This window comes from Sphaerodactylus townsendi, linkage group LG06 (assembly GCF_021028975.2).
Source record: "Sphaerodactylus townsendi isolate TG3544 linkage group LG06, MPM_Stown_v2.3, whole genome shotgun sequence".
NCBI classification, from domain to species: domain Eukaryota; kingdom Metazoa; phylum Chordata; class Lepidosauria; order Squamata; family Sphaerodactylidae; genus Sphaerodactylus; species Sphaerodactylus townsendi.
In genome coordinates, this window is record NC_059430.1 from 4,038,948 (window position 1) to 4,109,840 (window position 70,893).

The 70,893-nt window shown below is 46.9% G+C and overlaps 6 protein-coding genes across 6 annotated transcripts in view; all 6 read right to left on the reverse strand.

Moving 5' to 3' along the window:
• Positions 1-12,631: 12,631 nt before the first annotated feature.
• On the reverse strand, positions 12,632-19,079 carry LOC125434620 (olfactory receptor 5V1-like). Its single transcript, XM_048500151.1, has 2 exons — positions 18,969-19,079; positions 12,632-13,577 (listed from the first exon to the last, which is right to left on the reverse strand). The coding sequence occupies exon 2, from the start codon at positions 13,556-13,558 to the stop codon at positions 12,632-12,634; it is 927 nt and encodes a 308-aa protein (XP_048356108.1). The 5' UTR covers positions 13,559-13,577; positions 18,969-19,079.
• Positions 19,080-20,177: 1,098 nt separating this feature from the next.
• On the reverse strand, positions 20,178-21,134 carry LOC125434622 (olfactory receptor 5V1-like). Its single transcript, XM_048500152.1, has one exon. It carries the CDS (start codon positions 21,132-21,134, stop codon positions 20,178-20,180), a length of 957 nt encoding a protein of 318 aa, XP_048356109.1.
• Positions 21,135-28,448: 7,314 nt separating this feature from the next.
• Positions 28,449-29,405, reverse strand: LOC125434623 (olfactory receptor 5V1-like). Its single transcript, XM_048500153.1, has one exon. It carries the CDS (start codon positions 29,403-29,405, stop codon positions 28,449-28,451), a length of 957 nt encoding a protein of 318 aa, XP_048356110.1.
• Positions 29,406-38,724: 9,319 nt separating this feature from the next.
• LOC125434624 (olfactory receptor 5V1-like) lies at positions 38,725-39,681 on the reverse strand. The gene has a single exon (XM_048500154.1). It carries the CDS (start codon positions 39,679-39,681, stop codon positions 38,725-38,727), a length of 957 nt encoding a protein of 318 aa, XP_048356111.1.
• Positions 39,682-47,200: 7,519 nt separating this feature from the next.
• Positions 47,201-48,157, reverse strand: LOC125434625 (olfactory receptor 5V1-like). Its single transcript, XM_048500156.1, has one exon. The coding sequence runs from the start codon at positions 48,155-48,157 to the stop codon at positions 47,201-47,203; it is 957 nt and encodes a 318-aa protein (XP_048356113.1).
• Positions 48,158-70,501: 22,344 nt separating this feature from the next.
• The window catches only part of LOC125434626 (olfactory receptor 5V1-like), a 648-nt gene continuing 256 nt past the window's right edge, over positions 70,502-70,893 (reverse strand). Inside the window, exon 1 of the mRNA XM_048500157.1 lies at positions 70,502-70,893. This exon is cut by the window's right edge and continues 256 nt beyond it. Within this exon, the coding sequence (XP_048356114.1) occupies positions 70,502-70,893 (392 nt within the window).

Genomic DNA, 70,893 nt, shown 5'->3' on the forward strand with positions numbered 1-70,893 from the left:
TTGTTTCTGTTGGAAGTGGACGATAGGACTTGCTATAATTAGTTTAAATTATGGACAGAAAGATACCAGCTGGAAATTAGGAACTTTTTTTTACAGTAAGAGTTTTTTACAGTAACAGAGAAATTATTGATGCCCCGACCCCAGAATGCCTGGCCATGCCCCCGGAATGCCCCGCCCAGCCCCATTGGCGCTACGCCACTGTTTGAATCCCACCACCATGGGAACCTGTTACTAAAATTTTTGGATTCCACCACTGGATGGGGTTCAGCATTGGGGTGATTACACTGTACATGATGGAGACCACAGTGCCCGGCGCCAAGGAGTAGCCAGCACTTGGCCTCTGATAGTTCAGAAATGCATTTACATAGTAAATGAAGACAACAGTGAGGTGAGAATTACAAGCGGCGCTTTGGCGCTTGGGCTAATAGTGGACTGAATCTTCAAGATGGAGGACAGGATGAAGACGTATGATAAAAGGGTGAACAGGAGGGGCCCCCCACCCATGAAAACTCCTAATACATGGAGCGCCAGTTCATTGATATGCACATCATTGCAGGCCATTTTCATCAGTGGAGGGAGATCGCAGAAGATGTGATGAATCTGGTTGACTCCACAGAAGTCCAACCTGGTGCTGAGTGCCGTGTGCAGAGCAGAGTCTAGGAAGCCCCAGATCCACGTGGCAAAGGCCAGTACGGTGCACACCTTGGTGTTCATGAGATGGGAGTAATGCAGAGGTTTACAGATGGCGGCGTAGCGGTCGTAGGCCATGACAGCCAGCAGGGCAGCCTCTGCCGCTATGAACGACATCAGGAAGAACATCTGGGCCATGCACTGGTTGTAGGAGATCGTGTGTTGCTGCTGCAAGAAGTTCACCACCATCTTCGGAACTGTGACCGAGGAGAGGAACATATCTAAGCAGGAGAGATGGCTGAGGAAATAATACATGGGGGTACGAAGGCTGGATTTCAGTCGAATCATAGTAAATATCATGAGGTTCCCCAGCACAGTGACCAAGTAGATGGCTAAGAATGCCAAGGTAAGATATGTGTGACCATACAGAATGCCAGAGAAACCCAGGAGGACAAATTCCACCACCTGCGTCTGATTCCCGATTCCCAGGGAGAGCTCAAAACTCGTCTGTAAAAAGAAAACAATCCAATGAGAGTAGAGAATTCAAGAATGATATTCACAAGCTGGACTGGTCCATAGGAGGGCAGCCCAAATGCTAGACCATCAGGAAACCATGTCCTATGGGGAGAGACTTTGGGAGCTGGGCAAATTTGAACTGGGAAAGAGAAAGTTAAGGGGCGACATGATAGCCATGTTTAAATATTTGAAGGGACGCCATGTTGAAGAGGGTGCCATGTGTATAAGCACAATATCTCTTTATGAATAATCTTTATGAATGGTTTATGAATTATCTATTGAATTTATACTCAGACTAATTGCATATATCAATTAGCTCATTGCCTTGTATCACTATATATAAAAAGCCTAAAAAAATTTTAGTCTGTATATTTATGCAGCTATTTCTACTAGATTTACCTGAACGCACTGAAGACATTTCTGTTGAAAACGTGGACTAGCTGCCGCCTAATGCCAGTCCCGCTTAATGTACTTGCTGTCACCGTGGTGTCTTCATCCATTTGCTGGAGCGGCTGCTGTCTACTACCACAATTCGTTTTAATATTCTTTCCTCATTGAATATTGGTGATACTGACTCTTTCAATTGATTGGAAGGCAATAGGAGTGTTGCAGGTTTCGTGCCTTATGGACAATGTTTATGACATCCTATACAATGCCTTTGAGAATTTATTACTAACTACAGTCCCATTACGTTTCTTAAGTTGCCTATGTGCCCTCATTATATGTTTTGTTATTACCTTTATATCCAATTGAATATTACTTATCATATAAGCACAATATATCTTTATGAATAATCTTTATGAACGGCTGGGCGAATTCATTCATTGAATCTATACTCAGACTAATTCGTATATACCAATTAGCTCATGCCGTCTTTATCATCACCAAGGCATATACAGTCCATGCTTTCATCAGTCATTTGCTGGCCTAAAAAATTTTTAGTATTGGTTTGACTGTATATATTTGCTGATCTGTTTAATGTTGAAGAGGGAGCAAGCTTGTTTTCCACTACTCCAGGGACTAGGACAAGGTTCATATTTCCGCATGGTGAAAATATCCTGGGGTGAGTGGTGCGACCGCACTTGGAGTACTGTGTCCAGTTCTGGTCACTGCATCTCAAAAAGGATGTTGAGGAGATAGAAAAAAAGTGCAGAGAAGGGCACCAAGGATTACTGAGGGACTGGAGCATCTTCCTCGCGAGGAGAGGCTGCCGCTGGGACTCCTTAGTCAAGGAGAGGAGGCGCTGAGGGGGGATATGGCATTGAAGCTCTAAGCAAAATTGGCGCATGTATAGAAAATGCTGCCATATGAGAGACATTTTTCTCTCTTTCTCACAATACTAGAACCAGGGGACATTCATTGAAAATGCTGGGGGGAAGAATTAGGATCCACTAATGCGCGTTACACTTCTTCACGCAACGTCTGGACTGGTGCTTGGACATGCTGCCACAGGAGGTGGTGAAGGACACCAACCTGGAATAGCTTTAAAAGGGGCTTGGACCGACGATGGAGGAGAAGTTGATTTATGGGTACCAATCTTGATCCTCTTTGATCTGAGATTGCAAATGCCTTAACAGTCCAGGTGATCGGGAGCACAGCCGCAGAAGGCCATTGCGTTCACATCCTACATGTGAGCTCCCAAAGGCACCTGGTGGGCCACTGCGAGTAGCAGAGAGCTGGACTAGATGGACTTTGGTCTGATCCAGCTGGCTTGTTCTTATGTTCTTATGAGTGAGAAAAATATCCCAGTTCAGCCATGAATTCCGCGCGGCACCTGGCACTAATGCAGGTCTGCCCCGGTGCTGCCCCGCGATATTTCCCTTACCCAGCAATATTCAAAAATTGCCATTTTGGCAGTTCCTCTGAAAGATCCCGGGGTGACCCCACTGCCAAACAAAACCCACAAGAGCAGACCGAGCATATTTTTCCTGCCTTGCCACTGTCCGACTGGGCATGGAGCCGTTCCCCCTGTTTTTAGAGCCAGTGGGGCGTGGATTGTGTAGGAAGGGGAAAGCTGGGGGGGGGGAGAGCCGTTCCCTCTGTCTTTTGTCAACGGGGTTAATACAAAAGACCCGGGCCAAGCGGGACACACTGGAGGATTTCCTCCTGGTCCTGCTGCGGCTCCTGGGAAGAAGCAGGGAGCCGTGCGAAGACAGAAACCGGGATAAAATAGCTCTGGTATGTACAATCCTGGGTCTACCCCGGTGTAATTGTACTGTGCAAAATGGCCAAGGCGTGATGGATTCAAGGTACATGGAAGGAGATTCAACCTAAACATTAGGAAGAGCTTCCTGATGGTCAGGGCTGTTTGACTGTGAAATGTGCTGCCTCTGAGGATGGTGGTGTCTCCTTCCTTGGAAAATTTTATATGGAGGCTAGATGGGCATCTTTCAGGGGTGCTTTGATGGTGTGAACCTGCATGGCAGGGAGTTGGACTGGAAGGCCTTTGTGGTCTCTTTGTGGTCCCTTGTTCACCCTTTATACATATGATTGTACTCCTGTCTATCATAGTAACACCATTATCAAATTTGCCGATGACACAACGGTGGTGGGGCTCATCTCTGGAGGGGATAAGTCTGCCTATCGGAGTGAGGTGGACCGTCTGCTCTCATGGTGCAGGGAAAATACCTGGTTCTTAATACTAACAAGACAAAGGAGCTTATAGTGGACTATAGAAGGAATAGCTCAGAAATTCAGCCCTTGACTATAAATGGAGATCGGCGTAGAGCGGGTGGCGAAGTTTTAAATTTCTGGGCTGCTATGATTAAAGAGGACTTGACCTGGGGCATACAGACTGCCGCAGTGGTTAAGAAGGCCCAGCAAAGACTGTACTATCTGAGACTTTTAAGGAAACAACAACTGAATGGAAAACTCCTGGTGTCCTTTTACCACTGTGCTATAGAGAGTGTCATAACCTGCTGCATCTGTGTATGGTTCTCCAGTTGCACAGTGGCAGATAGGAAGGCGCTCCAAAGGGTGATCACTACTGCCCAGAGGATTATCGGCTGCCCTCTCCCCTCCTTGGAAGAACTCTATAATTCCCGAAGCCTAAAGAAAGCCCAAAACATTCTGAGGGACCCGTCTCATCCAGCACACTCTCTTTTTGAACTGTTACCATCTGGCGTATCATACAGGTCTATCAAAACGAGAATAAAGAGGCTTAGAGACAGCTTCTACTCTAGAGCTGTGGCTTATGCTGAACTCTTCACAAGGCTTCAGTGGTTGATGCGTGTTTGGGGCTGTGTAGGGATGGGTGGAGGAAGGGGACAGCGAGGATGGGGTATGAGTCTGAAATTGTGTGCATCAAGGAATGCTGCTGTAAATTCCGTTGTGCGTGCACAATGACAATTAAAATGCTTATGCTTAAAAAGACCACAAGGGCCACCAAGTCCAACCCACTGCCATGCAGGAACACACCATCCAAGTATTCCTGAAAGATGCCCATCCAGGGCGGCTGGGGGGGTGTCGACCACCGCCTCTACTGCACCTGAGAGTATTGTCAGTGTCAAGAACAGACTTGGAAAACTGCTCCCTGAACCCCAAATGAGTCATCTCTCCGTCTCTCCCATCAAAACATCTGTTGATGTTCATTTCTGTCCTCTCTTCTTACCTCTCCTTTTTCTCACCTTCCTCTCTGCTGGTGTTTTGGTTGAAATGACCTTCGAACAAGATTCAGCGGTAGAGAGTTCTAGAAAGTACAAGGGCAGCATCAGCAATTATAAGCAAAACTCTGTGTATTACTGGGATTTTATTCAGACCATCTTGATTGCATCAATTCAAGCTGCCCAAGTAGCAAGGACGCTAACAGTTGTTTTTCATTCTTGTATATCCTAGGAAAAATATGCGCAAAACTGTTGGCAGGCAAATCCCCACCTCTCACTACCATTCTGAAACAAAATTGCTACAGGGAACACCAGGACACATTTTTCTTGATTCTTTACAAATCATCACAAATAGAAGAAGAAGAAGAAGAAGAAGAAGAAGAAGAAGAAGAAGAAGAAGAAGAAGAAGAAGAAGAAGAAGAAGAAGAAGAAGAAGAAGAAGAAGAAGAAGAAGAAGAAGAAGAAGAAGAAGAAGGAAGAAGAAAGAAGGAGGAGGAGGAGAAGGAGAAGGAGGAGAGGAGGAGGAGGAGTTTGATTGATATTATCCCCCCTTCTCTCTCCTGCAGGAGACTCAAGGCTTGACAATCTCTCCTTGCTCCTTTCCCCACCACAACAAACACCCTGTGAGGTAGGTGGGGCTGAGAGAGCTCCGAGAAGCTGTGACTAGCTCAAGGTCACCCAGCTGGCGTGTGGGGGAGTGTACAGGCTAATCTGAATTCCCCAGATAAGCCTCCACAGCTCAGGTGGCAGAGCTGGGAATCAAACCTGTTTCCTCCAGATTAGATACATGAGCTCTTAACCCCCTTCGCCACTGCTGCTCCATATTCAATGAAGAAAAAATGCCAGCTACTGTATGATTTGGAGATTACTGTTTCCTGGTGGCTAAGGATTCCCTGGGCAACTGACACGCATCTAACATTTTCCTGTCTAACTTGAGGGACAGGTCAAAAGATTATTCGGAAAGGTCAGAAGAAAACTCAGGAGACTGACCCTTAAATACCAGGTTGGTTAGAAAAAAATCTTTGTAAATTAAATCAGCGATTTAAACTACTTAAAAAAGTAACTGGTTTAAGTACAAGTTACTTACTTTTACTGCTCACCTTTAAACATGGATGACAAGTGAAGGCTGGGTCCCTCCTCCTCCTCCTCCTCCTCCTCCCTCCTCAAGTCTGTCCTTGGACTGTCTATCCTATCTTCTAAGATGGGAGCAACATAGCTGCAGTTTCTTTTAGGGAGGTTCTGCATGGTAGGCCATAGACATGGAATCTACTCTAGGTCTTGGAAGCCTCTTCCTCCCTCCAGAAGTCTCTGGGAAGCCCTTGGAGCAGCTTGTAGAGGTATACAAAATCTAATGATACCCAGAGGGTCTAATCTCTGTTCGAGGGCTGGGGGCCTTGGGGATGCTCCTGGATTGGAAGCCCTCAGGGAGTGAGGAGCCCAGGGCTGGAAGCTCAGAGAGTTGGGACGGAGTGCGTCTGCTCTCATCACCATGTTTTCTCAAAGAGTTCTCCTAAAACCAAACCCTGGATGTGCATCATACGAAGGAATGGACTCTAGAATGTGCCAGCCCTTATAAATGGTTTTTTGAAAATGCCCATAGTCAAAGGTGTGTAATTGGCAACACAAAAAATTATATTATGACTCTGCGGGAAGTCTAGAATGTGGAGCCATTGGAACTCTATGTTCTGGGTTTTTTGATGACTGGATCTGGGTAGTTATTTATGCAAGCTATTGACAGTTTGAATATAATCTATAGCAGCAGTGGCGTAGGAGGTTAAGAGCTTGTGTATCTAATCTGGAGGAACTGGGTTTGATTCTCCGCTCTGCCGCCTGAGCTGTGGAGGCTTATCTGGGGAATTCAGATTAGCCTGGGCACTCCCACACATGCCAGCTGGGTGAACTTGGGCTAGTCACAGCTTCTCGGAGCTCTCTCAGCCCTGCCTACCTTACAGGGTGTTTGTTGTGAGGGGAGAAGGGCAAGGAGACTGTCAGCCCCTTTGAGTCTCCTGCAGGAGAGAAAGGGGGGATATAAATCCAAACTCCTCCTCCTCTTCTTCTTCTTCTTCTTCTTCTTCTTCTTCTTCTTCTTCTTCTTCTTCTTCTTCTTCTTCTTCTTCTTCTTCTTCTACAGTGGCTGAAGATTTTTTTAAGATGCAAAAAGGAAGATTCACTGATTGCTCACTTCAACTGGAATCTTTTAAGAAGGAGTAAAAATAGTGTTGCTTACCACAACTGTTGTGCATCTAGTGCTGCTCTGTGCAGTTCCACCTGGGACTGCATTGAGCAGGCCACTCATAGAGTGTTTTTTGGTAGCAATGTAAAGCTTTAGGTCCCTTATTGGATGCTCCCCTCCCCCAGCCACATCCCGGATCTCAGCCTTAGTGGCCCCACCCAGGTCATGTGACTAGAGAGAAAAGGGCACCTCCCGCCAGATCTTTCTTAAGCTGGTGCGAGGTGTGCAGGTGCTTCTTTTCCTCCGAAGCCGAGTGAAGGTTGAGGCCTACTTTGATAGTCTTAGGAACTGCGTTGTGGATCTCCGGTTTCGTTGTTTTTCTTTCTGTTCAGTAGTAAACAGTGAAGTTTGTTTTTCATTTTCCTTGCATTTGGGAGCGCAGAGAGTGATTTGGTCTCACAACCACCTTGTAGGACCGCACAGAGGCCACAACGAAGAGTCAGTGTTTGCTGTTTTCAAGACCTGTCACTCAGGGCAGGGGGGGGCGGTCTCCCAGGCTCCTCGGGTGACAGCGCCAGACGCCACAGAGGCTGGGATCGGTCGGGCGCCGTGCTCCGTGGCCATCTTCCTGTTCTTCTTCTGGGACCGCTTCGTGCAAACAGTCCCAGGGGTTGGTGTCATAATCGCTGCACTCCAACCCCCATCAGGTAAGCTCCATGCGAAACGCCTTAGGAGAGGAGTGGATGTTAAGCCTTCCTCCAGGTTTCCACAGCCTTCTTCAGGGCCCTCTTTACCTCCTTGTTGCGGAGACTGTAAATGATGGGGTTCAGCATTGGGGTGATTGCACAGTACATGATGGAGACCAAAGTGCCAGTCGCCAAGGAGTTACCTGCCTGATAGTTCAAGATCCCATTTCCATAGTAAATGAAGACAACAGTGAGGTGAGACGCACAAGTGGAAAAGGCTTTGCGCTTGCCAGTAGTGGACTGAATCCTCAAGATGGAGGACAGGATGAAGATGTATGAGGAAATAATGAACAGTAAGGGCCCCCCACCCATTAAAACTCCTGCCATTTGGAGAGCCAGTTTATTGATATGTATATCATTGCAAGCCATTTTCATCAGTGGAGGGAGATCGCAGAAGATGTGATGAATCTGGTTGACTCCACAGAACTCCAACTTGGTGCTGAGTGCCGTGTGTAGAGCAGAGTTTAAGAAACCCCAGATCCAAGTGGCAAAGGCCAGTACGGTGCACACCTTGGTGTTCACGAGGCGGGAGTAATGCAGAGGTTTGCAGATGGCGGCATAGCGGTCGTAGGCCATGACAGCTAGCAGTACAGCCTCCACCCCCATGAACGACATCAGGAAGAACATCTGGGCCATGCACTGGTTGTAGGAGATGGCCTGTTGCTGGAGCAAGAAGTTGACCACCATCTTAGGGACAGTGACTGAGGAGAGGCACATATCTAAGCAGGAGAGGTGGCTGAGGAAATAATACATGGGAGTATGGAGGCTGGGTTTCAGTTGAATCATAGTGAAGTCTCCGATGCCCTGGAGCAGCCAGAGGTATTCAAAGCTGGTGCTGCCCTGAGGGCCTAATCGTGTTCGTGGGCTGAGGGCCTTGGGGATGCTCCTGGATTGGAAGCCCTCAGGGAGGGAGGAGCCCAGAGCTGGAAGCTCAGAGAATTGGGACGGATTGCCTCTGCTCTCATCAGCATGTTTGTCAAAGAGTTCTTCTAAAACCAAAGCCTGGATGTGCATCATATAAAGGAATGGACTCTAGAATGTGCCAGCCCTTATAAATGATTTTTTTGAAAATGTCCATAGCCAAAGGTGTGTGATTGGAAACACAAAAAATTCTATTATTACTCTGCGGGAAGTCTAGAATGTGGAGCCATTGGAGCTCTATGTGTTGCCTTTTTTTAGAGAGTGTTCAATCTTTGTTTCTTTTCAAGTTGCCATTGGGTCTTCCAAACTCCAGTCAATGATCAAGTTCTTTTGTTTAGGAAAACCGAGCTAAGACAATTTTTTCCTGGTTTGGCTCTTTGTTTAAATACTGGCTCTCAGGCTTCATTATAGACTCCCGGCAGTCTCACATATTTTCTGTTGCACCACTTCCACTCCACCTGGCACACCAAAATTATCAAGCAAATAAACAACATAGGTGTATCTTTGGACTAACTCCCCACTGGATGGACGAAAGACAGGCTGGAGTTTTGAAACAACGTACTCTTGACATTGAAGGGCAGCTTCTCACAGCTGGAGCCTGCAGAACTTGTTCTCCCACATTTTATGGCATTTAAGAACATAAGAACAAGCCAGCTGGATCAGACCAGAGTCCATCTAGTCCAGCTCTCTGCTACTCGCAGTGGCCCACCAGGTGCCTTTGGGAGTTCACATGTAGGATGTGAAAGCAATGGCCTTCTGTGGCTGTTGCTCCCGAGCACCTGGACTGTTAAGGCATTTGCAATCTCAGATCAAAGAGGATCAAGATTGGTAGCCATAAATCGACTTCTCCTCCATAAATCTGTCCAAGCCCCTTTTAAAGCTATCCAGGTTAGTGGCCATCACCACCTCCTGTGGCAGCATATTCCAAACACCAATCACACGTTGCGTGAAGAAGTGTTTCCTTTTATTAGTTCTAATTCTTCCCCCCAGCATTTTCAATGAATGCCCCCTGGTTCTAGTATTGTGAGAAAGAGAGAAAAATTTCTCTCTGGCAACATTTTCTACCCCATGCATAATTTTATAGACTTCAATCATATCCCCCCTCAGACGCCTACTCTCCAAACTAAAGAGTCCCAGACGCTGCAGCCTTTCCTCATAAGGAAGGTGCAAAGCAGTCCCTCAATCATCCTCGTCGCCCTTCTCTGCACTTTTCTAACTCTTCAATATCCTTTGAGATGTGGCTTACCAGAACTGAACACAGTACTTCCAGTCGCTTCCACAGCTTTATATATAAGGGCATGACAATCTTTGCAGTTTTATTCTCAATTCCTTTCCTAATTATCCCCAGCATAGAGTTTGCCTTTTCACAGCTGCCATACATTGAGTTGACATTCCCATGGAACTATCAACTAAGACGCCCAAATCCCTTTCCTGGTCTGTGACTGATAGCACTGACCCCTGTAGCATGTATGTGAAGTTTGGATTTTTTGCCCCTATGTGCATCACTTTGCATTTGCTACATTGAACTGCATTTGCCATTTCTTAGCCCACTCACCTAATTTATCAAGGTCCGCTTGGAGCTCCTCGCAATCCTTTGTGGTTCTCACCACCCTACATAATTTGGTATCATCTGCAAACTTGGCCACCACGCTACCCACCCTGTTCAGGTTGCATTTCACCACCATTGCCGGGTTTTATGGCTAAATATATGAGTAATTTAATCAATCCACATCTCCGCAGATATTTTATGCTTGCTCGGCTAAATGTGTTACCGACTGCCCAAACAAGAGGCAGATATCATGGCATCCCACAGGAGAACAGGACTTGTTCCTGTGCAGCGGGCCTACCCGAAACAACTGAACACGTGCTCCTTCATTGCAAAGATTTGGCAGTCTATCGGTTGCTTTTTTCTCGAGGCCATCTTGAAGAAATTTTCAGTGAGATCAGACAAGGAAATAGTTTCACACCTGCTTAGTGACCATCATCCCCACACTACTGAATCAGTTGCCAGGTTTTTAACAAAGGCACTTGGATCAAGAGTGAAACCTTTGTGTAAATTTTAGTCAATTGGTTTTAACATAATCTGTATTTTACCACTCTTTATATGCCATTAAAGGTTTTGTATTTGTATTTGAATTTGTGTTGCCTTTTTGATGACTGGATCCGGAGTTTGAATATAATCTATAGTGGCTGAAGATATATATTTTTTTAGATGCAAAAAGGAAGATTCACTGATTGTGTAACCTCCATCTGTGGGTTCTGTGGGGCAGAACTTGGAATGAGTTTGCAACGACAAATTTTAAAAACAAAATGGTTTACTTTCTTAACATATAACATATAACATCAACATTTAACATCACACTTCAAGGTCCTGTTCAGGTTGCATTTTCAAGTCCTTCTATTTACAGTCTACTGATACTGCCAAGTCCAATTCTTCTTTGCAAGTGGGTTGGCTCCTGGAGACTCCAAGGGCTTGATGAACAGGATTCAACATGATGAAGGTTTCCAGGAGAACTCTCACCCATTACAACCACAAAAAAAGACCCTGAAACAATAAATTCCAACATTTACAACCCAGCAAAAATAAACAACTACCTTCCCAGTAGTTCCCAACAACATTGCAGTTACCTTAACAAGGTGTTCAGGGCTTATACAAACCAAGGTCCGAGTCTGGTAGCCTCGTCTCCTCCAAACTACATGAGCTCTGCAGCCTCTTGCTGCTTTGAGTCTCCACCCTTTACTGGGTCAACCCATTCTGAGCATGGGGGTTACAATTGCTCACGTCAACTGGAATCCTTTAAGAAGGAGTAAAAATAACGTTGCTTACCACAACTGTTGTGCATCTAGTGCTGCTCTGTGCAGTTCCACCTGGGACTGCATTGAGCAGGCCAGCCATACAGTGTTTTTGGGTAGCAATGTAAAGCTTTAGGTCCCTTATTGGATGGTCCCCTCCCCCAGCCACATCCGGGACTAGCCCAGGCCCCACCCAGGTCATGTGACTAGGGGAGAAAAGGGCACCCCTCCCGCCAGGACTTTCTTCGCTGGTGCGAGGTATGCAGGTGCTTCTTTTCCTCAGAAGCCGAGTGAAGGTTGAGTGACTACTTTGATAGTCTTAGGAACTGCATTGTGGGTCTCCGGTTTTGTTGGTTTTCTTTCTGTTCAGTAGTAAATAGTGAAGGTTGTTTTTCATTTTCCTTGCATTTGGGAGTGCAGAGAGCGATCTGGTCTCACGCCCACCTTGTGGGGCCGCACAGAGGCCACAACGAAGAATAAGGGTTTGCTGTGTTCAAGACCTGATTGTTGGGTCTTGGTTTGAGTCTCCAGGTGGGAGCCGGAAGACCTGCCTGTATTCACCCTGCTTAGTTTCACTTCTTTATCTGGGCAGCTTTGACTGCCCTGGGCTTGTTCTGGAACAACCTTTGCACGAGAACTTCACGTGTGTGTGTGTGTGTGTGTGTGTGTGTGTGTGTGTGTGTGTGTGCGCGCGTGCCAGACTTGAGAATTGTTGCTGGTTAATGGGTCTGGGAAGAGGGGCCAGTGTATTTCCTCCTGGGGGATTTCACTCATTATTATTACTTTATTATTATTTGTTTCATTTATTATACCCCCCACCCCTGAAGGGCTCTGGGCAGTGTGCAGAAAACACTTAAAAGCCATGAAAACAATTAAAACAGAATAATGTAAAAATAGAGGCAGCACAACGAACAAAATCTAATGTTGGATGGCAAACCATTAAAAAAAACCCAGGAGAGGACCAGTTGTGATAAATTGCAGCCCGCAAAGATGGCATACGGGGTGGGTGGCAATCAGCGGTTGCCCCCCCCCCCCCAAGGCCTGGTGGAACAACTCCGTTTTACAGTCCCTGCGGAACTGTCCAATGTCCCGCAGGGCCCTGACAGCTGGAGGAAGAGTGTTCCACCAGGCAGGGGCCAGGGCTATCTTCCTTCCTCGCACTTGTCCATCTACAGCAAAATAAAAATCCAGGTAATACCTGAGTTCACACAGTTCTGGAGAAACTTGGCCTAACTTAGAGAGTGAGGATGTTAAGACTTCCTCCAGGTTTCCACAGCCTTCTTCAGGGCCCTCTTCACCTCCTTGTTGCGGAAACTGTAAATGATGGGGTTCAGCATTGGGGTGATTGCACAGTACATGATGGAGACCAACGTGCCAGTCGCCAAGGAGTTACCTGCCTGATAGTTCAAGATCCCATTTCCATAGTAAATGAAGACAACAGTGAGGTGAGACGCACAAGTGGAAAAGGCTTTGCGCTTGCCAGTAGTGGACTGAATCTTCAAGATGGAGGACAGGATGAAGACGTATGAGAAAATTATGAACAGGAGGGGTCCCCCACCCACAAAAACTCCTGCCATGTGGTCTGCCACTTCATTGATGTGTACATCATTGCAAGCCATTTTCATCAGCGGAGGGAGATCGCAGAAGATGTGATGAATTTGGTTGACTCCACAGAACTCCAACTTGGTGCTGAGTGCCGTGTGTAGAGCAGAGTTTAAGAAACCCCAGACCCAAGTGGCAAAGGCCAGTACGGTGCACACCTTGGTGTTCATGAGGCGGGAGTAATGCAAAGGTTTGCAGATGGCGGCATAGCGGTCGTAGGCCATGAGAGCCAGCAGTACAGCCTCCGCCCCCATGAACGACATCAGGAAGAACATCTGGGCCATGCACTGGTTGTAGGAGATGGTGTGTTGCTGCTGCAAGAAGTTGACCACCATCTTAGGGACAGTGACTGAGGAGAGGCAGATATCTAAGCAGGAGAGATGGCTGAGGAAGTAATACATGGGGCTATGAAGGTTGGAATCCAGTTGAATCATAGTGAATATCATGAGGTTCCCCAGTACCGTGACCAAGTAGATGGCCAAGAATGTCAGGGAGATGTATATATGACCATACAGAATACCAGAGAACCCCAGGAAGATAAATTCCACCATCTGCGTCTGATTCCTGATTCCCATGGAGAACTCAAAACTTCTTCTGTAAAAAGAAAATAATCGAATGAGAGAAGAGAATTCAAGAACAATATTCCTAAACTGGAGCATGTGCAGAGGAGGGCAGCCCAAATGGTAAAAGGTCAGGAATCCATGTCCTACAAGGAGAGACTTAGGGAGCTGGATACGTTTCGCTTGGAGAACAGGTGGTTAAATGGTGACTTGATAGCCATTTGTAAATATTAGAAGGGATGTCATGTTGAAGAGGGAGCAAGCTTGTTTTCTGCTGGTTTAGAGACAATGACAAGGAGTCATGGATTCAAAGAACAGGAAAGGAGATTCCACCTAAATGGAGTCCGTGGATGTTTTTAAACAAAGGCTGCACGGCTATCTTTCAGGAGTGCTTGGATTGTGTGTTCCTGCATGGCAGGGGGTTGGACTGGATGGCCTTTGTGGTCTCCTCCAACTCAAACAAACAAACAACAACAACCTTTATTTGGCATTTAAAAATAGGTTCTAGAGCGTTGCCAGACATTTTTGAAATACAAATCAAGAGTACATTCAAAGCGCAGACAGGAAGACTGTATATAGCAGTATACAATAGTAAGTTCTGCCAATTGTAAAAGAAATTTTGCTAGTTTTTCCAAGAGCCTGACAACTGTGTTGTTTAACAGAAGCTCCACAACAGAACGGTCAGAGTCACGTTCAGATTTGTCTAGGACCAGTCTGGGAGAGAAATTCCTAGTGCCCACATATCTCAGACAGTCAAGAATAATGTGAGCAAGAGTCTCCACTTGATTTTTACAATGTGGACAAACTCTATAATTCTATGATTCTAAGACATCTTGCATGATGTCTTAGAACCTTGCCTTAGACATCTTGCTCCACATAGATCTTGGCTGTATTACCAATACATGGCCTCTCTTCTGGTTTTTCTCCCCCTTGCTCAACTGAAACTGGTCTCTCCAGCATCCCTGATGATCATCTCAGTCCCAAAGAAGCAAGGTCTATTCTCTGACCTCCACACCCAGGATCTGTCTGGTGATTTCGACACATCTGATCTCTTCCTGGCTTGAAGAGTAGGGTATTCTTGAGTCTCTGCTGAATTGGTTCTCCTCCTATGGGTAATTGGTCAGGCACTGTTTTAACGGGGTGGGGGTGGGGGTTATGTTGTTGCTTTATTTTGTTTGTGGGGTTCTTCCAGCCTTCCGTCCCCATCCTTTTCAATGTTTTCATGGTATGCTACGTCTAGATGAATTATTCAAAACTTGGTCCTTTCCGCACCATTATCCTAAAAGATTTGTAAAATGTTTTCAATCCTCCCTTTTCTTCCTACTCACTCCCTTTGACCGATTTCATGTTGCCATTATGTGTAAAGGGGGTTGAGCTCTGTGTTGAATCAATGCTTCATAGTTCATAGCCTCATGCTGCATTCTCTACTCCTTGTCTACTGGATGCTTCAAAGATGGGCCTCCCAAAAAATAAAAGAACGGAAAACTGCTGCAAATAAATAGGCGAGGGGGAACTGAGCGAGCTCAGAAAATAATGCCAATGTTTGTAACTCAGGGGAAGTGGACTCCGTATTACATATTCTATTGCATTGCGAACTCCATAAAGGGGAAAGGGAGGCTTTAATTCACCCACTGTTCATTCAGTACAGAAATTTAACTATAGTTAATTCCGATTCAGTCCTTGTGAGAATTTTACTGGAAGATCTCAGCAGGTAGCTAAATTTTGTATGCTGGCACATAATAAGCGAAGAATCATGTTAGGACCAAGAGCCAGACCACATGATGGTGACTGTAATAATGCTACAAGCTGATGATATTTTTTGTGTATAGACTTATACCATGGATATCTGTACAAATTCGATTTTTTTCTTTTGTTTATTGTTCTTTCTTTTTCTTGTTCTTCACTTCTCTTTTTTGCTGGCCTAATGGCCGTAATAAAACTGACTAAAACTGACTAAATGCCAAGGAGGAAGTAGAAAAGTGTGGGAAAACTCAGCGAGTAGATCACACAGCAACTGAAGATGTTTCCAAAACATTTCAGAAGGAGAATCCTTTTAAATGGGGATTGATTTGAAATGTTTTGAGGCTAAAAATAAAACATATGGTATTGTCGAAGGCTTTCACGGCGGGATTCTACTGGTTCTGGTGGGTTTTCCGGGCTGTGTGGCCGTGGTCTGGTGGATCTCGTTCCTAACGTTTTGCCTGCATCTGTGACTGGCATCTTCAGAGATGTATCACAGAGTCTGTTTACCACTAAGTCTAGTGAGAAGGGGAAGTTTAGTGGGATATATTGTCCATGTCCCAGGGTGGGGAACCAGTCACTAAGGCCGTTTCCGCATGGGCGGAATATGGCGGCCTGGGGACGGCAAAAACGCCGTCCGCAGGCCGCCATTTGCACAGGGGGCGCAGCTGCAACGCAGCCGCGACACCCTCCCGGCCCCACGCCAGCATTTTCCCAGAGCGCTGGGAAGCGCTCTTGTTGGGGAAATGCCGGCTGGAAGCCGCTGCTGTGCGAACGGCAGCGGCTTCCTGACGCTTTCCCCCCACCCCCTCGTTTCCCTTACCTGCTCTCCGGCCCTCCGGTGCGTCGCTGGGGCCTGGGGACATGCCCCCCTGCTCTGCGACCCGGAAGCAGGCGCGCAGGGCAGGGGAGGTGTGTCCCCAGGCTCCGGCGACGCGCCGGAGAACAGGTAAGGCAACCGGGCGACAGCACCCAGCGGCGCCGTCTCCCTGGTTCTTTCTGGGACCGTCCGTGCGGACGGTCCCAGCGTCGTCGGGTCGGCGTCGAGTACGCCGACCCGGCCTCTTCCGCATTCATGCGGAAACAGCCTAAGTGTTTGGGTGGAACTTGCTATGCAAAGGTGTGGTTGAGTGCATTGTATTGTGGGTGGGGTTATCAGTCCATTTTTTAGAGAGACCCCCTCACTTCTGCAGAAGTCTATCGCATACCCTGCAGCTGTGGAAAGGTCCACATGGGAACCACAAAACGCAGCATTCAGACTCGTGTTAAGGAGCACGAAAGGTCGGCTTAACCATCCCGAAAAATCTGCAGCTGCAGAACATGTGTCAAACAAAACTGGACATAACATTTTATTTGAGAACGCTGAAATTTTGGACAATTCAGAAAGTTACTATGTCAGACTGCATAGGGAGGCCTCTGAAATTCACAAACACCAAGACAACTTCAATAAGAAAGAAGAGATTTTGAAAATTAACAAAGCTTGGCTCCCAGTACTTAAAAAATGGACTGACACCCACACCCACAGTAGAATGCACTCAACCACACCACCCAAACACTTCATGGAGGAACAATGTCTGGCTGTGAGAAGAAGGCTGACTTTAATTCACTCACTAGACCTCATGTCTATGTACATGGATGCAAAAATCCCAGATCTTACACAGCACTGTCTTCCTCTAAGGGCTCTCAGCACCACCTACACCTGAAGACACCTGAAGATACCCACCAGGACCTCTGAACTTCTTCCCTGCCTCCAGTCCTGCCACTTCACTGCCTGTCAGAGATCTCCACTCAGATGCCTCATTGTCACCTTAGACATAATACATAAAATGCAGGCTGCCCTTCTCTTCTGTCCTCCCAGGCTCTCTGGGTCTACTCTGTGCTCATGGGCAGTGGCACCATAAGAGGGACGTCAATCACTGGTCTTATCAGATGAGTCTTTGGGGATTAGTTGCGCACACGTTTCCCACCCTCCCAAACTCACAGGACCACAGATCGGAAAAGCCTGTCAGCTTTTGAAACCTGGCAACATGCAACTCTCCCCCCTGCTCCTTCACAGAGAAAGCGAAGGGAATTAGCGAAAGGACTGCCACAGTTCATGTGGCTCATTGTAGATTAGAAACAAGCTAACTTCTGTCCGTGGGCATAACCTGTTGAGTCCCATGTGCAGAAACAGCTGAGAATGGGAAGAATGGCCAACTTCAGAGAACTGAACAGGTAGTTCAAAGAAGGGGTGTGTTCGTTGGGGACCAACAGATGTTCATATGTATGATAAAAATGCAATCACTATTTTTTAAATTGATTTGGTTAGTAGAAAACATAGCAGGAATGAACCAAGAGATGTTATATATTTTAGAATATTGAAGCATAGATGAGTTTGCATTGCATTTGAACTTACAAGACAACTGGTTAGTCAAGAATGTGTTTCATCAAATTCAACAGGGAGGTTGAAAAACCTCTAGATTTCAGTTAATTGGGACCTTCTTAGAAGAAGATTTTGGATTGATCCCTTCCCTTGTCTCTCCTGGAAGGAGACTCAAAAGGGCTTGCAGGTTCCTTTCCCATCCTCTCTCCACAACAGACACCTTGTGAGGCAGGTGGGGCTGAGAGAGTTCTGAGAAAACTGTGATTGGCCCAAGGCCATGCAGCAGGAATGCAGGGGTGTGGAAGCAAATCTGATTCACTTGATAGGACTACATTGCTCATGTGAAGGAGTGGGGAATCAAACCCGGTTCTCCAGATTAAATTCCACCTGATCTTAACCATGACACCACACTGACTTCTTGTTTGTGATTGGGTAAGGTATTTTTGTAGACTCATGTAATGGTTCTCTTATTATAATTGATGGAACAATAGTGGATTCTGTACTTTTTGGGATTTAGTCAATTCGCCACAAAAACAACCTCTGTTCCAGTGGTTCTCAACCTTCCTAATGCAGTGACCCTTTAATACAGTTCCTCGTGTAGTGGTGACCCCTAACCATAAAATTGGTATATATAAAATATAAAAGACCATTTTCCGATGGTCTTAGGTGACCCCTGTGAAAGGGTCATTCGACCCCCCAAAGGGGTCATGACCCCCAGGTTGAGAACCGCTGCTCTATTCAGTGGCGGATCCAGAGGGGGCACCATTCACCGGGGTCATGTAGGGGGCACATTTTGGATCCCCACCATCTCCCTCCCCCCACTCTTCCAGTCACCAGCCAAACAACCCCCCTCTTGCCTGGCTGGCTCTTCTTGCCCTTCCCATGCTGCTAACACAGCTGGCCCACTTTGCTTGCCCACCCCAGCAAGTTAATTTTTCCAGGGGTGGGGATTTCAGCAGGGCGACAGGGGGAATTCGACCGCTGCCTCTGTTGCCCCTGAGATTATTGTCAGTGTCTAGCACAGGCTTGGAAAATGGTCCCCTGAACCCCAGAGGAGCCACCTCTCTCCCTCCCACCCACCCAAAGCAGGAACCCTCAACAGCATCCCTGCAACTGTTGATGGTCATTTCTTCCACCTTCTTCTCCCGGACCTCCCTTCTCCCAGCTCCCTTTCCTCACCTTCCCCAGTGCTGATGTGTTGATTGAGATGATCCTTGGAACAGGATTCGGTGGTGGGGTGTTCTGCTTACTGAACTTTGGAAAACACAAGGGCATTATTTACCCCACTTAGAAAGGTAACTGGTTTCAGTACAAGTAACCCACCTTTGCACACGGATGACTAATGAAGGCTGGATCCCTCCTTCTTCTCAAGTCTGACCATTATTGTTCATCCTGTCTTCAAGATAACTTAGCCTCGAGTTTTCAGGATGTTCATGCATGGTAGCCCCTAGACATGGAATCTACTCTAGGTCTTGGAAATCTCTTTCCTCCTCCAACATGAAGTTTCCGATGCTCTGGAGCAGCCAGAGGTATACAAAGCTGATGGTGCCCTGAGGGCCTAATCCTGTTTGTGGGCTGGGGGCCTTGGGGATGCTCCTGGATTGGAACCCCTCAGGGAGTGAAGAGCACTGATTGGAAGCTCAGAGAATTTGGACGGATTGCATCAGCTCTAATCATCATATTTTCTGAAAGACTTCTCCTAAAACCAAAGCCCGGACAGGTATCATAGGAAGGAATGGACTCCAGAATGTCCCAATCCTTATTAATGATTTTTTAAAAAAATGTCCATTGCCAAAGGTGTGTAGTGGAAAACACAGAAAATCCTATTACTGCTAGAATGAGTATTCTCTGCAGGGAGTCTAGAAAGTGGAGCCATTTGAGTTCTATGTGCTACTTTTTTGATTACTGGATCTGGGTAGCCTCTTGTGCATAATTATTCCTGCAAGCTATCGGCACTTTGAATATAATCTATAGTGGCTGAAGAATTCCTTTTAACATGCAAAAAGTATCATAAGGAAGGTTCACTTTAAGATGCACTTAAGAAAGTACAAACACTTTGAAGTGTAACAAGACACTTGAAATACTCTGGGATGCTTGGTGAGTGAATTAACTATTGGAATACCCTGAAATAAACATTCACTACACACTCAAGACACTTCAGTAATTCTAATACCAAGAGAATAATTTACCCCATTCAAGTCAAGTCAAGTCAACTTGATTGTAGAGCCATAGGCTATTACAATATTACTTGGGTAGCGTGGTGGCCAAGTTTGCGGATGATCCCAAATTATGTAGGGTAGTGTTCTTATGTTCTTAGAAAAAATAGTTGATATAGTTATACCGATAACATAATAAAATTTCAAAATTAAAATTAAAATATAGACACTTTAATAGTTTACAGAATTTGATAGAATGAGTTATAGTAATGAGTGTATAGACTGTATTACCTGTATTTGTATTTTGAAAATGTTTTAATGAAAATCAATTCAGAAAAGAAATTACAGAGTTCACGCAATTCTGTAGGATCTTGATCTAACATAGAGAGTTATGATATTTAGGTGGGCTCCAGGTTTCCATGGCCTTCTTCAGGGCCCCCTTCACCTCCTTGTTGCGGAGGCTATAAATTATGGGGTTCAGCATTGGGGTGATTACACAGTACATGATGGAGATCAAAGTGCCAGTTGCTAAGGAGTAACCAGCGCTTGGCCTCTGATAGTTCAGTAACGCATTTCCATAGTAAATGAAGACAACAGAGAGGTGAGACGCACAAGTGGAAAAGGCTTTGCGCTTGCCAGTAGTGGAACGAATCCTCAAGATGGAGGACATGATGAAAACGTATGAGGAAATAATGAACAGGAGGGGGCCCCCGCCCACAAAAATTCCTGATATATTGAGTGCCAGTCCATTGATATATGCATCATTACAAGCAATTTTCATCAGTGGAGGGAGATCGCAGAAGATGTGATGAATCTGGTTGACTCCACAGAAGTCCAACCTGGTGCTAAGTGCGGTATGCAGAGCAGAGTCTAGGAAGCCTATAATCCAAGTAGCAAAAGCCAGTATGGTGCACACCTTGGTGTTCATGAGGTGGGAGTAATGCAGAGGTTTACAGATGGCGGCGTAGCGGTCGTAGGCCATCACAGCCAGCAGGCCCCCCTCCGCCCCTATGAAAGACATCAGGAAGAACATCTGGGACACGCACTGGTTGTAGGAGATGGTCTGTTGTTGGAGCAGGAGGTTCACCATGATCTTAGGGACGGTGACTGAGGAAAGGCAAATATCTAAGCAGGAGAGGTGGCTGAGGAAATAATACATGGGGGTATGGAGGCTGGATTTCAGTTGAATCATAGTAAATATCATGAGGTTCCCCAGTACAGTGACCAAGTAGACAGCTAAGAATGCCAAGGCGAGATACGTCTGACCATACAGAATACCGGAGAACCCCAGGAGAACAAATTCCACCACCTGCGTCTGATTCCTAATTCCCATGGAGAGCTCAAAACTCATCTGTAAAGGGGAAATAATCGAATGAGAGAAAATAATTCAGGAAAGCTATTGACAATCTGGAGCAAGTGCAGAGGAGGGTGGCCCAAAAGGAAAAAAGTCAGAAATCTATGCCTTATACGGAGCGACTTTTTAAGGAAACAGCAACTGAATGGAAAACTCCTGGTGTCCTTTTACCGCTGTGCTATGGAGAGTGTCTTAACCTACTGCATCTGTGTGTGGTTCTCCAGTTGCACAGTGGCAGATAGGAAGGCGCTCCAAAGGGTGATCACTACTGCACAGAGGATTATCGGCTGCCCTCTCCCCTCCTTGGAAGAACTCTATCATTCCCGAAGCCTAAAGAAAGCCCAAAATATTCCGAGAGACCCGTCTCATCCGGCACACTCTCTTTTTGAACTGTTACCATCCGGCAGACGATGCAGGTCTATCCAAACTAGGACAAAGAGGCTTAGAGACAGCTTCTACTCCAGAGCCGTGGCTACGCTGAACTCCGCGGCTTCGTGTTGATGTGTTTGGGGCTGTGTAGGGATGGGTGGAGGAAGGGGAAAAGGAGGATGGGGGATGAGTCCGAAATGGTGTGCATCGAGGAATGCTGCTGAAAATTTCATGGTGCGTGCACAATGACAATAAAATGCTTATGCTTATGCTTAGGGAGCTGGGATTGTTTCGCTTGGGAAAGAGAAGGTTAAATGGTGAACTGATAGCCATGTTTAAATATTTGAAGGGATTTCGTGTCTTCTGCTGCTCCAGAGACTTGGACAAGGAGTAATGGATTCAAGGTGCAGGAAGAGAGATTCCACCTAAACATTAGCACAAACTTCTTGACACTGGAATGCTTTGACAAGGAGTGTGGTGGAGTCTCTTTCTTTTGGTTTTTTTTAAGTGGAAGCTGGATGGTTGGGCTGGATGCCCCTTGGGGCCTCTTCCAACTCTAGGATTCGATGAATCTGGAGAAGCGAAGGTTAAAGAGGGACATGATAGCCATGTTTAAATATTTGAAGGGATGTCATGTCGAAGAGAGAGCAACCTTGTTTTCTGCTGTCTCAGAGACTAGGACATGGAGTAATAGATTCAAGGTGCAGGACAAGAGATTCCACCTAAACATGGGGAAGAACTTCCTGACCATCAGGGCTGTTGGAGACAGGAGTCGCCTTCCTTGGAGTTCTTTAAATAGAGGTTGGATGGGCATCTTTCAGGAGTGCTTTGATGGTGTGTTACTGCAGGGCAGGAGGTTGGACTGGATTTCCTTGGTGGTCTCTTCCAAATTCTATGAGTCTAAAACAACTTGCGTGAGCGGTGAATTTGGCGATACTACCATGCAGCCTGAAGCTTATTTAAGGCATGTGGGGAAAAATGAAGTTCATGTAATAGTGCCCCACAGAGATCTACACAGCCTACACTACATGACCTCTTCTCGGGTTTTTCACCTCCTTAGTCAAAGGATTGCGAAGAGCTCCAAGCGGACCTTGATAAATTAGGTGAGTGGGCTAAGAAATGGCAAATGCAGTTCAATGTAGCAAAATGCAAAGTGATGCACACAGGGGCAAAAAATCCAAACTTCACATACAAGCTACAGGGGTCAGTGCTATCAGTCACAGACCAGGAAAGGGATTTGGGCGTCTTAGTTGATAGTTCCATGGGAATGTCAACTCAATGAATGGCAGCTGTGAAAAAGGCAAACTCTATGCTGGGGATCATTAGAAAAGGAATTGATAATAAAACTGCAAAGATTGTCGTGCCCTTATATAAAAAAAGCACAGTGGAAAGCGACCGCGATCTCTAGAGTACTGTGTTCAGTTCTGGTCGCCACATCTCAAAAAGGATATCGAAGAGATAGAAAAAGTGCAGAGAAGGGCAACGAGGATGATTGAGGGACTGGAGCACCTTCCTTATGAGGAGAGGCTGCAGTGTTTGGGGCTCTTTAGTTTGGAGAGGAGACGTCTGAGGGGGGATAGGATTGAAGTCTGTAAAATTATGCATGGGGTAGAAAATGTTGACAGAGAGAATTTTCTCTCTCTTTCTCACCATACTAGAACCAGGGGGCATTCATTGAAAATGCTGGGGGGAAGAATTAGGACTAACTGATTTCTTGCTGCCATTATGTGGGGGATTTTTTGAGCTCTGCGTGAAATTGATGCTTCAATGCTTCATAGTCTCATTCTGCATTATTGACTACTCCTTGTAGGCTGAATTGTTCAAAGATGGGCCTCCCAAAAATAAAAGACAAAAAGGGAACTGCAGCAAATAAATATGCAAAGGGAAACTGAGAGAGCTCAGAAAATAACGCCAAGGAGGAAGCAGAGAAGCGTGGGGAACACAGTCAGTAGATCACACAGCAACTAAAGATGTTTTCAAAACATTTCAGCCAGAGAATCCTCTTAAATGGGGATTGATTTGAAATGTTTTGAGGCTAGAAATAAAACATTTGGGGGTTAAAACAATGCAAAACTGCGTGGAGGAACTGTTATATTTCCTGCCTGAAAACATTTTAAATGGATTGTACAGAAAAAAACCACTATCCACCCGCCAATCTAGAACATTTATCCCACCCAAGAGATTGACCCTTAAATACCAGATTGGTTTGAAAAATGTCTTAGGAAATTAAATCAGGGGTTTACATCTCTTAAAAAGGTAACTAGTTTAAGTACAAGTTACCCACCTTTGCACATGGATGACAAGTGAAGGCTGGGTCCTTCCTTCTCCTCAAGTCTGTCCATTATTGTTCATCGTGTCTTCAAGATGGGAACAACTTAGCCATGAGTTTTCAGGAGGTTCATGCATGGCAGCCCCTAGACATGGAATCTATTCTAGGTCTTGGAAACCTCTTTTCCCCTCCAGCATGAAGTCTCTGATGCCCGGGAGCAGCCAGAGGTATTCAAAGCTGGTGCTGCCCTGAGGGCCTAATCCTGTTCATGGGCTGGGGGCCTTGGGGATGCTCTTGGATTGGAAGCCCCCAGGGAGTGAGGAGCACTGGTTGGAAGCTCAGAGAATTGGGATGGATTGCATCTGCTCTCAGCAGCATGTTTGTCAAAGAGTTCTCCTTAAGAGCAGCAGTGGCGTAGGAGGTTAAGAGCTCGTGTGTCTAATCCGGAGGAACCAGGTTTGATTCCCAGCTCTGCCGCCTGAGCTGTGGAGGCTTATCTGGGAAATTCAGATTAGCCTGTGCACTCCCACACACGCCAGCTGGGTGACCTTGGGCTAGTCACAGCTTCTCGGAGCTCTCTCAGCCCCACCTACCTCACAGGGTGTTTGTTGTGAGGGGGGAAGGGCAAGGAGATTGTCAGCCCCTTTGAGTCTCCTGCAGGAGAGAAAGGGGGGATATAAATCCAAACTCTTCTTCTTCTTCTTCAAAGACTAGACATGTATCACAGCCAGGAATAGACTCTAGAATGTGCCAATTTTTATTAATGATTTTTGAAAATGTCCATAGCCAAAGGTGTGTGACTGACAGGACAGAAAATGCTATTGTTACTAGAATAAGTATTCTCTTCACGGTCTTTAGAATGTGGAGCCCTTGGAGCTCTCTGTGTTGCTATTTTGATGATTGAATCTGGGTAGTAATTGTCTGTGAAAGCTACTGACAGTTTGAATATAATATTTCGTGGCTGAAGAATTCCTTTTAAGGTGCAAGAATTGCCAGAAGGAAGAGTCACTCTAAGATGCAATTAAGAAAGTACAGAGACTTTTAAGCGTAACGGGACACTTGGAAATGCTCTGGATGCTTGGCATGTGAACTCACTACTGGAAGACCCTGAAAGAAACGCATTCAGACACTACAGTAATTGTAATACCAAAAAAGTAATGTACACAATTCAGTGTCCCCGTAGATATCTGTAATGGGTGCCAGCAGGCACTGAGTTCATATCAGAATTTCTACATACCCTGTTTCCCCGAATATAAGACATCCCCAGAAAATAAGACATAGTAAAGGTTTTGTTGAAGTGCGAAATATAAGGCATCCCCCAAAAGTAAGACATAGCAAAGTTTTTGTTTGGAAGCATGCCTGACGAACAGAACACAGAAAAATAAGACATCCCCTGAAAATAAGACATAGTGCATCTTTGGGAGCAAAAATTAATATAAGACACTGTCTTATTTTCGGGGAAACACGGTATTAAAGACTTAGATGCCCCATAAGTCATTTTACACAAGTGGGACACACAATTCTGGGTTTTATCTGGCGCTTCCAACCAGATAATTATAATTATTCTGATACAGGTCATATTTTATTACAGAAAGAAGCCTGATTTATTCATTTACTTGACATTGTTCAACCACGCGGACTCAACGTAACTAATGGCCTTTCATATTTTCTGCACTGGGGACCTACGTATATGAAGGATCTAACTAAATGTACAAAAAGCTTAAATGTAACTAATGCTCTTTCAGGTTTTCTATACATACAGGATCTAACTAAATGCACTTATTCACTGAAAAGCTCATTATTTTTGATAATATAGACTTACTATTGTGCTATAAGTAAACTCAGCATCTGCCTGACCGATATACAGGCTGGCCTAAGATTGTACTGTGTTCATAGAGAAACAGAATTTTTCATATACCTTATTAGTAATGCAATACATTTGCAGTTTTTCAACTGTATAACTTCTGGAGATGCGGTTCTCTCATTGAACGCCTTGAGCTACACTGCGATGCTTGAAGGGCATTCTGTGTACTGCATGTACAGACATTTTGGATTTTGCATATCGTTTTGCATTATGATAAGTTTCCTTCTTTATTGAACTTCATTTCCTGCATTGTTGAATTCTAGTATTTATTTTAATAATAACTTCTTAAAGTCTCATGAAATCTGAATAAAACTGGGCTTTACCAGAACCCTGTCTCTTGTATGTATCTTGGATGTCAGCTACACCAAAATCCAAAATCCATTTTTTAAGAGATTTCTTATTCCTCGGTAGTAGAGTGAAGGTTATTTGTTTGTTTGTTTGTTTGTTTATTAAATTTGATAGACCGCCCTACCCACGAACATTAAAAGGAAAGGGTGTGTGTGTGCACTGAGATATCATTCCAGAACTTCCAACAAGCGATGGCTTTTATTAAAACAATGTACCTTTTTAATGTAGACAGAGTGTTGCTTTGCAAAAATCTGGGAGAAAGGAAAAATGATCCCCACTCCTGGCTTCTGCGCCCACTTCCCCAAACAGGGTGTTTGGTGGGGGAGTTCCATGGGGGGCAAGGGGGCCCTGGGGGATGATTATGCATTCCCCACTTGACAAGTTTTGTTGTACCCAAGGACAGAGACTGCCCCCTTCTCCCTAGTGGAGTTAATCATTAACAACCGGCTCTCCGAACTGAGAAAAAATTAACAACCGGTTCCACCGAACCGTCTCAAACTAGCTGAATCCCACCACTGTCAATGGTCGAATCCCCACTACCATCTTAGCCAGGTTTCAGAACACAAACTAAACAATTTGAGGGATGACCTCCCCAGTCAAATCCCCACTACCGTCTTAGCCAGGTTTCAGAACACAAACTAACCAGGTTTGAGGGACGACCTCCCCGGTCGAATCCCCATTACCGTCTTAGCTAGGTTTCAGAACACAAACTAACCAGGTTTGAGGGATGACCTCCCTGGTTGAATCCCCACTACCGTCTTAGCCAGGTTTCAGAACATAAACTAACCAGGTTTGAGGTCGTTTGTGTTCTGAAACCTGGCTAAGACGGCAGTGGGGATTTGACCAGTGACCCTTCTCAGTGTGCAACTCTTCTGATACTCTGTCAATCTATGGATTTTGTTTGTAATGGAGTCCATGTCACTGCGAGATCTGGAGAACACAACAGCTGTGGGGCTCTTTCCCATCTATCGCCACTTTGAAAAAGAGCCAAGAAGCTTTAAGTGGCAGGTCACACATTTGGGAAACCAGCATCTTATGTAATTGTGATTTATGGCTTCTTCTGAGTTGTTTGCAACCATGGCGAACTCATTAGGGACTGTGATTAAGATTTGGCTATCTCTCATGGGAACTATCAAGAAATCACATGTGGATGAATGAATGAATAATATGATTGTGTGCACCTACATTATTCAGACAACTTAGTTACATATTATGTATTCATCATATGTGAGCTTACGTTATGTTGGCATAATTGTATAAAAGATACAGTCTTCTCTTAGACTGTGTACAGTATGAATTCATATTGCTTTTCTGATATATTATATTGCATGAACCTTCCCTTCAAGTTGGATTCTCAATTACACATGCTTTTCTCCCTTTTCTCAATTCACTTCACTTTCCTACTAGAGAATCTCCATGGTATCTGAAACAAGGAAATGTGTGACTTCCCCATTCCCCTTTGCATGGAAAGTGAAGGGAATCAGCATGCAATTTTCTTTCTTTGGGTCTGTTCCATCCTCCCCAAACTGATGGTTCCCACGCTCCAGGCCAGCATTTCAGAACAATTGGAAGGGCTTCCTTTTTAAAAAGTTGATCTATTACTTGAGCAATAGTCTTGAGCAACATTGCTTGAGCAATAGAAATTGACATGAGATTAGTAGTTAAGCAAAGTAACACTTGATCACAGATGCTCCCACTCAGAAAAAGCAACAGGAAAAACCAAAGGAGCAGCAGCCAAGCAAAATGGTGGCTCCGTTTGGAGACACTTCAAAGCAGCAAAACAAAATCATGGGCCCTTTCCGCACGGGCCAATAATGACGCCCTGGGGACGGCAAAAACGCCGTCCCCAGGGAGCCGTTCGCACAGGCGGTGCTGCCAAAACGCAGGAGCCGACCTGGTTCCCTTCCCCTTCCCTCTCCCCCAGGGCGGCCTCAGGCCGCCTCCAAAAACCTCCCTCCTGGAGGGAGGTTTTTGGAATACAGCGCATTCCCAGCGGCACGGTGCGAACGGCCCAACTGGGAATGTGCTGTTGTCCCCGTCCTTCCCCACTCACCTCGTCGCCGTCGTCATCCTGCTGGCCTCCGAAAGCCCTCCCTCACTGTCCTCCGGCCCCTGGAGGCCAGCAGGGCGACGACAGCGACGAGGTGAGTGGGGAAGGAAGGGAAGAGGCGGGTTGGCAGGGCGACGGCGCTCCACGGCGCCGTCGTCCCAGCCGGTTCTGGTACAGTCCATGCAGACAGTCCCAGCATCGTCGGGTCGGCGTTCATTACGCTGACCCAACCCCCTCCGCCTCCGTGCGGAAGGGGCCATGGAGAAAGCACACCGCAAAGCATACAACTGTGAGGGAAGCAGTAGGTGCATAAATTGCTGCATTGTGTCCCCCTACAACAAAATAAACATCCGATTAATAACAAAAGTTCACACAACTGTGCAGCAATTTGCTCTAATGTAGAAAGTGATTATGTTTAGATGGTCTCCAGCTTTCCACAGCCTTCTTCAAGGCCCCCTTCACTTCTTTGTTGCGGAGGCTGTAGATGAGGGGGTTCAGCATTGGGGTGATGACGCAGAACATGATGGAGAGCAAAGTGCCCGTCGCCAAGGAGTAACCGGCGCTTGGCCTCTGATAGTTCAGTAACGCATTTCCATAGTAAATGAAGACAACCGTGAGGTGAGACGCACAAGTGGAAAAGGCTTTGCGCTTGCCGGTAGTGGAATGAATCCTCAAGATGGAGGACAGGATAAAGACGTATGAGAAAAGGGTGAACAGAAAGGGGGCCCCACCCATCAAAAGCCCTACTATGTGGTCTGCCATTTCATTGATGTGTACGTCATTGCAAGCAATTTTCATGAGTGGAGGGAGATCACAGAAGATGTGATGAATCTGGTTGACTCCACAGAACTCCAACCTGGAGCTGAGTGTTGTATGAAGAGCAGAGTCTAGGAAGCCTATAATCCAAGTGGCAAAGGCCAGTATGGTGCACACCTTGGTGTTCATGAGGTGTGAGTAATGCAGAGGTTTACAGATGGCGGCGTAGCGGTCGTAGGCCATGACAGCCAGCAGCAGAGTCTCTGCCCCTATGAAAGTCATCAAGAAGAAGAGCTGGGCCATACACTGGTTGTAGGAGATGGTCTGTTGCTGGAGCAAGAGGTTTACCACCATCTTAGGGACAGTGACAGAGGAGAGGCACATATCTAAGCAGGAGAGATGGCTGAGGAAATAATACATGGGGGTTTGGAGGCTGGATTTCAGTTGAATCATCGTAAATATCATGAGGTTCCCCAGTACAGTGACCAAGTAGATGGCCAAGAATGCCAAGGCGAGATACGTCTGACCATACAGAATGCCAGAGAAACCCAGGAGAACAAATTCCACCACCTGCGTCTGATTCCTGATTCCCATGGAGAGCTCAAAACTCATCTGTAAAAAGAAAACAATCCAATGAGAGAAGAGAATTCCAGAAGGATATTGACATCTGGAGCTTATGCAGAGGAGGGCAGCCCAAATAGTAAAAGGTTGGAAATCCATTTGCTATGCGGAGAGACTTAGGGAGCTGGGTAAGTTCGAACTGGGAAAGAGAAAGTTAAGGGGTGACATGATAGCCGTGTTTAATTATTTGAAGGATGTCGTGTTGAAGAGGGAGCAAGCTTGTTTTCTGCTGCTCCAGAGGCTAGGACAAGGAGTAATGGATTCAAGGTCCAGGAAAGGAGATTCCACCTAAACATCAGGAAGAATTTCCTGACACTAAGAGCTGTTTGACTGTGAAATGTGCTGCCTCAGTGGGTGGTGGAGTCTCCTTCCTTGGAGGTTTTTAAGCCCAGGAGCCGGTACAGGAGGACAGACCAGGCTCTTATCTCCCTAGGAGAGCAGTGGCGGCCAGGGGTAAGTCCCACACTCTGCCTTGTTATTTACATGCCATCAAGAAGAAGAAGAAGAAGGAGAAGAAGAAGGAGAAGAAGAAGGAGAAGGAGAAGGAGAAGAAGAAGAAGAAGAAGAAGAAGAAGAAGAAGAAGAAGAAGAAGAAGAAGAAGAAGAAGAAGAAGAAGAAGAAGAAGAAGAAGAAGAAGAAGGGAGGAGGAGGAGGAGGAGGAGGAGGAGGAGGAGGAGGAGGAGGAGGAGGAGGAGGAGGAGGAGAAGAAGAAGAAGAAGAAGAAGAAGAAGAAGAAGGAGAAGAAGGAGAAGGAGAAGGAGAAGGAGAAGAAGGAGAAGGAGAAGGAGAAGGAGAAGGAGAAGGAGAAGAGGAGGAGGAGGAGGAGGAGGAGGAGGAGGAGGAGGAGGAGGAGGAGGAGGAGGAGTTTGGATTTATATCCCCCCTTTCTCTCCTGCAGGAGACTCAAAGGGGCTGACAATCTCCTTGCCCTTCCCCGCTCACAACAAGCAGCCTGTGAGGTGTGTGGGGCTGAGAGAGCTCCAAGAAGCTGTGACTAGCCCAAGATCACCCAGCTGCCGTGTGTGGGAGTGCACAGGCTAATCTGAATTCCCCAGATAAGCCTCCACAGCTCAGGCAGCAGAGCTGGGAATCAAACCCGGTTCCTCCAGATTAGATACACAAGCTCTTAACCTCCTACACCACTGCTGCTCCAGAGACTATACTTTTAGATACTGCTACGTTTTAACCATATTATTTATTGTATTTATTGTATTTTTAAATTTTAAATGTTGTACATCTCCCAGAGTCCAACCCTGACTGTGAATGGTTGGGATATACATTTAATAAAATAAACAAATAAAAATCTGCAGGTCAGAAGCAGAGGCAGCATGGTCTCTTGGCTAAATAAACCCAACTGGGAATCTGGAGACCAAGAACCCAACAGTCTTGGCGAACACTGAGCAAGAAAGAGTAGTAAAGTCAATGTGGTCTTTTGTAGCTTAGAATCAGTCAAAGCTGTATCGTGGGAATTATGTATCAAGATCGAGGGATGTATTAGTGTCTAGATGGAGGGATGTAATTGTAGCTCTCTATTCTGCACTGGTTAGACCTCACCTGGAATATGGTGTTCAGTTCTGGGCACCACAATTCAAGAAGGATATGGACAAGCTGAAACGGGTCCAGAGGAGGGCAACCAAAATGGTCAAAGGTCTGGAATCCAGGCCCCATGAGGAGAGACTTAGGGAGCTGGAGATGTTTAGTTTGGTGAAGAGAAGGTGACATGATAGCCATGATTAGATATTTGAAGGGATGTCATGTTGGTGAGGGAGCAAGCTTGTTTTCTGCTGCTCCAGAGACTAGGACTAGGAGGTTCAAGGTGAAGGAAAAAAGATTCCACCTAAACATCAGGAAAAACTTCCTGATAGTAAGAACTTTTTCACAGTGGAATGCACTGCCTAGGAGTGTGGTGGAGTCTCCTTCTTTGGAGTTTTTAAACAGAGACTTGATGGCCATCTGTTGGGAGTGCTTTGATTGTGTGTTCCTGCATTTCAGGGAGTTGGACTTGATGGCCCTTGGGGGTCCCTTACAACTCTGTGATTCTATGTGTTGAGGGTCAGGCTCAGAAGCTGCTAAAACTGGAAGGAATGTCCAACTTCGCAGGAATGCACATGTAATTCAAAATGGGGTGGGTTGGTTGGGGTCCAACAGATGTTCATGCATATGATAAACTTGTAATCATTATTTTAAAGTAGGTCTGGTTATGAGAAAACATAGCAAGACTGAGCCAACAGACATCATCATCATCATCATCGTCATCATCATCATCTTATTTATTTATTTATTTATTTATTTATTTATTTATTTATTTATTTATTTATTTATTTAACTTAATATACCGCCCCATCCCGAAGGGGCTCTGGGCGGTGTACAACATAAAAACATCATACATAAAACATCATAATATATTAGCTAGAGGAGCGAATCAAAATTATAATTAATATCTATGCTCCATCACTATAAAATCCCATTTGAAACAGCAGTTATTTCTTAGTACAGGCACCCCACGAAACCCTTACTTAAAACCTAAAACCCTCCCAGAGGAGAGGGGGGGAAGACAGTGGGTCCCAATGATGTTAAGGACCCCTATATAGCAGAAAAGGAAGGAATAAAGGAATAAAATTAAGATGCTGTATAGATAATTTTGCATGGGATTATAAAATGACTAGTTAGCTAAGAATGTGCACCATCATCAAGTGGGGTGGGTGGCTGTTACGAGATGATTTAAGAACCTATTGATTTGAATTGATTGGGAGCTTCCTCTTAGAAAGGTAAAACTTCCCTCCAGTAACATGACAAGGAAGGAAAGAAAAGCCATCAAATACCTCAATTCCGATTCAGAAATAATTCTCTCAGCGGACAAGTAATCATGAAAACAGAACAGTACAAAGAAAAAATCAGACAACTTTTTGATCCCACAACATACAAAAAACTGAAACAGGACCCTACCAACAACATTACCAGAAAAAAACAACCCTTTGACTAAGAACTCCTCAATTAATCCTAACATACGCCAACATCTATGCAAATCCGAAGCTCTGCCTTCTAGACTTTATGGATTCCCAAAAAATCCACAAGGACTTCACTCCACTCAGACCCACTGTGAGCGCCAACAGATCCCCTACATACAATTTGGCAACATTTCTGGCTTCACAATTACAAAGCCACGTTGGACATGCCACACACTACATTAAAGACTCGGTCCTTTTCATAGAAAAAATCGGCAATCTTAAACTCAGTCCCAATGACAAACTGATCAGTTTTGATGTGGTTTCCCTATTCACCAAAGTCCCCTTAGCAGACATCATCGCGCTCATTAACCAGATTTTCCCTAAAGACATTACAACCCTGTTTCAACATTGCCTCACTACCAGCTACTTCCAATGGGTTAATGAATTCTATGAACACACAGAGAGATGGGGTAGCCATGGGTAGCCCTCTTAGCCCTGTAATAGCAAAATTTTACATGGTACATTTTGAGGAAACAGCACCAAAAAAGGCCACTATATGGTTCCATTATGTGGATGACACGTTCACAATTCAGAGCCACAGAGAAGAAGAACTAAACAAGTTTCTGGACCACTCTGACAACCACTACGTCAGACTACACAGAGAAGCCATTGAAATCCACAACCACATGGACAATTTCAACAGAAAGGAAGAAACCATGAAAATGAACAAAATTTGGCTACCAGTACTGAAAAACACAAGAACCAAGACAGTGACTAATGAACACCACCCAGACAAAGGTTGTCTCCAGGCAGGAAGCAATCAAAGGGAACAAAAGGCCGGGTGCTACAATGCAGATGCCCTCACTCATTGATTATGCCAGGGGTCTTCAAACTACGGCCCACCAGATGTTCATAGACTACAATTCCCCTGAGCCCTACCACTTGGCCATGCTGGCAAGGACTGATGGGAATTGTAGTCTATGAACATCTGGAGGGCCATAGTTTGAAGACCCTGGATTATGCTATCTTCATGGTTACTCACATGCTAAATAGATAGATCCCACCCAACGCATGCAAATCAAGTTTGTTAATTGCACCCTTTACACTTGTTAACAGGCAAATGGTTCTTTCTCCCACCCTGGACATTCCACAAGCATATAGACTCCACTTGCTTTACTACCATCAGGTCCTCTGAAGATGCCAGCCACAGAGGCAGGCGAAACGTCAGGAGAGAATGCTGCTAGAACACGGCCACACAGCCCGGAAACCACACAGCGCCCCAGTTTCTTCTTAGTTTGTAATCTGTGAATCTTTGGGTAAGATACTTTTATGGATTTATGTAACTGGTCACCTTTGTGTAGCCGTGAGGGTTCTGTAGTTTGGCACAAAGAGGACCTCTGTGGCACCTGAGATTATTTTAATGGCTTTCAGAAAAAAGCACAGGCTTGGACCCCAAAGGAATCATCCCTCTCTCTCCCTCCCTCCCTCCCTCCCTCTCTTGCCAAATGAGACCTCAGTTCATTTCTTGCACCTTCTTCTCCCTGTCCTTCCTTGTCTCTGCTCCCTCTGCTCACCTTCTCCGCTGCTGATGTTCTGACCGAGCAGTCCCTGGAACACGATTCCTTGGTTGGATGTTCTGCTTGCTTTACTTTGGATAACACAAGGACAATACAAGCAAATAATAGTGGGGTGCTGTGTAGTTTCCGGGCTGTATGGCCATGTTCTAGCAGATCCTCTGAAGATGCCAGCCACAGATGCAGGCAAAACGTCAGGAGAGAATGCTGCTAGAACACGGCCATACAGCTCGGAAACTACACAGGACACCAGTGATTCTGGCTGTGAAAGCCTTCGACAATACATTAAGCAAATAATAACTTATTACTATTATTTTATTGAGGGATATGTTGATTACATAGATCAAGCTACCAAAGTGGCAAAGATACTAACTGCTGTCATTTGGTCTTGGTATATTTCATTATCCTTAGAAAAAATATACATTCTGTCCATACTGGACAAGTTCGAAATCTGAACAAACCAATAGTTCAGTAAGGCTTACCTGGAGTGGCTGCCACCAGCTAAGGGGGTCAAGTTGCCACCTCTTTTTCTGCCTCCAGGTTGAGAGGTGTTTGCCCAGCACCTGGAAATATGGTGGCCTCCAAAAGTTACTCACCTTTGCACACAGAATGGTAAGTCAGTTTGGGTCCCTTGTCCCCTTCAAGTCTGTCCATTACCATTCGTCCCATCTTCAAGATGATAACACCTTAGACTAGAGCATTCAGGATGTTTGTGCATGGTAGTCTCCAGACAGGATCTTCTCTAGGTCTTGAAATCCTCTTAATGCCTCCTGTATGAATGATGTCCTGGAGCAGCCAGAGGTATTCAAAGCTTGATGCTGCCCTGAGGGCCTAATCCTGCTCATGGCCTGGGTTCCTTGGGGATGCTCCTGGATTGAAAGCCCTCAGGGAGTGAGGAGCACTGGTTGGAGGCTCAGAGAATTGGGATGGATTGTCTCTCACAATGTCAGAGGAGATAAATATAATATATGCCCAAAGGGCTGTCCAGAACATGTATGAAAAGGTTGGTAATCCTGAATCAGGACAAAAAAAACCTTGTTGGTATTTTTTTTAAGTTTTTTTCACCTCCAAAAAAGGTGGTCATAAAAGGAAACTGAAAAATCAGATCCCGAATTTTGGTGGCATTTTTCGGGCCCATTCGGCTTGCTGTCTCCAAAAAGAAAGAAAGAAAATAAAATAAAACCTCTCTACATCCTCCTTCCCCCCCTTTCTTATCTGCAGCCTGGACGGACCCAGCATTCAACAGCATTCAACTTGGGGATGCATCTTGGATCGGGGGCCTCTTTGCTGGTTGCTCTTTGCTTTTCGGACCGGGGCTTCTTTACTGCTTACTGTTTGCTCTACTTCTCCTGACCTGTTTGGAACGCAGATAACAGCCCACAGCTCTGGCTCTCTCCTTCCTGCCAGATGGCTTGCTTTCTCACAATACTAGAATCAGGGGGCATTCATTGAAAATGCTGGGGGGAAGAATTAGGACTAATAAAAGGAAACACTTCTTCACACAACGTGTGATTGGTGTTTGGAATATGCTGCCACAGGAGGTGGTGATGGCCACTAACCTGAATAGCTTTAAAAGGGGCTTGGACAGATTTATGGAGGAGAAGTCGATTTATAGCTACCAATCTTGATCCTCCTTGATCCAGCTGGCTTGTTCTTATGTTCTTATGTTCTTATGCTATCTCCCGCCTGACCTTGGGAGGAGGCATTGGCTTTCCTACACTGTTCCCACTTTGTTCCCTGCGTGGAAAAAAGGCACCATGGGGGTTAGCTTCAGTAGAATTATACTAGAGGAAATTGGGGATTGCTACAGAACTGGCTTTTGCAAAGCCAGGCTTCAGGTGTCCAGTTCAATAAACGCTTCTGATTGATGAAATCCAGAGTGGTTATTGTGTTTAACTTTTGACCTGACAGCACCTGCCTCTAAAGTCCAAGTGTGTCTTGGAAGTAGCAGGCAGCTTGAATTCACATGGAATCCAGAAGCAAGCATATATTTCGAGTTCCAGCATAATACGCCAAAAGGTTTTGGGAAAACCTGAAAAATCTGATATGTAATACTGGCTTTTTCAAAAATTTCCAAATCTAATAAACCTGTATGCGAAAAATACTGCTTTTTCTACACATGACTAATGTAAAAACATTGTAGGCCAGCCTGGCAATTGTGTCCTAAGCTTTCTCCCTGGCATTGTCAGACTCCAGGCGGGGACTGGAGATCCCCCCAGAATTACAGCTCATCCCCAGATGACAGAGATCAGTTTCCCCCTGAGAAAATGGTTCAGTTGATGCTGTGTGCCATCTGCTTTCTACCCTGCATCCTTGGAACCCAGTGTAGGTCGCTTGGTTCTGTTTCATGGACCCAAAACCACGTCATGATCTGGTGCAGTATCACCACTAAGAATTCTCCCAATTCCTCCGCTATTCCCATCCTATCCCCTCAAAACTGTGTATGTGTTCTGTTGCTTTGATTATTGTGTGTTTGTGTATCCCCATTATCCCTAAATAAACTTATTGAACTTTATTTGCTCTCCTGAAGAATTTCTTGCAAAATCTGATTTTTGTATACATAGGCAACAAAGATCCTGAGCTTGCCCAAAGCAGATTCCGCATGGGCCAAAAACAGCTGTGTGAAAACAGTGTAAAATGGTTTAAAAGGGTGTAAAAGGGTTTACACCGCTTTCATACCACTGTTTTTGGCCCATGCGGAATCTGCCCAAGAGTCTGCTCTCACTAATTCCTCACTCTAAAAAGTAGACTCCCACCACTTCAGGTAACATGACTGACAAAACCACTTCTCTCTTCTTTGTCAAATTACCCTGGGAGTAAGAGATAATCTACTGTATCCATCTAAGAAGCAGGCAGTTTAGAAGAGTAGTTTCCATCCTTTTTACTTTGGAAACTCCCAAGTCCCAATTTATTTGGCCTGGTAACACATTCAGTGCCAACCCAAGGTTTTTTGCACTCTAGGCCAACTATGCCCATCTAGCTCAGCATTCCGTTATCTACAATGACCAACCAGATGTTTTTGAGACATCAAAAAATGTTGCACAAAGGGCACGACTGCTCCCACTATGAACCCCAAGCAAGTATAATTCCAGCACCCTTTTCTTCTCCATTATGCCCAATATTCACCACCACCACCACCACCCACCAAATTTTACAAAAAACTTGCTCTAGGTCACATCAGGACCCATTTTACTTGATTCTTTGCAACTCAACATGCATAGCAATGAAGGAAAAATGCCAATTATTGTATGATCTGGAAGATGTTTGGTTTCAAAAATGTACACCGAAGCTTTGCCTAAAATTAAACATTCAAGTTGGCTCTTTGGGGAACTACTTCACACATGAAGGTTTTCCCACAGGGAAGGGTGTGTGCTAACACCTGTAGTCAAATGTCCTGTTTTGCTTTCTGAGATGGCACATTGGTTGCATCCATCTACTCCCTCTAGTACAAGAGGCGCTCTACCTTTTTGGACAAGTTGCTGGAAAACATGGGGGAGATATAGCTGCCACCTTCCTGCTTGTGAGCTTCCTAAAGGCAGTGGTTGGCCATGCTGGGCCTAACCATTCATGTTTCTAAGTCAAAGGTCCTTGTCTTTAGTAAAAACCATGGAGAAGTGGACAGTAGCAGGTCAGCCGGTGGAGCTAATAGAGAAATTCCAGTATTTTGAAAGATGCATTTGAACTCTGTGATTGATTGATTGATTGATTGATTGATTGATTGATTGATTGATTGATTGATTGATTGATTGATTGATTGATTGATTGATTGATTGATTGATTGATTGATTGATTGATTGATTGATTGATTGGTCTTGATAGACCGCCCAATCCCCGAAGGGCTCTGGGCGGTGTACAGTGAGACATAGAACAAATACAAAATAAGATCTCATAAATACAATATAGCAATAAAACATTAAAATTCATTAAAATTCATTATAGCAGCAATTCCAAAAAATACAGATAAGTAATAAGAACAGTAATGAGGACTGGAAAGGATGTTTCAAGATTTTATTATTCCGCCGAGTGACAATATGTTCCATTTAATGCTGAAGTTTCTGGACAGTAATTGTATGCTAGATGGATTTGGGCTGCTGTTGTTATTGCTGTTGACACTATTATTATTTGACTTGTAAACCGCTCTCCCTATCAGATGGTCTCAGAGCGGCAAACATCAATAACTTATACAATTAAAACAATATACAATATAGAGTCCCATTCTATGGCACCTTCCATATGCACACTACTGAGAGATGCTTAGGGTGGGGCATTCAGCAAATGATATGTACGTTCTGGTCCCCCTTTCCCCCTTTCTTTTGCTCCTTTGCTTTCTGAATTTCTTAATTCTTGACTTTGGCTTATTCTGTAGCGGGTTACTCACATTTCAGTATCCTATTCCTGTCACTTCAGTTAGCTACTGAATCGGTAAATTCTTGCTAACTTATTTATTAATTGTTATCCGCTGTTTTATATGAGTTTTTAGGATGTTTTATTGATGATTAATGGGATGGAGCTTGTGTATTTGTGTATTGTGTATGGTTTGCTCCTGCTTAATGTTCTTTGAATTGTGTTGTTCACCGCCCGGAGCCCTTTGGGGATTGGGCGGTATAGAAATTGAATAAATAAATAAAATAAAATAAAATAAATATTTCACTAAGTCCCATTATAGCAAAATATAAATACAGTTAATACCAGAGTTCTCACAGTTCTGCAGCCAGTAGTCTTCAAGGGGAACAATGTCGACATGTATCACAACATGTCTACCAATTGCTCTATTTGATCGAAGGAGAATGTTGACATTTCCTCCAGCTTTCCACAACCTTCTTCAGAGCCCCGTTCACTTCCTTGTTCCGTAGACTATAAATTATGGGGTTCAGCATTGGGGTGATGATACAGTACATGGTGGAGGCCAAAGTGCCCGTCGCCAAGGAGTAACCCGTGCTTGGCCTCTGGTAGTTCAGTAACGCATTTCCATAGTAAATGAAGACAACCGTGAGGTGAGACGCACAAGTGGAAAAGGCTTTGCTTTTACCAGTAGTGGAACGGATATTCAAAATGGAGGACAGGATGAAGACGTATGAGAAAATAATGAACAGGAAGGGGCCCCCACCCACAAAAATTCCAGATATATGGAGGGCCAGTTCATTGATGTATGCATTGTTACAAGCAACTTTCATCAGTGGAGGGAGATCGCAGAAGATGTGGTGAAGCTGGTTGACTCCACAGAAGTCCAACCTGGTGCTGAGTGCCGTGTGTAGAGCGGAGTCTAGAAAGCCCCAGATCCAAGTGGCAACGGCCAGTATGGTGCACACCTTGGTGTTTATGAGGTGGGAGTAATGCAGAGGTTTACAGATGGCGGCGTAGCGGTCGTAGGCCATGATGGCCAGCAGGCCACCCTCGGCACCCATGAAAGAGATCAGGAAGAACATCTGGGCCATGCACTCGTTGTAGGAGATGGTCTGCTGTTGTTGCAAGAGGTTCACCACGATCTTTGGGACTGTGACAGAGGAGGTGAAAATATCTAAGCAGGAGAGATGGCTGAGGAAATAATACATGGGGCTATGGAGGCTGGAGTCCAGCTGAATCAGAATAAGTATCATGAGGTTCCCCAGTACAGTGACCAAGTAGATGGCCAAGAATGCCAAGAAGAGGTAGACGTGGCCATTTGGAATGCCTGAGAAACCCAGGAAGACAAATTCCACCACCTGCGTCTGATTCCTGATTCCCATTCAGAGCCCAGAACTCACCTGTAAGGGGAAAATAATCAACTGAGAAAAGACATCTTGCATTATAAAAGTATCATCCTGCATGATAAATATATTTTGAGATACCACCGGGCAGCTTGAATGGTAGTAATGTGGAAGAATCGGGATTCATGAAATAGTGCCCCTCAATAGACACCTTATGATGTAGGTGGGGCTCAGAGAGTTTATTTATTTATTTATTTATGTGTTTGTTTGTTTGTTTGCTTGCTTGTTTGTTTGTTTGTTTTGTCGATTTTTTTACCGCCCAATCCCCGAAGGGCTCCGGGCGGTGAACAACACTCAACATCAAACAGGAGCAATTCATACACTAAAATATAAATACATATAGATATATAGGCTCCATCTCATCATCAACAGACAACCTAAATCTCATAAAAACAGCGAATAACAATTGATACATAAATAATACTTAAATAAACAAGAGGCACCCAGAAACCCCAATTTAAAACCTACCCCCAGAGAAAAAAAGGGAGGACGGCGGGCCCCTCAATATGAGGGGACTCCGATGTAGCAGCGCCAAGCAAAGAGCGGTAAGTTCTAAATAAACTGTGTCTAGCCCTGTGGAGGAGCAGGGAAGTTAACCTGGTTGACCAGATAAGAGTCTGCTGCTTATGTCGACGAGTGGGAAATCAAACCCAGTTCTCCAGAATACAGACTACATGCTCTTAACCTCTACACCACGCTGGCTCTGAAAAAAATAATGGAGGGTATTTCAGAAGCAGAGGGCACCCAGACTCTTAGCTAAACTGACCCAATAGGACAGTGATGGCAAACCTTTTCGAGACCGAGTGCCCAAATTGCAACCCAAAACCCACTTATTTATCGCAAAGTGCCTACATGGCAATTTAACCTGAATACTGCGATTTTAGTTTAGAAAAAATGGTTGGCTCCGAGGCGTGCGTTACTCGGGAGTAAGCTTGATGGTAGTCAGTGGCTTTGCTGTTGGAGCAACCGTGCAACTCTTCCAATGGGTGAATCATGACCCTAGGAGGGTTTACTCAGAAGCAAGCCCCATTGCCAGCAACCGAGCTTACTCCCAGATAAAGGATCATGCTTTAGTTCTTCGCATGAAAACCAGTGGGGTTTAACGGCACTTATTTATTTTATTTTATTTATTTATTTGTTCCACTTTTATACCGCCCTCCCCCGAAGGGCTCAGGGCGGTTTACATCACAATATAAACAAGCGGATAACAAAATAAAATACTAAAAATTCATATCGGTTAAAAGCAGCACTCCTAATTCATAATCAGTTAAAACTATTTGATTGAACCCTTAACAGGGTTACCTACACTGCTTCCCCAAAACTAGATCTTAGGTTTAATGCTAATAATCGAGCCCAGCGGCCCAGGCCAGCCTAGATGTGTGGGGGGGGCACTCTGTTTGCGAGTGCCCACAGAGAGGGCTCTGAGTGCCACCTCTGGCACCCGTGCCATAGATTTGCCACCACTGCAATAGGAAGTCTAGACAGAGAATGACTAGGGGAGGGCCAAGAAACAAACAAATGGCACAATTGCTGTGGCTCATTGTAGATTAGAAACAATAATGGATTGAGTCCCACATGCAAAAGCAGCTGAGAGTGGGAAGAATATCCTACTTCAGAGGAGTGAACATGTTGTTCAAAGCTGGGATGTGTTGACTGGGAGCCAGCAGGTGTTCATATGTATGATAAACTTTTAATCCCTATTTTTACATTGATTTGCTTATTATCTATGAATCCACAGATATTCTATATTTTAAGATACAGGGGGCATCCATTGAAAATGCTGGGGGGAAGAATTAGGACTAATAAAAGGAAACACTTCTTCACGCAACGTGTGATTGGTGTTTGGAATATGCTGCCACAGGAGGGGGTGATGGCCACTAACCTGGAGAGCTTTAAAAGGGGCTTGGACAGATTGATGGAGGTGAAGTCGATCTATGGCTACCAATCTTGATCCTCCTTGATCTGAGATTGCAAATGCCTTAGCAGACCAGGTGCTCAGGAGCAGCAGCAGCAGAAGGCCATTGCTTTCACCTCCTGCCTGTGAGCTCCCAAAGGCACCTGGTGGGCCACTGCGAGTAGCAGAGAGCTGGACTAGATGGACTCTGGTCTGATCCAGCTGGCTTGTTCTTATGTTCTTATGTTCTTAAATGTTGATTCGTTTTCACGGTGGATGAAATTATAAGATAATTCATTAGCCAAGAATGTGCTCTCTTGCCAAGTTCAAATGGGAGCTGCAGTAAGAAGATGATTTTTACAAACCTATAGATCTGAAGATTTGGGAGCCTGTTCGAAGAAAGGGCTTCTTGCTCGTGAGATGCTAACCCTGGCGTAGGATATTTTCATGGACTCCTGTGATTGTTCTCTTTTGATTGTCTGTGTAGCGATAGTGGAGTCTGTTCTTTCCTGGAGTTAGTCAATTGGCTACAGAGAGGACCTCTGTTGCACCAGAGATTATTTTAATGTTTGTCAGTGTTAAGCACAGATTAGGGAAACTGTTCACTGGACCCCAAAGGAGCCGTCTCCCTCCCTCCACCCTGGCAAATGAATCTTCAACAGATTCCCTGCATTGATTCAGATTTGTTTCTTGCGTCAGCTTCCACCTATCCTCCCTTCTCTACCCCCTTTTCATACTTTTCTCACTACTGATGTTTTGATGGAAAAGGAACAGGATTAGTTGCTGTGGTGTTCTGCTTACTTTACTTTGGAAAGCACGAGGCCGTTGTAAGCAAATAACTGTGTTACTGTGATTTTATTCAGAATATCTTGATGACATTCAGTCCCAGCTGCCAAAGTGACAAAGACATTCATTCTTCTCCTTGGTTTTTGATATATTTCATTCTTAAGAAAAATATATACAGTACTCATTGCATTCTACTCAACTATTCTTCAATATGAACAAACCTATCCCTCAGCGATGCTCACCTGGAGTGGTTCGTGCCAGCCAAAGGGCTCAAGAAGTCACCTCTTATCCTTCCAGCAGGATGTGAGGGGGGGTTGCCCAGCCCCTGGAAATACCTGGCCCCGAAACGCTACTCACCTCTGCACATGGATTTCAACTCAAGGTTGGGTTCCTTCATGTGCAGGGTCTTGGCTCCAGTTCATCCTGTTTGCCAGCCCTCAGAGCAGCTGAGCCGAGGGTTTTCAGGGTGGGAGTGTGTGGTAGCTCCTAGACGTGGAGCCGACTGTAGATCTGGAAAGCCCTTCTTTACCTCTAGCATGAAATATCCCAAGTCTCGAAGCAGGTGTCTCTTGCAGCTGGAGGTTTGCGAGGCTGACCCTACCTGGAGGCACAATTCTTTTCTTGGCAGGTGGAGGGCGTTGCCTTGGGGATGTCCCAGATTAGAACCCCTCAGGGAGTAATGCTTAATGGCTGGGAGCTCAGAGAACTGGGACAGATTGTGTCTCACTACAACACGGGATAATTTATCCCCAGAGGACCACCCAGAACTTATAAACACGTGGGAGACAGATCTAATAGTTTTGCCCTAAGCTTTACACCCCAATTGTTCAGTGATGGTCCATGTCCATTACAGGGTTAAAATCTTCCCAAAACATACATTATATCCCTTCTGTCATTAGGAAGCATTCTGGACGCATAAACTCCCCAGAACAGACACCTGGTGAGGTAGGTGGGGCTGAGAGAGTTCTGAGAGAACTGTGAGTAGCCCAAGCAGGATTGTAGGAGTGTGGAAACAAATCTGGTTCACCAGATAAGACTCTGCCACTCATTTGGAGAAGTGGGGAATCAAACCCAGTTCTCCAGATTAGAGTTCACCTGCTCTTAACCGCTGTACCACACTGACACTTTTAGTGAGAATCACATATTCAGAGTTTTAAAGATTGTCATGCCCTTATATAAAGCAGTGGTGCGACCGCACTTGGAGTACTGTGTTCAGTTCTGGTCGCCACATCTCAAAAAGGATATGGAAGAGATAGAAAAAGTGCAGAGAAGGGCAACGAGGATGATTGAGGGACTGGAGCACCTTCCTTATGAGGAGAGGCTGCAGCGTTTGGGACTCTTTAGTTTGGAGAGGAGACGGCTGAGGGGGGATAGGATTGAAGTCTATAAAATGATGCATGGGGTAGAAAATGTGGACAGAGAGACATTTTTCTCTCTTTCTCACAATACTAGAACCAGGGGGCATTCATTAAAAATGCTGGGGGGAAGAATTAGGACTAATAAAAGGAAACACTTCTTCACGCAGCGTGTGATTGGTGTTTGGAATATGCTACCACAGGAGGTGGTGATGGCCACTAACCTGGAAAGCTTTAAAAGAGGCTTGGACAGATTGATGGAGGAGAAGTCGATCTATGGCTACCAATCTTGATCCTCTTTGATCTGAGATTACAAATGCCTTAGCAGACCAGGTGCTCAGGAGCAGCAGCAGCAGCAGAAGGCCATTGCTTTCATCTCCTGCATGTGAGCTCCCAAAGGCACCTGGTGGGCCACTGCGAGTAGCAGAGAGCTGGACTAGATGGACTCTGGTCTGATCCAGCTGGCTTTTTCTTATGTTCTTATGTTCTTATGATTCTGGAATACCAAAAGTTATTCCCCTGCTGCCTTGCAGTACTACAACTGTGAACTCCCTATGGAAAGACGGCTCGGTAATTTCACAATTTAGATGGTCCTTCGCTCTGCAGAGCTTTTATATTAGTTTGTTTCCATGCCCTTCCCTTGAAGGTACTCACTGGAAGATTCTGCTTCAGGAGAGAACATGATCATGTTCTCCAAGGTCCCCCAACGCAACCCAGCCTATCATTTTGGACAGCCAGTTACATGCAATATCACTTTATCTTACCATAATCTGCTCTAAAGACCTAATGAATACTGGTGGCATTGTCCAAATTTTATTGAATGATCATATTCCAGAGATCACTGTCATGGTTGCAAAGTTTCTTCCTGAAGTTGTCAAAGACCGAAAGTAGATAAGAACATAAGAACATAAGAACAAGCCAGCTGGATCAGACCAGAGTCCATCTAGTCCAGCTCTCTGCTACTCGCAGTGGCCCACCAGGTGCCTTTGGGAGTTCACATGTAGGATGTGAACTAATGGCTCTTTCATGCGGCTGTTGCTCCCGAAAGCACCTGGACTGTTAAGGCATTTGCAATCTCAGATCAAAGAGGGATCAACAAGATTGGTGAGCCATAAATTGACTTCTCTCTCCATAAATCTGTCCAGTCCCCTTTGGTAAAGCTTATCCAGGTTAGTGGCCATCACCACCTCCCTGTGGTAGCATATTCCAAACACCAATCACACGCTATGTGAAGAAGTGTTTCCTTTATTAGTTCTTAATTCTTCCCCCCAGCATCTTTCAAGCAATGAATGCCCCCCTGGTTCTAGTATTGTGAGAAAGAGAGAAAAATGTCTCTCTGTCCACATTTCTACCCCATGCATAATTTTATAGACTTCAATCATATCCCCCCTCAGACGTCTCCTCTCCAAACTAAAGAGTCCCAAACGCTGCAGCCTTTCCTCATAAGGAAGGTGCTCCATTCCCTCAATCATCCTCGTTGCCCTTCTCTGCACTTTTTCTATCTCTTCAATATCCTTTTGAGATGTGGTGACCAGAACTGAACACAGTACTCCAAGTGGTCAAAGACTACTGCTTTATATAAGGGCATGACAATCTTTGCAGTTTTATTATCAATTCCTTTCCTGATTATCCCCAGCATAGAGTTTGCCTTTTTCACAGCTGCCATACATTGAGTTGACATTCCCATGGAACTATCAATTAAGACGCCCAAATCCCTTCCTGGTCTGTGACTGATAGCACTGACCCCTGTAGCGTGTATGTGAAGTTTGGATTTTTTGCCCCTATGTGCATCACTTTGCATTTTGCTACATTGAACTGCATTTGCCATTTCTTAGCCCACTCACCTAATTTATCAAGGTCCTTTGTGGTTCTCACCACCCTACATAATTTGGTATCATCTGCAAACTTGGCCACCATGCTACCCACCCCTACTTCCAGGTCATTTATGAATAGGTTAAAGAGCACTGGTCCCAATACGGATCCTTGGGGGACACCACTCCCCACATCTCTCCATTGTGAGAATTTCCCATTTACACCCACTCTTTGCTTCCTGTTTCTCAACCAGTTTTTAATCCATAGGAGGACTTCCCCTCTTATTCCTTCATTGCTGAGTTTTCTCAATAGTCTCTGGTGAGGAACTTTGTCAAAATAGGAAACTATCATGAATCTTTTAGCCCTTGTTTATTTCTGTAACTTCAGTGCCAGTAAAGGATGAACTTTGAACTTCAACTGATATTCAATCACCATTATTGTTAGATTCTAAATATTTTCCCCAAAATTACAAAATCTGTTAAGTTACATAAGCTTCTACTATTCTTCAGCACAAATATTGCACACACATTTTTTGCTATTCACATTTCATTTCACTGTTCCTTTTACATTTAGGAATAATGTGAAAATTACCTTTTCCACTTATTTTGGAATTCACGATTAGGTCTTTTATTAACCAAGGTCATTAGTTTGGCCATTGTTTATTAATTTTAATTTTATTTTACTGCATTTAACTGCCCTACCCAGACTCAGGATGGCTCAGAAACATAACTTAGGAACATCAGTTCATAGAAATCAGATTGCCTTAGCCATTGATGGCATATTCCCTTGATATATTTCCCCAGTTCCCAGGCTACGGCATTCTTCTAGCTTCCAGTTTGTTGTAAGTGGCCCTCTAGCTGCTCTCGTCAAATATTGTCCACCATGTATGGTAAAAGGTGACATAGATTGCTTTGCATTTCCAGCATTTCCCTTTGTAAATTTTGATCATTTTCTCAATAACTTTTAGAGTGATGGAACAATAGTGGTACATCTTATACCACTTTTCTCTCAAAGTTTAGCAAGCAGTGAATTTTATTCCTTTTGTCCACAAAAGGTGCCCATTGTTGGAAAGGTATCTCTTCTTCAGAGTTTTGCATCCATTTAACTGTACATGTTTTCATTTGTTCTGTTTCCATATCATATTTCAATAAGATTTTATATATTCAGTGCAATTATTGTTCCTTGTGCTGAAAAATTTCCCTTTCCTCTTAGTTTTCCTCCAGGTGAGCAGAACCCCGTCTTAATCGTGGGATGGTGCCATCTGCTTTTAAATTATTCTATGCTGTTTTATTTGATGGTTGCTGTTTTATTATATGGTTGTTCACCACCCTGAGCCCTCCGGAGGACCAATAGACAAACAGACAGACAGACAGGCAGACAGAGATGGATAGTTTTAATCCATTTTTAATTTTTGTTTTATACCCTGCCCATCCCAGAAGAGCTCAGGGCAGCAACAACATGGTAAACCTACATTACAGTTAAAAGTCATAAATTGAAAAATAGCCCAAAGGCAGGACCATGCCGGCTAAAAAACCAACCTTTGTTAATTCTCCGAGCCAGTGCAGCTCTGTGTAGCCTGGGCTTCTGAGGCACTTGTGCTCGTCCCGGCAGTGGGGCAATGCCACTGTCTAACATGTTGCTATGCCACTGTCTAACATACAGACTGGTGATGCTTAGACTTCCTCCAGGTTTCCACAGCCTTCTTGAGGGCCCCTTTCACTTCTTTGTTGCGGAGGCTATAAATTATGGGGTTCAGCATTGGGGTGATGATGCAGTACATGATGGAGCCCAAAGTTCCAGTTGCCAAAGAGTAACCAGCGCTTGGCCTCTGATAGTTCAAGATCCCATTTCCATAGTAAACGAAGACAACAATAAGGTGAGAAGCGCAGGTGGAGAAAGCTTTGCGCTTCCCAGTGGTGGAACGGATCTTCAAGATGGAGGACAGGATGAAGACGTATGAGAAAATGATGAACAGGAAGGGGCCCCCACCCACGAAAAATCCCGATATATTGAGTGCCAGTTCATTGATGTGTGCATCATTACAAGCAATTTTCATCAGTGGAGGGAGATCGCAGAAGATGTGATGAATCTGGTTGACTCCACAAAAGTCCAACCTGGAGATGAGTGCCAGGTGGAGAGCAGAGTCTAGGAGACCCCAGATCCAAGTGGCAAAGGCTAGTATGGTGCACACCTTGAAATCTACGAGGTGGGAGTAATGCAAAGGTTTACAGATGGCAGCATAGCGGTCGTAGGCCATGACAGCCAGCAGACCACACTCCGCTCCCGTGAAAGACATCAGGAAGAAGATCTGGGCCATGCACTCGTCGTAGGAGATGGTCTGTTGCTGACACAAGAAGTTCACCAGGATTTTGGGGACGGTGACCGAGGAGATGCAAATATCTAAGCAGGAGAGGTGGCTGAGGAAATAATACATGGGGGTACGGAGGCTGGAATCCAGTTGAATCATAGTGAATATCATGAGGTTCCCCAGCACAGTGACCAAGTAGATGGCTAAGAACGCCAGGAAGAGGTAGATGTGCCCATTCAAAATGCCAGAAAAACCCAGGAAGACAAATTCCATCACTTGTGTCTGATTCTGGATTCCCATTGAGGGCCAAGAACTCACCTGTAAGGGGAAAATAATCAACTGAGATAAGAAATCCCCCATGATAAATGTATTTGGGATACCACCAGGCAGCTTGAATGGCAATTAAATCATTTGTGTGAAGCAGGGTTGATGTAATAGCGCCCCACGTGGATATTGGATATGTCACGAGTACATGACTTCTCTTCTGGTTTCTCTCCTCCTTACTCATAAGAACATGAGAACATAAGAACTAGCCTGCTGGATCAGACCAGAGTCCATCTAGTCCAGCACTCTGCTACTCACAGTGGCCCACCAGATGCCTTTGGGAGCTCACATGCAGGATGTGAAAGCAATGGCCTTCTGCTGCTGCTGCTGCTGCCGAGCACCTGGTCTGCTAAGGCATTTCCAATCTGAGATCAAGGAGGATCAAGATTGGTAGCCATAGATTGACTTCTCCTCCATAAATCTGTCCAAGCCCTTTTTAAAGCTATCCAGGTTAGTGGCCATCACCACCTCCTGTGGCAGCATATTCCAAACACCAATCACACGTTGTTGCGTGAAGAAGTGTTTCCTTTTATTAGTCCTAATTCTTCCCCCCAGCATTTTCAATGGATGCCCCCTGGTTCTAGTATTGGGAGAAAGAGAGAAAAATGTCTCTCTGTCCACATTTTCTACCCCATGCATCATTTTATAGACTTCAATCATATCCCCCCTCAGACGTCTCCTCTCCAAACTAAAGAGTCCCAAACGCTGCAGCCTCTCCTCACAAGGAAGGTGCTCCAGTCCCTCAATCATCCTCGTTGCCCTTCTCTGCACTTTTTCTATCTCTTCCATATCCTTTTTGAGATGTGGCAACCAGAACTGAACACAGCACTCCAAGTGCGGTCGCACCACGGCTTTATATAAGGGCATGACAATCCTTGCAGTTTTATTATCAATTCCTTTCCTAATGATCCCCAGCATAGAGTTTGCCTTTTTCACAGCTGCCATGCATTGAGTTGACATTCCCATGGAACTATCAACTAAGATGCCCAAATCCCTTTCCTGGTCTGTGACTGATAGCATTGACCCCTGTGGCGTGTATGTGAAGTTTGGATTACTCAACTGAAACTGCTCTGTCCAACATCTCTGATGATCTTCTCAGTCTTGAATGGACAAGTTCTCTTCTAAGTTTTCCACACCCTGGGTCTGTCTGCTGCCTTTGATCCATCTGATCTCTCCCTTGCTTGATGTGTAGGATTTTGTTGACACTCTTTTCAACTGCTCCTCCTCCTTTGTGTAATTGGTCATGAACTGGTTGTGGTGGGTTTTCCGGGCTGTGTGGCCGTGGTCTGGTGGATCTTGTTCCTAACGGTCTTGTTCCAATCATTTCAGATTGGAAACAAGCTAGCCCATAGCAGTGGGCATAATGTGATAATAAACCTATCCACCAGACCACTGCCACACATCCCGGAAAACCCACCACAACCAGTGGTGGGATCCAAAAATTTTAGTAACAGGTCCCCATGCTGGTGGGATTCAAACTGTGGTGTAGTGCCAATGGGGCTGGGTGGGGCACGACGGGGGCGTGGCCGGGCATTCCAGGGGTCGGGCATTCCTGGGCGGGGCTGTGGCAAGGACACAGCCGCTGCGCCGGTCCTTGGGCGGGACACTAATGCACGCAGGCGCAGTCTGCCACGCACGCCGGTGCACCTCCTGCTAGACTGCTTCAAGTTCTGCGCACTACTGCTGAGAGGAGGGGCGTAACTAAGGCAAACATCACGTGGCAAAATCACCAATTAGTAACCCCCTCTCGGCACACACAAAAAATTAGTGACCTACTCTCGAGAACCTGCGAGAACCTGCTGGATCCCACCTCTGACCACAACCCATTGAATCCAGCCGTGAAAGCCTTCGACAATACATCATACATCATAGAAGTAAGGTTCCGGGGAGAGGAAGCAACCATAAATAGATACAAACGCTGAACCCAACAGGAAATATCAACATGCAGAATTTAATGTGGAAGAACAACTCTAAGCTTCTATGTGATAAGGTTTACCCAGAATTTTTAGCTGTTCAATGCATGTAAAAACTCCATCGGGCTGCGCTGTGCTCTGATGATTCTCTGGCGTTGGGAATCATTTCTAGAGAATGCTGAAAAATTCTCCAGAAGTAACAAGAGCAGGGTTGATAATTGCCCAGAAAGTTGGCAAAGGGGCTTAGATCCCACCGAACAAGGAAGTTTGGAAGAGGGACTGGCATTCTCGTTCTGTTTTCAGTCACTTCCGATGCGCACTTCCCCCCCTCCCCCCCCAGGAATGATAATGTAACTGATGTTTTATTTGGGGTCTAGTGTACCATGTTATTGGGGTCTAGTGTACCACGTGTGCAAGCCTCACACGACTGCGGGATGCACACAAGTAAATGGCTTTGTAAACCTTGTAACAGATACCCTAGTTAAATTACCCTAGTTTTTATGTGTAAAATGTTGTTTTTAGCCTGCTGTGTTTAATGTTATTATGTATTGTTGTTGCAGGCCTGCTGTACGCCGCCCAGAGCCCTTCGGGGATGGGTGGTTTAAAATCAAATAAATAGATAAATAGATAAGATGATAGATAAGATGATAGATAAGATGATAGATAGATAGATAGATAGATAGATAGATAGATAGATAGATAGATAGATAGATAGATAGATAGATAGATAGATAGATAGATAGATAGATAGATAGATAGATAGATAGATAGATAGATAGATAGATAGATAGATAGATAGATAGATAGATAGATAGATAGATAGATAGATAGATAGATAGATAGATAGATAGATAGATAGATAGATAGATAGATAGATAGATAGATAGATAGATAGATAGATAGATAGATAGATAGATAGATAGATAGATAGATAGAGCATAATTTCACATTAAATTCTGCATGTTGATATTTCCTATTGGGTTCATCTCTTTTTTTTGTATCTGTTTATGGTTGCAGAACCTGTAATGACCTGTTAGCATTTCAGCTCTTTCCTGGTTTTCCCCATGAGTCCTTGGGAGGAGACCGGGAGCAGGTGGCAATGTGGGAACCCCTGGCTTGTTTTCTTTTGCTCTATTCATTCATTCATTCATTCATTCATTCATTCATTCATTCATTATTTATTTATTTATTTATTTATTTATTTATTTATTTATTTATTAATTTATTTATTTATTTATTTATTTATTATCAGTTTTATATACCGCCCCTCCCCCAAAGGGCTCTGGGCAGTGAACAACACAATAACAAAGTCACATTAAAACCCCATGTAAAACAGCAGATTAAACAAAATTACATCGGCATCCAGCATAAAATTTCATAAAACTTTATCAACCCACCCTGGAGGAAACAAAACCAGAGAGCTGAGGGCCCCATAGAAATTAAGGGGCCTAGAATGTAAAAAAGGGGAGGAGAAGGGCGCATTGAGACTTAGTTCCAGCAAAAACTGACTCGTATCTGTTCTCAGGGTTCCTACTCAATAAACCTATTTCTGCATCCAAGAGTTTGGTTGTTGCTTGGTCAACAGAACCTGACATGAGTAAGATATTTTTTATGGACTCGTGTAACTGGTCTCCTTTAATCATCTGTGTAGCAATAGCAGAGACTGTTCTTCCCTGGAGTTAGTCAATTGGCCGCAGATTGACTTGAAAGAAGACATCTTGCATTATAAAAGTATCATCCTGCATGATAAATATATTTGGGATCCCACCGGGCAGTTTGAATGGCACTTATGTGGAAGAAGCAGGGTTCATGTTGATAAGTTTTCACGGGGGATGGAGTTATAAGATAGTTTGTTAGCTCTCTGGCCAAGTTCAACAGGGAGCTTTTGTTAGAAGATGATTTTACAGACCTATAGATTTGAAGATTTGGGATGCTTCTTCATAGAAGAGGCTTCTTGTTTATGAGCTGCTAACCATGGAGTAAAATATTTTCAAGGACTCGTGTAATCGTTCTCTTTTGATTGTCTATGTAGCGATAGTGGAGCCTGTTCTTTCCTGCAGTTAGTCAATTGGCCACAGAGAGGACCTCTGTTGCACCTGAGATTATTTTAATGCTTATTGTAATGCTTATCAGTGTTAAGCAAAGACTTGGGAAACTGTTCACTGGACCCCAAAACAGTTGTCTCTCTCTCCCTGCCTCCCCCAGCAAATGAACGCTCAACAGGTCCCCTGCATTGATTCAGGTTCATTTCTTGCATCAGCCTCTCCCTGCCCTCCCTCCTCTTGACTCCCTTTTCTTTTCCCACTACTGATGTTTTGATGGGAAAGGAACAGGATTCGTTGCTGTGGTGTTCTGCTTACTTTACTTTGAAAAGCACGAGGCCGTTTGTATGAGCCAACAGGCCCGTCCTGACCTTTTCACAGCCCTGCAGGCCAGCCGACAGGCAGCTCACAAGTTTTCGGCAGGTTTGGCTCCGGCCTCCTCCACAGCAATCTTCTCACAGGCACTTTCACTTCAGCGAGAGAAGCAACGAAAGCAAGGGAAACCAATTCCTTTCTATGACAAAGTCCAAAGCCTTTTATTCGCTGTCATTTAAAATCACAAAAAACCAACCATCCTTCAACAGTTCCAAACATTCCAAACGATAAGGATTGGTTTCAGTCTACTGACCAAGAATCACGGCTACGTACTGAGTGAATCACTCGCAAAACAAAACTTATCTCCTTGCTTTTCCCCCTGCAAAGCTTTATCTTGTCTCCTTCCTTAAACAGCACCAGCTGTGTTCACTCTGAGGAGATGGTAATTTATCTCCTACAGGCAGCATTCCGACTGGTAAAGCCTTTTTGCTGTAAGATGCAACCCTTACATACACCGTTATAAGCAAATAACTGTATTACTGTGATTTTATTCAGAATATCTGGATGACATTCATTCCCAGCTGCCAAAGTGACAAAGACATTAATTCTTCTCCTTGGTTTTTGATATATTTCATTCTTTAGAAAAAATATATACAGTACTCATTGCATTCTATTGGACGGTTCCTATGTGAACAAACCGTAGCCCACTAAGGTTCTCTTGGAATGGTTGCTGCCACCAAGGGGATCGAGAAGCCACCTCTTTCCCTTCCAGCAGGATGTGAGGGGGGGTTGCCCAGCCCCTGGAAATACCTGGCCCCAAAACGCTACTCACCTCTGCACATAGTTTTCAAGTCAAGGTTGGGTTCCTTCATGCGCAGGGTCTTGGCTCCAGTTCATCCTGTTTGCAAGCCCTCAGAGCAGCTGAGCCGAGGGTTTTCAGGAGGGGAGTGTGGGGTAGCTCCAAGACATGGAGCCTGCAGTAGATCTGGAAAGCCGTTCTTTGGCTCTTATCATGAAATATCCCAAGTCTCGAGGCAGGTCTCTCTTGCAGCTGGAGGTTTGCGAGGCTGACCCTACCTGGAGGCAAGATTCTTTTCTTGGAGGGTGGAGGGGTTGCCTTGGGGATGTTCCCAGATCAGAACCCCTCTGGGAGTAATGCCTAATGGCTGGGAGCTCAGAGAACTGGTGTCTCACTACATCTGGGGAGGAAAATATAATTTATCCTCAGAGGCCCGTCCAGAACTTGTAAACACGCGGGGGGCTGATCTAATAGTTTTGCCCTAAGCTTTACACCCCAATTGTTCTGCCATGGTCCATTACAGAGTTAAAATATTCCCCAAACATAAATTAAGAACATAAGAACAAGCCAGCTGGATCAGACCAGAGTCCATCTAGTCCAGCATTCTGCTACACGCAGTGGCCCACCAGGTGCCTTTGGGAGCTCACCTGCAGGAGGTGAAAGCAATGGCCTTCTGCTGCTGCTGTTGCTTCCGAGCACCTGGTCTTCTAAGGCATTTGCAGGAGAGAACATGGTCATGTTCTCCAAGGTCCCTCAACACAAGATCTATCATCTTGGATTGCCAGTTACATGCAATACCACATAACACCTTTATCCTTCCCACAATCTGCTCTGAAGACCCGATTTTACTAAATGACCGTATTCCAGAGATCACATGCCACGGTTGCTAAGTTTCTTCCTCTAGTTGTCAAAGACATAAAATAAACAGCAGATTATCGTGAATCTTTTAGCCCTTGTTTATGGTGTTTAATGTCAGTGCCAATAACATAAGATAAGATAACTTTAATATCATTGTGCACGCACAACGAAAATACAAACATCCCCTGATGCACATTTCTACAGTCCTCACACCCCGTCTTCCACAATCCCCTTCCAACCCTCCCTACACAACCACAGCCACGTCAGCGCGACACCATGAAGTTCAGCATAGCCACAGCTCTAGAACAGAAGCTGTCTCTGAGCCTAGTTGTCCTTGTTTTTATGACCCTATATCGTCTGCCAGATGGTCATATTTCAAAAAAAGGGTATGCAGTGTGAGACGGGTCTTTCAGAATATTCCGAGCTAAGAATGAGTGATACACATTTGGTTATATAGACCTACATCAAGGACTGCAGTCTCTAAACTCTGGTCATGGGCGAGGATCCAGTCTATACTCCAAGCTAAGCTCACTGCAAGACCATTCCTGAACCAACCATGGCATTCAAACCGACCAGGTGCCTCTTGTCCTGCACTGAAGAAGAAGAAGAAGAAGAAGAAGAAGAAGAGGTTAGTTAGCAGCCAGCTAGCTGAGGAGGAGGAGGGGGTGGTGGAGTGGGGGGGGGTGGGGGGGGGGGGGGGTGGGGGGGGGGGGGGGTGGGGGGGGGGGGGGGTGGGGGGGGGGGGGGGTGGGGGGGGGGGGGGGTGGGGGGGGGGGGGGGTGGGGGGGGGGGGGGGTGGGGGGGGGGGGGGGTGGGGGGGGGGGGGGGTGGGGGGGGGGGGGGGTGGGGGGGGGGGGGGGTGGGGGGGGGGGGGGGTGGGGGGGGGGGGGGGTGGGGGGGGGGGGGGGTGGGGGGGGGGGGGGGTGGGGGGGGGGGGGGGTGGGGGGGGGGGGGGGTGGGGGGGGGGGGGGGTGGGGGGGGGGGGGGGTGGGGGGGGGGGGGGGTGGGGGGGGGGGGGGGTGGGGGGGGGGGGGGGTGGGGGGGGGGGGGGGTGGGGGGGGGGGGGGGTGGGGGGGGGGGGGGGTGGGGGGGGGGGGGGGTGGGGGGGGGGGGGGGTGGGGGGGGGGGGGGGTGGGGGGGGGGGGGGGTGGGGGGGGGGGGGGGTGGGGGGGGGGGGGGGTGGGGGGGGGGGGGGGTGGGGGGGGGGGGGGGTGGGGGGGGGGGGGGGTGGGGGGGGGGGGGGGTGGGGGGGGGGGGGGGTGGGGGGGGGGGGGGGTGGGGGGGGGGGGGGGTGGGGGGGGGGGGGGGTGGGGGGGGGGGGGGGTGGGGGGGGGGGGGGGTGGGGGGGGGGGGGGGTGGGGGGGGGGGGGGGTGGGGGGGGGGGGGGGTGGGGGGGGGGGGGGGTGGGGGGGGGGGGGGGTGGGGGGGGGGGGGGGTGGGGGGGGGGGGGGGTGGGGGGGGGGGGGGGTGGGGGGGGGGGGGGGTGGGGGGGGGGGGGGGTGGGGGGGGGGGGGGGTGGGGGGGGGGGGGGGTGGGGGGGGGGGGGGGTGGGGGGGGGGGGGGGTGGGGGGGGGGGGGGGTGGGGGGGGGGGGGGGTGGGGGGGGGGGGGGGTGGGGGGGGGGGGGGGTGGGGGGGGGGGGGGGTGGGGGGGGGGGGGGGTGGGGGGGGGGGGGGGTGGGGGGGGGGGGGGGTGGGGGGGGGGGGGGGTGGGGGGGGGGGGGGGTGGGGGGGGGGGGGGGTGGGGGGGGGGGGGGGTGGGGGGGGGGGGGGGTGGGGGGGGGGGGGGGTGGGGGGGGGGGGGGGTGGGGGGGGGGGGGGGTGGGGGGGGGGGGGGGTGGGGGGGGGGGGGGGTGGGGGGGGGGGGGGGTGGGGGGGGGGGGGGGTGGGGGGGGGGGGGGGTGGGGGGGGGGGGGGGTGGGGGGGGGGGGGGGTGGGGGGGGGGGGGGGTGGGGGGGGGGGGGGGTGGGGGGGGGGGGGGGTGGGGGGGGGGGGGGGTGGGGGGGGGGGGGGGTGGGGGGGGGGGGGGGTGGGGGGGGGGGGGGGTGGGGGGGGGGGGGGGTGGGGGGGGGGGGGGGTGGGGGGGGGGGGGGGTGGGGGGGGGGGGGGGTGGGGGGGGGGGGGGGTGGGGGGGGGGGGGGGTGGGGGGGGGGGGGGGTGGGGGGGGGGGGGGGTGGGGGGGGGGGGGGGTGGGGGGGGGGGGGGGTGGGGGGGGGGGGGGGTGGGGGGGGGGGGGGGTGGGGGGGGGGGGGGGTGGGGGGGGGGGGGGGTGGGGGGGGGGGGGGGTGGGGGGGGGGGGGGGTGGGGGGGGGGGGGGGTGGGGGGGGGGGGGGGTGGGGGGGGGGGGGGGTGGGGGGGGGGGGGGGTGGGGGGGGGGGGGGGTGGGGGGGGGGGGGGGTGGGGGGGGGGGGGGGTGGGGGGGGGGGGGGGTGGGGGGGGGGGGGGGTGGGGGGGGGGGGGGGTGGGGGGGGGGGGGGGTGGGGGGGGGGGGGGGTGGGGGGGGGGGGGGGTGGGGGGGGGGGGGGGTGGGGGGGGGGGGGGGTGGGGGGGGGGGGGGGTGGGGGGGGGGGGGGGTGGGGGGGGGGGGGGGTGGGGGGGGGGGGGGGTGGGGGGGGGGGGGGGTGGGGGGGGGGGGGGGTGGGGGGGGGGGGGGGTGGGGGGGGGGGGGGGTGGGGGGGGGGGGGGGTGGGGGGGGGGGGGGGTGGGGGGGGGGGGGGGTGGGGGGGGGGGGGGGTGGGGGGGGGGGGGGGTGGGGGGGGGGGGGGGTGGGGGGGGGGGGGGGTGGGGGGGGGGGGGGGTGGGGGGGGGGGGGGGTGGGGGGGGGGGGGGGTGGGGGGGGGGGGGGGTGGGGGGGGGGGGGGGTGGGGGGGGGGGGGGGTGGGGGGGGGGGGGGGTGGGGGGGGGGGGGGGTGGGGGGGGGGGGGGGTGGGGGGGGGGGGGGGTGGGGGGGGGGGGGGGTGGGGGGGGGGGGGGGTGGGGGGGGGGGGGGGTGGGGGGGGGGGGGGGTGGGGGGGGGGGGGGGTGGGGGGGGGGGGGGGTGGGGGGGGGGGGGGGTGGGGGGGGGGGGGGGTGGGGGGGGGGGGGGGTGGGGGGGGGGGGGGGTGGGGGGGGGGGGGGGTGGGGGGGGGGGGGGGTGGGGGGGGGGGGGGGTGGGGGGGGGGGGGGGTGGGGGGGGGGGGGGGTGGGGGGGGGGGGGGGTGGGGGGGGGGGGGGGTGGGGGGGGGGGGGGGTGGGGGGGGGGGGGGGTGGGGGGGGGGGGGGGTGGGGGGGGGGGGGGGTGGGGGGGGGGGGGGGTGGGGGGGGGGGGGGGTGGGGGGGGGGGGGGGTGGGGGGGGGGGGGGGTGGGGGGGGGGGGGGGTGGGGGGGGGGGGGGGTGGGGGGGGGGGGGGGTGGGGGGGGGGGGGGGTGGGGGGGGGGGGGGGTGGGGGGGGGGGGGGGTGGGGGGGGGGGGGGGTGGGGGGGGGGGGGGGTGGGGGGGGGGGGGGGTGGGGGGGGGGGGGGGTGGGGGGGGGGGGGGGTGGGGGGGGGGGGGGGTGGGGGGGGGGGGGGGTGGGGGGGGGGGGGGGTGGGGGGGGGGGGGGGTGGGGGGGGGGGGGGGTGGGGGGGGGGGGGGGTGGGGGGGGGGGGGGGTGGGGGGGGGGGGGGGTGGGGGGGGGGGGGGGTGGGGGGGGGGGGGGAACAGAGTGATGGCATTCGGGAAAAAACTGTTCTTATGTCTAGTTGCCCCTCTTGTCATGTTCAACAGGGAGCTGTTGTTAGAAGATGATTCTACTGACCTATAGATTTCAAGATTTGAAAGCTTCTTCATAAAAGAGGCGACTTGTTTGTGAGCTGCTAACCCTGGAGCAGGATATTGTCATGGACTTGTGTCATTGTTCTCTTTTGATTATCTATATAGTGATAGTGCAGCCTGTTCTTTCCTGGAGTCAGTCAATTGGCCACAGAGAGGATCTCTGTTGCACCTGAGATTGTTTTAGTGCTTGTCAGTGTTAAGCAGAGAGTTGGGTCATTCCTCTCCCTCCTTCCCCTGGCAAATGAACCCCCAACAGGTCCCCTGCGCTGATTCAGGTTCATATCTTGAATCAGCCTCTTCCTGTCCTCTAGATTCCCTTTTCTCACTTTCCCCACTACTGATGTTTTGATGGAAATGTCCTCAGAACAAGATTAGTTGCTGAAGTGTTTTGCTTAGTTCACTTTGGAAAGCACAAGGCCATTATAAGCAAATAACTGTGTATTCCTGTGATTTTATTCAGAATAGCTTGATTACATTCATTCCAAAAAGCCAAAGTGACAAAATCTTGTCCTTTGTTCTTGGTAGGTTCCATTAGCCTAGAAAAAATGTATGCAATACTTACTGCATTCGTCCTGTCCCAAGAGGAACGTGATCGCATGGAAGAGGTGATAACGCAAGAGGAAATAGCATTGGTAATTAAAGAGTTGAAAAACAATAAATCTCCGGAACTAGATGGGTTTACGGCAGAATATTATAAGGAGATGGCAGAGGTGTTAATCCCTGAATTACAAATATTATTCAATAATATATTACAAGGACAGAAAATTCCTGAGTCATGGGCTCATTTTGCACATACAGAATAATGCACTTTCAAACTGCTTTCAGTGCTCTTTGAAGCTGTGCGGAATAGCAAAATCCACTTGCAAACTGTTGTGAAAGTGGTTTGAAAATGCATTATTTTGCGTGTGGGGAAAGGGCCATGGAGAGAGACAGAAATCATAACCATTTTAAAACCGGGATGAAAACCAGATCAGGTGGAGTCATATAGATCTATCAGCTTATTGAATCAAAAGTGGAGGACAGCAGTGGAGGACAGCAGTGGGCCAGAAAGGGTGGAGGACAGCAGTGGGCCAGAAAGGGCTGAGGAGCTCTGATTTTTCTTTACAGAGGGCTTTTCTCAAAGCCACATCTTTTAAACAGTGTATTTTAAACAGGGGGTTTCTCTTTTTTTCTCCTTGTCCTAGAGCTGCTGATTGGTGGAGGCTTCTGAAAGGGTGGGGCTTCTCACATTTGTAAATCTTTTCAGTTAGTGCTGAAGGGGTGGGGCTTCTCACATTTTAAAATGTTTTCAGTTAGTATCTGGAACCAGCGGCGCACGCAGGTGTTTTACTAAATAAAAACATATTTTAAGGGATAGTAGAAGGTATAGAAACCTTAAGAGGGAGGCACTAATTAAAATTAGTATTTGAATATCTAAACAAAATTAGATATGAAGACAGGAAGCCAGCAGGGGGATGGGGGCTTTCCAGTGTTTTGCACTGAGTGTCACATGTATGACTATCTGCTGCCACTAGGGCAGAAGTGGGTAAGGTGTGCCCTACAGCTGCAATGAGTTCCTAGCACTCAAGAGGCGTGTCCGTTCTCTTGAAGCCCGGGTGGCGAACCTGGAGAAGCTGAGAGAGGCAGAGAGGGCAGCAAGCGGGGGCTTTCAGGAACCTGGCAGCCCGGGTCCCACTCCCAAGGTGACATCTCTTCAGATGTCATGGGAGAATGAGAGTCTGGGTGGCCGGAGGGTGCCAGTCTGTGAGGTGGTGGAAGATGCTCCCTTAGATGGGACCCCTTCCTTAGCTGGTGGTCAGATATCCTCTCGCACTGAGGACCCCCCTCGAGGAAGTGGGGGGGGGCTCCGCGCTTGTAGTGGGTGATTCGATCATTAGGAATATAGAGAGTTGGGTTTGTGACAGGCGTGATGACCGCATAGTGACTTGCCTGCCTGGTGCGAAGGTTGCCCGGATGTCACGCTTCACGTCTAGATAGGCTGTTAGACAGTGCTGGGGTGGAGTCAGCAGTTGTAGTCCACATTGGTACCAATGACATTGTGCAGGAAATGTCTTAGCGGGGAGGTTCTGGAAGGCTAAATTTAGGCTGCTAGGAAAAAGGTTAAAATCCAGGACCCCAAGGGTGGCATTCTCCGAGAATGCTACCTGTTCCACTTGGCGCCTTGCCAGGAGGCGAGCTAAGGCAAGTGGAGATGCAGGAGTCTCAATGCGTGGATGAGGAAGGTGGTGTAAGGCAGAGAGGGTTTCGGCTTTGTCAGGAACTGGGGAACCTTTTTGGGATAAGGCAGGCCTGGCCACAAAAGGGGCCGGGCTGCATCTTAACCAGAGAGGAACCAGGCTGCTGGTGGTCCACATTAAAAAGGTGGAAGAAGAGGTTTTAAACTGATCGGTGGGGGGAAGCCGACAGGAGCCTGAGGAGTGACTTCGGTTCCGGAATACAGAGTCCATGGGGATGCAGACACAGAGAGAGAGTTTTTCTAAATCAACCGCATACAAGCGAGGAGCATAGCAATGTGATAAGTGATAGTGTCTACAAAAGGCTAGAGGGCAAAACACATAAATCCCAGGTTAGGGACAGAGACAGAGTATACAAGTGTCTCTATGCTAATAGTAAAAGAATTCGACCTAAAATGGGGGAGCTGGAGTACAGAGTTTTGAAGGAGGACATTGATATAGTGGGCATCACAGAGACAGGGTGGAATGAGGAGAACCAGTGGGATGCTGTTATCCCAGGTTACAGGCTCTACAGGAAGGATAGGACAGGGTGTATTGGGGGGTGGGGTGGCCCTCTACATCAAAGAGAGCATAGTGTCACATAAAATAGACAATGCAGGGGGAGCTGATTCCTCTACAGAAGCACTGGCGGATATCAATACCAGGGGTGAAGCATAGTTTAACATTAGGAATATATTATAAAGTCCCCCTGACCAAAAGTGCACAAAGGGATTCTGAGATGGAAAAAAAAAGAAATTAGAGAGGCCAACTAAAAGCAAAAATGTAAAATTGTTGGTAATGAAGTGATTTTAACTATCCCCACATAAACTGGAAAAAATGCATGTTCAAGGTCATAGTAAGGAGAGAACATTCCTGGATATGCTAAATGACTACAATGGCTTAGAGCAGATGGTTGTAGGAACCAACCAGGGGAGATGTGATCCTAGATCTAATTCTATGTGGGACCCAGGACCTGGTGCAGGGAAGTCAGTGTTGTTGTTGAGCCACGATAGGGAACGAAAAGCAACCACAATGCTGTCAGATTCGAAGTATTATCTCTGCATGCGAACAAGTGACAACTACTAATGTAGTTACATTTGCCTTCAGAAAGGGGAAATTTCTCTCAAAGATGAGGGGGATGGTGCGCATGGGAAGCCGAAAGGGAAAAATCAAGAGAGTCAAAAATGTCCAAGGTGCTTGGAGGTTATTTAAAAACACAGTCTTAAAAGCTCAGCTGGAATGTGTTCCACTTGAGTTAGGAAAGGCAGCACCCAGTCCAAAAGAAAGCCACCATGGTTAACAAGGGAGGTTGAGGAAATTATTAGGAAAAAAAAGATGTCTTTTAGAAAATGGAAGTCCAACTTAACTGATGAAGAATACCAGAGAGAACACAAATGGTGGCAAAAGAGAAGGAAGTTAGCTGTAAGGGAGGCAAAAAAGGATTATGAGGAACGCATGGCTCTTGAACATCAAGACCCCAGCAACAAACAGTTCTTCAAAAAATTACATCAAGCAGGAGGGAAAGCCAGCAAGAGAAGCGGTAGGTCCGTTAGATGATGAAGGAAGGTAAGAGTGTGCTAAAAGATGACAGGGGGGGGTGCAGAGAAGCTACATGACAATTACTTTCATCTGTCTTCATCCAAGAAGGGAGGTGAGGAAAAAATTCCTGCACCTGAACCAAAGGAAGCCTTCTTAGGAGGTGAATCTGAGGAACTAACAAAAGATAGTGGTAGACAAGGAAGAAGTTCTGGCAGCCATTGATAAACTAAATGCTACCAAATCCCCTGGCCCAGGTTGCATTCATCCAAGAGTTCTTATAAGGCTCAAGCATGAAATTGCTGATGTTCTCACATTAATATGCAACTTATCCCTGAAATCGGGCTCCATCCCTGAAGACTGGAAGATGGCCAATGTCACACCAATCTTTAAGAAAGGGTCTAGGGGGGACCCGGGAAATTACAGGCCAGTCAGTTTGACATCTGTTCCTGGTAAATTAGTAGAATCTATCATTAAAGATAAAATTATTAAACATGTAGAAAAGCAAAACCTGCTGAGGAAGAGTCAGCATGGCTTTTGTAAGAGGCAGAATCCTGTCTTCTAGACTTACTAGAGTTCTTTGAGAGGTGTAAACAGACATGTGGATAAGGGGGAACCAGTGGACAGTGTCTACTTGGATTTCCAAAAGGCTTTTGACAAAGTTCCTCACCAGAGACTGTTGAGAAAACTCAGCAATGAAGGAATAAGAGGGGAAGTCCTCCTATGGATTAAAAAAACTGGTTGAGGAACAGGAAACAAAGGGTGGGTATAAATGGGAAGTTCTCACAATGGAGAGATGTCGGGAGTGGTGTCCCCCAAGGATCCGGTTTGGGACCAGTGCTCTTTAACTTATTCATAAATGACCTGGAAGTAGGGGTGGGTAGTGTGGTGGCCAAGTTTGCAGATGATACCAAATTATGTAGGGTGGTAAGAACCACAAAGGATTGCGAAGAGCTCCAAGCGGACCTTGATAAATTAGGTGAGTGGGCTAAGAAATGGCAAATGCAGTTCAATGTAGCTAAATGTAAAGTGATGCACATAGGGGCAAAAAATCCAAACTTCACATACACGCTACAGGGGTCAGTGCTATCAGTCACAGACCAGGAAAGGGATTTGGGCATCTTAGTTGATAGTTCCATGGGAATGTCAACTCAATGCATGGCAGCTGTGAAAAAGGCAAACTCTATGCTGGGGATCATTAGGAAAGGAGTTGATAATAAAACTGCAAGGATTGTCATGCCCTTATATAAAGCAGTGGTGCGACCGCACTTGGAGTACTGTGTTCAGTTCTGGTCGCCACATCTCAAAAAGGATATCGAAGAGATAGAAAAAGTGCAGAGAAGGGCAACGAGGATGATTGAAGGATTGGAGCACCTTCCTTATGAGGAGAGGCTGCAGCGTTTGGGACTCTTTAGTTTGGAGAGGAGACGTCTGAGGGGGGATATGATTGAAGTCTATAAAATTATGCATGGGGTAGAAAATGTTGACAGAGAGAATTTTTTCTCTCTTTCTCACAATACTAGAACCAGGGGGCATTCATTGCAAATGCTGGGGGGAAGAATTAGAACTAATAAAAGGAAACACTTCTTCACGCAACGTGTGATTGGTGTTTGGAATATGCTGCCACAGGAGGTGGTGATGGCCACTAACCTGGATAGCTTTAAAAAGGGCTTGGACAGATTTATGGAGGAGAAGTCAATCTATGGCTACCAATCTTGATCCTCCTTGATCTCAGATTGCAAATGCCTTAGCAGACCAGGTGCTCAGGAGCAGCAGCAGCAGCAGAAGGCCATTGCTTTCACATCCTGCATGTGAGCTCCCAAAGGCACCTGGTGGGCCACTGCGAGTAGCAGAATGCTGGACTAGATGGACTCTGGTCTGATCCAGCAGGCTAGTTCTTATGTTCTTATGTTCTTAAAAATTTCATCAAATAGAATAAAGAATGTACTAGAACAAGATCAATATGGATTTGTAAGAGGGGGAGATATTAGCCATCCTCTAAGAAATCTATTAAACGTAATAGAACATGGGGAAAATAAAAAATATGTAATAATAAAATTAGATGTGTATAAAGCTTTCGATACAGAGGGACATAATTTTCTTTTTCAAACAATGATAAACTATGGCTTTGGGAATGGTTTTATAGGGGCGTTTAAAGAGTTATATCGTGGAGGCAAAGCAAGGATCAGAATAAATGATGGGTGGTCAGGTGTGGTGAACACTGAAAGGGGAGTAAAACAAGGATGGCCCCTTCCGCACAGGCAAAATAATGCGTTTTCAAAACACTTTCACAACTGTTTGCAAGTGGGTTTTGCTATTCCGCACTGCTTCAAAGAGCACTGAAAGCAGTTTGAAAGTGCATTATTCTGCATGTGCGGAATGAGCCATAGTCTACTATCACCATCTCTGTTTGTGATGGCAATGGAATTTTTAGCAGAAAGAATTAGGAATAATGGTAGAATCAGGGGTTATAAAGTGAATAAGGAAGAGATAAGTTTAAACCTATTTGCAGATGGTATACTCTTAATAACTGTCAACCCTGTAGATACTGTGAAAGAGTTGAAAATAATATTGGAGGATTTTCAAAAATATTCAGCATTTACAGTTAATATGGGAAAAACGGAAATCCTAGAGGTGAATATTGAAAAGAAATTATTGGATAAGGAATTGGTGAAAAAGAAAATTAAATACTTAGGAGTTACCATAGCTCACAGAATGGAGAAGATGTTTAAATATAACTACGAAGAGGGATGGAAAAAATATTAAAACAGTTAAAAGAACGGAAGGAGAAGAACCTATCCATAACAGGGAGAATAAAAGCACTGAAAATGTGCATTATACCAAAAATGTATTTATTTATTTCGAACTCTTCCAATAGAGATCAAAAAGAAATAATTCGAAGAGTGGGACAGGCAACTTAAATTATGGATGTTTGTCCAAAAAAGACCTGCATGTGAGCTCCCAAAGGCACCTGGTGGGCCACTGCGAGTAGCAGAGTGCTGGACTAGATGGACTCTGGTCTGATCCAGCTGGCTTGTTCTTATGTTCTTATGACCAAGGACAATGAATAAAATAGTTTATATGACAAAGAAATATATGGGCTGGGGTATTCCGAAACTACAAGAATACAACGATGCATTCCAAATAAAGAGTCTGATGGGAATAAAAGAAGATAAATTAGATAAATGGATTAAATTTGAAAATGAGATAAATGGAGAGGTTGGTAGATTTGGGATATTTACAAATATTTTGAACAGAGAAATAGGGCCAAGGAAGGTGGCACTAGAAATATGGGAGAAATGGAGAAGGAATACCAGGCATTCTGGACAGGGCGCCTTTGGCTAGCATGGTTGGAAAGGAAGGAGGAAATGTGATACGAAATCTAAAGGGAAAAGGTTTTAAAATAGCAGCAAACTTATTTAATGAGAGAGGTGAAATTATAAATAAACAGAATTTCATAGAGGTAGGCGGAACTGAGAATTGGCTGGTGTTGAGAGGTGTATGGGAAAGGATAAAGGTTTGAAGAATAAAAGGGGAGAGCTTTCACCTCCTGCACGTGAGCTCCCAAAGGCACCTGGTGGGCCACTGCGAGTAGCAGAGAGCTGGACTAGATGGACTCTGGTCTGATCCAGCTGGCTTGTTCTTATGTTCTTATGTTCTTAAGATATGGACTGGCTTTGCAGACTGGATGAGGGACATCGGAGTCACAGAGGAAAGATGGGTGAAGAAGCTACAAAGGATGGACCTGCTGCTGCTTACTTAAGAAATGAAGAAGAAACAACTCCTAGGGTGGGGGGAGCGGAAAAAGGGGGGAAATGTATAGTTCGGATAAAATATAAAGTTTTGTATGTGTGTTTATAAAACCGGTCCGAATATGCCAATAAAAATTTAAAAAAATACTTACTGCATTCTGCTCAACTGTTCTTAAATATGAACAACCCTATACTTCAATAAAGCTCACCTGGAGTGGTTCGTGCCAGCCAAGGAGAAGTCACCTCTTTCCCTTCCAGCAGGATGTGAGGGGGATTGCCCAGCCCCTGGAAATACCTGGCCCCGAAACGCTACTCACCTTTGGACATGGATTTCAAGCCAAGATTGGGTTCCTTCACGTCCAGGCTCTTGGCTCCAGGTCATCCTATTTGCAAGCACTCAGCAGCTTAGCCTAGAGCTTTCAGGATGGGAGTGTGTGGTAGCTCCTGGACATGGAGCCTATAGCGGATCCAGAAAGCCACTCTCTGCCTGTCGCATGAAATGTCCCATGCCTCGGAGCAGGCCTCTTTAACAGCTGGAGGTTTGCGAGGCTGACCCTACCTGGAGGCAGGATTCTTTTCTTGGCAGGTGGAGGGCTTTGCCTTGGGGATGTTCCCAGATCAGAACCCCTAAGGGAGTAATGCCTAATGGCTGGGAGCTCAGAGAATTGGGACAGATGGTGTCTCACTATATCATGGGGTGAAAGTATAATTTATCCCTAGAGGCCTGTCCAGAACTTATAGACATGTGGGGGGGGCTGATCCAGTAGTTTTGCCCTGTTTTACTCTCCAATTGTTCTGCGATGGTCCATTACAGGGTTAAAATCTTCCCCAAATGTAAATTATATCCCTTTTGCCATTAGGAAGCATTCTGGATCCATAAACTATCACTCCATGATGTTTTGATGCTGATCACACTACACAAGGGGTCACCAGCTTTCTGGCCAATGAGGTGACATCAGAGCGTCGAAAGACTAAAGAGAGTCACATACAGTGGTGGGATCCAAAAAATTTAGAAACAGGTGCCCATGGTGGTGGGATTCAAACTGTGGCGTAGCGCCAATGGAGCTGGGTGGGGCATGACGGGGGCATGGCCGGGCATTCCGGGGGCAAGGCATTCCTGGGCGGGGCTGTGGCAAGGACGCAGCCGCTGCGCCGGTCCTTGGGCGGGAAACGAATGCACGCAGGCGCAGGCTGCCACGCACGCCGGTGCACCTCCTGCTAGACTGTTTCCAGTTCTGCGCGCTGCTGCTGAGAGGAGGGGGCGCAACTACACAAATACACAAATAATTAGTCACCTACTCTCGGGAACCTGTGAGAACCTGCTGGATCCCACCTCTGGGCACATATTAAATCAACCCACAACAAAATTATTAATCTACCTATTGGATCAAAAGTCAACATTCTGAAGTCAGTGAGAAAATGTTAATTGCACATAATCTATTTTGGAACAATATTTTATTGTGCAATCCTTTTAGCTCCCCATGCTTCACTAGTCGGTGTGATTATTTGCTAGCTGTTTTCTCTCAGCCAAGGCGGTAATGTCCAAGCCAAGGTTGTGCAATCATTTTAGCTCCCCATGCTTCACTAGTCGGTGTGATTATTTGCTAGCTGTTTTCTCTCAGCCAAGGCGGTAATGTCCAAGCCAAGGTTGGTGACAGACACCCTTAAAATGTCATATAAACGTTTCTCTGTTTTGATTTTACATGGAATAAGTTTGTTCACAGATGTATGTGATGTCTAAGGCAGTGAACATGCTTCCAGCTAATTTCTTTTGATTGTTAAATATATAAAATAGACGAGAAAAGAAATTGAACAGCCCATTTCCTTTGTAAATGGACGATTTCCCACTGGCGATTAATCCTGGGATAGCCACCCGAAATATCCAGGTTTCCTCGTGATCTCCCCACTGCCAAACCTCAGAACACAGATCAGTCCCATTTCTGGCGCTCTCCCCACCCCCCAATATCACGGGATTTTCCTGGACCTGCTTGTAAATGCATCTTTTTGAAAAAACACTCCAATGGAAGCAAATAGGAGATGGGAGCTACACATTTGAGGGTCCATAACTTTGGCCCCCATGAACCAAATCTCACCAAAGCTGGGTGGTATCATCAGGGGAGTCTCCTACTGATACCACCCAGGTTTTGTGAATATTGGTCTAGGGGTTCCAAAGCTATGGACTCCCAAAGGGAGCTAATGGGAGATGTTTCCAATGGGAGCTAATAGGAGATGTTTCCAAAGGGAGCTAATAGGAGATGGGGGCTACACATTTGAGAATCCATAACTTTTGCCCCCATTAACCAAACTTCACCAAACCTGGGTGTTATCATCATCAGCGTCTCCTACTGATACCACCCAGGTTTTGTGAATTTTGGGCTAGAGGGCCCAAAGCTATGGACTCCCAAAGGGAGCTAATGGGAGATGTTTCCAATGGGAGTTAATAGGAGATATTGTCGAAGGCTTTCACAGCCGGAATCACTTGGGTGCTGTGTGGTTTCCGGGCTGTATGGCCATGTTCTAGCAGCATTCTCTCCTGACATTTTGCCTGCATCTGTGGCTGGCATCTTCAGAGGATCTAATAGGAGATGTTTCCAAAGGGAGCTAATAGGAGATGTTTCCAATGGGAGCTAATAGGAGATGGGAGCTACACATTTGAGGATCCATAACTTTGGCCCCCATTAACCAAACTTCACCAAACCTGGGTGGTATCATCAACAGAGTCTCCTACTGATACCACCCAGGTTTTGTGAATTTTGGGCTAGGGGGTCCAAAGCTATGGACTCCCAAAGGGAGCTAATAGGAGATGTTTCCAATGGGAGCTAATAGGAGATGGGGGCTACACATTTGAGGGTCCATAACTTTGGCCCCCATGAATCAAACTTCACCAAACCTGGGTGGTATCACCAGGGGAGTCTCCTAAAGATACTCTGAAATTTTGGTGCTGCTAGATTAACAATTTCACCCCTGCCAGCAGTCACAGCTTCTCGGAGCTCTCTCAGCCCCACCTACCTCACAGGGTGTTTGTTGTGAGGGGGGAAGGGCAAGGAGATTGTCAGCCCCTTTGAATCTCCTGCAGGAGAGAAAGGTGGGATATAAATCCAAACTCTTCTTTGGGGGCCTCACAGAAAGAGCTGAGGGGCTGCATGCAGCCCATTGGCCCCGGGCTGAGGATTTCTGTCCTGAGCCCTTCAGAAGAGGCATCAGTATGTTTAAATAAAGGAGACAAGACTATTGCTAAGTAGTAGGACATCTCTTTTTGCATGTGGAAAGTCCAAGGGTCAGCCCCATTCAAAACTGACCATTAATGCTGGCCTTGACTCTTGCTGGAAAGAAGGACAAAGAGCAGCACAGGGTTCAGAAAAGTTATTGGAGGGTGAATACTGAAAGAAGAAGAAGAGTTTGGGTTTTTATGTAACCCCTGTGTAAGAATGGGATGATCCAGAAAGGGGTGGAGTCTGAAAAGAAGCAGAAGGCTGCAGAACTCATGAGGTTGGAGGAAGCGAGGCTACCAGGCTGGGACCTGGATTGATTTTATTAAGCCCTTAACACCTTGTTTAAGGTAACTGCAATGTTGTGGGGAACTAGTGGGAAGGGAGTTTATTTTTTTTTTTGCTATATTGTAAACATTAGAATTTATTGTTTCCTGGTTTTTGTGTATGTAAATGGTGAGAGTTTTCTGGGCACCTTCAACACCTTGAATCCTGTTCACCAACCCTCTGAAGTCTTCAAAACCAACCACCAGCAAAGAAGAATTGGACTTGGCAATATCAGTAGACTGTAAATATAAGGACTCGAAAATGCAACTTAACAGGACTGTAAAATGTAAATGTTAAATGTTTTAAAAGTGTTATTTGTTAAGAGAAGTAAACTGTTTTGTTTAAACTTAGTTCTTTCCAACTCCTTCCAAGTACTGCCCCACAGAACCCACAGAAAGAGGTTACACCACTTTTCTCAACCATAAAGATTCTCAGAATGGCTTACAAACTCTTTTCCCTTCCTCTCCCCACAACAGACACCTTGTGAGGTAGGTGGGGCTGAGAGAGAGTATGGAGAGAACTGTGACTAGCCCAAGGTCACCCAGCAGGAATGCAGGAGTGAGGAATCAAACCTGGTTCACCAGATTAGAGTCCATTACTCCTAACTATTACACCATGGTAGCTCCACAAACATCTCCCCTTTAACCTGATTCCTGGTGTGGTTGTTACCGCTGCTGCTCAGGTAACAATAACTGAGCTCAGCTCAGCAACGTAGTGAGGCGCAGGAAGCCGGTGTTTCTTCAAGGCAAAGTATTTTATTCAGAAGCGGTGGTGACAGCTCGGGCAGGAGAATCGCGCCCTTGTAACCAAGCGCAAGAACTTTTATTCACAAACATCAGAAGGGGCAAAGGGGCAAGGAAAGGGGAAGGTATGGGGGCAGGTCCCTTACCGAACACCAAGAAAGAAACGTCGATACAAAAGAAAGATACAATTACAACTTTTGTGAATGGGATCACGAAATCCCGCTGTCAAGCATCTTCCCGCGAGACTTCGCAATGGTGCTGAAAGGAGAGCGAAGAAGGTCCATTCAGAGAATCTGGGTGAGCTCGCTACTGCACCCAGTTATCTACACTATCAGATGGCTGTTTTCCTTGAGTTATGACCTGAGGCTCCCGCGCCTCACTCCAGTAACAAAAGAGAGTTCAAACTGTCCAATGACGATCCCCACACATTCTCCAACGGCTGGGACCTCTGGGCGCTGTCGTCAGACTCGATTTGAAAACCAAAAAGGGTCTTTGTTTCAGCTGGGAGGTCGGCTGGGTGTTGGCTCGAACTGAATTCCAAAGCCAACTTCCTTGCACCTCTAATATTCACCATTCTGAGCTATTACATTTCTGCAATACAGTTTACCTAAAATGACACTTTACTTAACTTAACCAAGGCTAAACTTAAACAGGGCATACTAGCCCTAACACAAGAAGCATAATACACATTTGACAGAGCAGATCAGGGGACAGAACCTATTGGGGAACATCAATAAAATCACATTTGCAGGTCATAGGGGCTTCTGGGCTACACTGGTCTCTGCGTCCTGACCTGGAGCCAGTGTAGTCAGGTAACTAGACTCAGGAAAATATTTTGGCTATTTTACTGGTGGTAACATGGTGACATGTAGACTTGCTCTGGCTTTCCAGAACTTTCTTCAGGGCCCCCTTCACCTCCTTGTTGCGGAGGCTGTAGATGAGGGGGTTCAGCATTGGGGGGATGATGCAGTACATGGTGGAGACCAGAGTGCCTATCTCTAAAGAATAGCCAGCGCGTGGACGGTTATAGTTCAGTATCCCATTCCCGTAGTAAATTATGACAATGATCATGTGAGAAGCACAGGTGGAGAAAGCTTTGCACTTCCCAGAGGTGGAACGAATCTTCAAGATGGAGGACAGGATGAAGATGTATGAGAAAATGATGAACAGGAAGGGCCCCCCACCCACAAAAACGCTTCCTATGTGGATTGCCA

Bases quoted from the DNA above. Each gene is read 5' to 3' on its own strand.
- LOC125434620 (XM_048500151.1), bottom strand. From the start codon at position 13,558: ATGGGAATCAGGAATCAGACGCAGATGGTGGAATTTATCTTCCTGGGG.
- LOC125434622 (XM_048500152.1), bottom strand. From the start codon at position 21,134: ATGGGAATTAGGAATCAGACGCAGGTGGTGGAATTTGTTCTCCTGGGG.
- LOC125434623 (XM_048500153.1), bottom strand. From the start codon at position 29,405: ATGGGAATCAGGAATCAGACGCAGGTGGTGGAATTTGTTCTCCTGGGT.
- LOC125434624 (XM_048500154.1), bottom strand. From the start codon at position 39,681: ATGGGAATCAGGAATCAGACGCAGGTGGTGGAATTTGTCTTCCTGGGT.
- LOC125434625 (XM_048500156.1), bottom strand. From the start codon at position 48,157: ATGGGAATCCAGAATCAGACACAAGTGATGGAATTTGTCTTCCTGGGT.